Raw genomic sequence first — 72,089 nt, 5'->3', positions numbered from 1 at the left:
AAGAAGTATTCGGCTAGCTACAAGAGGTTATATATAAAAAGGTATTCGACCTACTCAAAGTATGGAATGAAAAGACATATTGAAGTCTGCAATTCAGATAGAAAGAGAAGTACGAAGTAAAGAAGGGGAGGATGATGAAATATTTCGTCACATATGCTACTACAGGGCCGAGATATTTTGAGAAGTTGCAGGTCAAGATATTTTGAGAAGTTATAGTTCGGATAAGGCTACTCTAGGTCCGAGATTAGATGAATTTAAGATGTTATAGGTCAGAGATATTTCAAGACGAAGTTACATAGGAAAATATTGTTAAAGCATATCTATTGGAGGTTGGCTTGGTGGAGAAGGAAGGTCCTTTAGTCCTGGTTGTCTCAACTCTCATTGTGATTTGAATCTACTGAAGGAAGAGTTCTTGACTAGGTTTCCCCTACATAGGGCTTTTTCCATGGTTGTGTGCCTACATCTTGTCTCCTCCTTTGTTTATTGATTGGCATTAGTCTTTATGATAAGAACAAGTTAAATTGAAAGAACTAATAATTAAATATCACAAGATAATGTCATAATAATAAAAATCAATTAAAGTAAGTTCTAAGTTGTTGCCTAGATGGATTTTTCAACAGTTAGAAGGAACCCAATGCTATATTTAATCCAGGGCCTTGATTGTAAAAATCATAATCAGCAACCAATATATTTCATCTATTATCCTCAATATAACAAGTCTATTTTAATACAGATGCAACATTTGTAGGGAGGGGCCAAAGGACTAGGACGTTTATGCTAGAGGAAGGAAAAATAATGAGAGGCTATAGGAGGATGATGAATTGGGGGTTTTCTTTCCTCTCAAGCTCATGTATGCAAGTGATGGAGGTGGTTGGAAATAGGGTGGGAAATGAAGGTTCCTCTTCCAAATTCAATTTATGTGAGGCAAGGGGGGCGAGGTCACTCCCTGTCCTTTATCATTCTTATTATGCGAAACTCATGAGGGCCTTGTGAGCCTCAAACCGCCTTGGAGGGTTCATGGTCTAGCTTTGGTGTGTTTTAGGAATGGATTTAAGGTTAATTTGTTCTTAATTTCCTTTGATTAGGCACTTGCATGCTTCTCATGGGGCCGATGATCCCCTTTTGCACTTGAGTGGGGCTTAAACAAGTAAAAAAAGATGCTGAAATGAAGGTTGCTCAGGGAAAATTCATTGTAGACCATATGAAATATTTTTGGGATGCATTTCCAAATCATGAAATAACCTATAAACATTTTGGGCAATTTATGCATTTTGGTACATTTTGGCCATGAAAGAGGGGGATGTTTTCTGTGACAATTTTTAACCAGTTTTCCACACTTTTAATTTAATTTGAGGCGTTGTAGTTTGCATGATCAAAAGAATTGTATGCTACATGATTACGACATTCAATTTGTATTTATATGATGGTTTTTTTTTAATCTTTTGGCATTTAATTTTCTTGATGGTTATATCACCCATTAGCATGGTTATTGCTTGAGAATTTAATAACTGACATGGTACATTTGTGTATAGGCTACAAATGATTTTGGAAGGCATAGGTCCCGGATAATAATGAACAATGAAGACGAGCATGACAATTTTCTTGAAAAATCCATGACAATTGCTATAGTCATCTTTGTTGAATTTTTCAACTTGAAAATATTATTATTCTTTGAATTTGTGTAGTGATTTCTTGTTCTAGATTTTTAGTTGCATAATAATATCTTATCCACTTATGTTCTTACCTTGCACTAATGCTTTGATTGAAGGTTTGGGCTTGGCTATAGGCCCCGTGTTAGAAGATATGCACATGGAATAAGAAAACACATTACTATTGGAAAAGGTTTATCCTTATTTGGTGTTCATGTTTCATGGGACATTTATGAAATAATGGTTTTGATAGGAAGATTCTATCTTAGTTTAAACATTTCGGAAGTCCATGTAATTTTTGGTGGTTTTTGTTTTTTTTTTCTTGATTCTAATCAATCTACTGCTTATTTCTATCTTTAGGATATGAATTTGTTTATTTTGTGCCAAACTTTTTCCATTTTCTATTAAAATTGTTCAACTTTATTATAATTGCAGAGAGGCACATCCAAAAGCATGTTGAAATTCTAGCTTTGTGTTGGATCAATGAAGAAACACAAACACAAAACAAAAATGAAGGTCAATGCATATATGTTGTTAAAATATAAATATGTATTATATAAGTTGCTAGGTATGATATTAATTATTAAGCCCTTCTTATATTAATTGATAAGTAAGCTTTTTTCCAAAAGTCACTGGTTGACTAGCCATTTAATCTCTATTTCTGCATTCACAATTGTACTTGTACTGATCATCTTCTAATCATTTTTTCCAATATTACATTTACAATGTGTTGCCATCCAAACCCCCACTTCATGTGATAAAGTTTTAACACAAGACCTTGGAGGAACTAAGAGGAGCTACCCATTTTCACCATGGTAGCTCTTTCTCCCACTTTAGGCTTGGTCTTCTCTGGCACAAGTATCGTATTCCTAAGATAGGAGTACTAAAGCTTATGCAACTTGGGCTCAAGGTGAAATGGAGAAATAACTTTAGCAAACAAAAATCGTAATATAGGTTTTTATGAAGTGATGGGTGGACTAAGGCTAGTGCCAATGCAAAATAGGGTAAATGAATTTAAGAGAGATCAAACTATAACATTCTCCGATTCACTTTTTCATGTTTACATGCAAACTATAATTCTAATTTGAAAATTATAGTCAACGCTTTCAAAAAGTAAATATTTATCACAAATGGTTCTAGAAGATCCTTACTCAGTAAATAAGAAAAAAAATTTCTTTTAGATATATGTAACAAGAAAATTTTCTATTCTAAGTAAACATGAAGTGCTTAAACTATTTTCAAATTACTTGAAGTATATTTTTCTGTCTTTCCTTTTTCGTTAGCATATGAAATATTAAGAAAACTTGCAAAATTGGAACAACTCTATTTCTATACACATTCTCAATAAAATACTTAGCTTAACAGAGATCCTCAAATACAATTTGTTTAGTATACCAACTTGTCAAACTTGATTTTGGAAAATAATACTAGAGCTGTGACCCTCCTCCCAACCTCGAGTCTTCTTTCCAAATGAGTCCCCCTAAGCTTCAATGGGTTGCTAGGAAAAAAGACTCATTATTTTTTTTCTCTTTTTGGATTTAGTACCTCTCACATGTGTTCCCTATCCTCATGAGTCCATTGTAGTATAAGAAAAAATATCCCCTTTTTAGGATTTTGTTGGTAATTAGTAACTACCTCCTCCCTTATCCATTAGGTGAAAGAAAATTACTTTGCTCATTAATGAGCTCCACTCTCCCTAATTCCTAAGACAACTCCTTGTCTATTTGTGGGAGTTATTGATCAATTATTTTCCATGATTTAATAATCTAATCCATGAATTATATGCTTAGGTCTTACATCATCCAAGGGTGAAAAAATCCAAATCATTTTATTGCAACCCATAACTTCTGTTTAGCCATTTTCAACTTCAACATTATCTTCCAGATTCTTTTATTAATAACTTAAAAACATATTTACATACAATAAATATCAACAACAATGTGTTTATGTTGCTAATATACCAATTTCATTTAAGTCTTAAAGCTTTAATGTTGGGTACCTATAATACTAGTGATTACCCCATTACTATTATAGTTATACCCCTTATTTATATTGTTGTGCCCCTATTACCCCCTTATTGTTATTTCTGTGCCCCATAGAATCCCTCTATTGTTATTTTTGTGGCTTTATATTATTATTGTTAGGTCGGCTAGATTATATTGTGACTCCTTAGACTCCTATATATAGAAAGGAGTTTTTGTCATTTGAATCATCCAAGAATTGTTCATTTATGTAATTTAAAGGAGGTTGCCCCCTCGAAGAGGCTGAATTCTAAGGCGTTGATCTATCTTTTCTATCTTTTCTTGAGCTGGTTTCATAACATTTGGTATCAGAGCTTTGGATTCTAGGGTTTCGCTGCTCCAAACAGGTCATCGTGGCATTTTCACTATAACTTTTTTTCTGTAATGTTTCAGAAGTCGCAGAAAAAACCCATTTGAGAAGAAATCGCGCTGAACCTTGGGTCCGAATTTCAGAGCTTTTCGCGTGATATTTTCGGAGATATGATCTGAGGAAGTTGGTCTTTTTGCAGACTCCTGAATTACATTCAAAACAGGTGACCTGGGGAAAATTGTCATAACTTTCTCTCTGGGAATCAGATTGAAATTTTGTAAGAAGGTACAGAAAGAGGACGGACTATAGTTTCTTGTATATCATTTTCAGAACCAAATATCAAAAATTGTACACGTGGCACTTCATACAACTTCACTCTTCTGGAAAGGTCTATAATCCGGTCATCTTGGGAGATTGTGCATAACTCTTTCTTGGAGAATCCAATTTGGATCAGACTGGTGGCATTGGAAATAGGACACAAAGAGCTACTACAGGTCAAAAATTCAGAACTAGATGATTGGAAAGTACAGAGATACATCAGAGGCAATATCGAGCTCCTACAAAGTGAAAAAAGGTGTGTAGATTTTTTTAAATTTTTGCTTAAGCTTGGTTTGAAAATTTATTTTGAAGGAATTCAAAGGGCATAGTAAACATTATTATCGGTAACTGATGCCCCAAGGAAAGAAAATGCAAACACCTAGTAAGGAACCTGAAAGCTCTAGCATGACTCATGAAGAAGAGGAAGAAATGCTACATGATATATCAAAATTACAAGAACAAGTGCAACAAATGTCACACTCACAAAAGTTAACAGATGCTAAGATAAATGGCGTGGAAGCTAAGATAAATGGCATGGAAGCTAAGATGGACAATTTGAAGATATATTTGAACACAAATTTGAAGACAGGCATGGCAGATTTGAAGACAGATTTGACAAATTTTCTACAAGAAATACTTACTAATGGTGAAAAGGTAGTAAAGGAAACTCATGATGAGAACAAAAGAAATGTTAATCATGATTCCATAGATGCTAATGTTGGATCGAAGAATCACCATATTCCAAAAATCGATATGAGGAAGTTTGATGGCAAGGATCCCGCCACATGGATATTACAGATGGAGCAATTCTTCGATCTCAATAATGTGCAAAACGCACAAAAGGTACGTATGGCAACTGTATATTTGGAACCAAATCAGTTTGTATGGTATCAATGGCTTTGTTCTCGTAAACAATTTATCACTTGGGCAATTTTTACGGAAGAATTGATAGCACATTATGAGGATACAAAAAGCAACACTTTTTTTAGCCAATTGATAAGTCTCAAACAAAAGGGTTCAATAATGGAGCACATTGAGGAGTTCCAAAAATTGAACATAAGGGTAAAAGATATTCCAGAGGAGCATAGGATTGATGTGTTCATAGGGTCTTTAAAGGATAATATCCAACATGATGTTCGCCTTTGGGAACCTGATTCATTAGAGAAGGCATTCAGGTTAGCAAGAAAAATGGAAAGCAAAATTATGGCAACTAGGAAGCATACCACTCACAACTATAAAGACGGAAGTGTTGTTGCCCCTAGTCTTCCACAACCTACAAGGTTGACACCACAACAATTGGAAGAAAAAAGAGCAAAAGGGCTTTGTTACAATTGTGATAGCAAATACACAAAAGGTCATAAGTGTGCTGAGAAGAAATTATTCTACATAGATTGTGAAGAGGAAGAAGAAAAGGAGAAAGAAAGGTCAAAAGAAGAGGATATATTCCAGGAACAAAGCCTAGATGAAGAACAAATAAATCCGACCATATCTTGTAATGCATTGGCGGGAATTACCACTCCTCAAACCATCAAGATAGAAGGACAAATCAAGAAGAAAAAGGTAATAGTGTTGATTGATTCAGGAAGCACCCACAATTTTATTCATTGTAGGGTAGCAAAAGAATTGAATTGCTTCCTATATCCAGCACCAGAGTGTCAAGTGATGATTGCAAATGGAGGAAAATAAATTGCTCTGGAAAGTGCCATAATATCAAGCTATCCATGGGAGAATATGTATTGACTAGCCCAATGCTTTCCATTCCAATGGGAGGTGTCGATGTTGTACTAGGAGTCCAATGGCTACAATCCTTGGGTACAATAGCTTTTAATTTTCAAGAACTTTTCATGAAATTTTCTGTGGAAGGAAAGGAAGTTGAATTAAGGGGTATTGCAGGGAAACCAGGAAAGATAATCAGCTCTAATGGCATGACAAAGCTTCTAAAAAAGGAGCAAAGAGGTGTAATTGCACAATTATGTTCGCTAGATGTTTCCACATTGGAATCATCTATTTCTCCAGATCTCCAAAAAGTCCTGGACAATCATTCCAAGGTATTTGAGACTCCCAAAGGTCTCCCACCTATGCGTGATCATGATCATGCTATTCATCTGATTCCAGGAAGTGTTCCTCCAAACATCAGGCCGTACAGATATCCCTATGTCCAAAAAAGTGAAATTGAACGTATGGTTGCAGAAATGCTAGAGGCTGGTATAATTCAACCAAGTCAAAGTTCTTTCTCAGCTCCAGTAGTATTGGTGCACAAGAAGGATGGATCATGGCGCATGTGTCCGGATTATAGGGAGCTCAACAAGCTCACTATTAAAGATAAGTTCCCCATTCCTGTCATTGATGAATTATTGGATGAATTGCATGGATCAATTTACTTCACCAAGTTGGATCTTCGTTCGGGATATCATCAAATCAGAATGAAGATTGAAGACATTTTGAAAACAACATTTAGAACTCATGAGGGTCATTATGAATTTTTGGTCATGCCTTTTGGCCTTACCAATGCACCTTCAACATTTCAAGGTTTGATGAATTCAATTTTCAAACCATTCCTTAGAAAATTTGTGTTAGTATTTTTTGATGATATACTAATCTACAGCAAGTCTTGGAAGGATCATGTTGAACATGTTGACAGGGTGCTACAACTATTGGAGGAGAAACAATTATATGCAAAAAGATCCAAATGTTTCTTTGGAGTCCAGGAGGTGGAATATTTGGGTCATATTGTATCTCATGAAGGAGTTAAGGTAGACCCTAGCAAAATTAAAGCCATTAAGGAATGGAAAATCCCCACATCCATAAAGCATCTGCGAGGATTTCTTGGGTTGACAGGGTATTATCGCAAGTTTGTTAAGAATTATGGGAGAATAGCAGCACCTCTAACAACATTATTGAAGAAAGATTCATTTTCATGGACTCCGAAAGCAACAAAGGCCTTTGAACATCTTAAAGAGGCAATGTGCCAAGCACCGGTCTTAGCTACACCGGACTTCACAAAAACCTTTATTGTGGAATGTGATGCTTCAGGAAATGGAATTGGTGCTGTTCTAATGCAAGATGAAAGACCCATTGCTTTTGAAAGTCGTCCAATCAAGGGAAAGTTTTTAAGCAAAGCTATTTATGAGAAGGAAATGTTGGCAATACTCCATGCACTTAAGAAATGGCGACCCTACCTAATGGGAAGACACTTCAAGGTAAAAACGGATCATGATAGCCTTAAATACTTTTTAGAACAAAGATTATCCTCTGAAGAGCAACAAAAGTGGGTCACAAAGATGTTGGGTTATGACTTTGAAATCATCTACAAAAAAGGGAAGCAAAATGTGGTGGCAGATGCACTCTCAAGAAAGGATGAGGATGTGGAAGCATTGTTGTGTGCCATTTCTATTATCCAACCAGATTGGATAAACGAAGCAAGGGAGGAATGGAAGAATGACGAAGAAGTGTGGGCACTTATTCGAAAGCTACAACAAGATTCCAGTACTTCTGATACATTTAGCTGGAAAAATGATTCGTTATGGTACAAAGATCGCTTATACCTCTGTAAGAATTCCCAGCTAAAACAAAAGATTCTTATGGAATTGCACACTTCTCCCTTAGGAGGGCACTCAGGATTTTTAAAAACTTACCACAGGGTTAAGAAGGAATTTTTTTGGGATGGCCTTAAATCAGATATTCAAAAGTTTGTGGCGGAATGTTTGGTTTGCCAACAAAATAAAGTTGAAACAATTAAGACACCGGGTCTATTACAACCTTTATCCATTCCAAGCCAACGTTGGGAGGAGGTTTCAATGGATTTTATCACAGGTTTACCCAAGTCTGAGGGAAAGAGTGTCATCATGGTGGTAGTTGACAGACTTACCAAGTATGCACACTTTTGTGCATTATCACATCCATTTAAAGCCAGTACAGTTTCTACTGCATTTATGGAAACAGTTCAAAAGCTACATGGAAACCCAAAGATTATTGTAAGTGACAGAGATCCCATTTTCACTGGAAATTTTTGGACAGATTATTTTCTTGTCTTGGTACTCAGTTAGCTCATAGCTCATCTTATCATCCTCAATCTGATGGGCAAACTGAGATAGTAAACAAATGTTTGGAAGGATATCTTCGTTGCTTTGTATCTGATAAACAGACACAATGGGTCAAATGGTTGCCTCTGGCTGAATGGTGGTATAACACTTCCTTCCATACAACAACAAAAATGACCCCATTTATGGCACTTTATGGGTATCAACCACCATCCATCACATCATATTTAAGAGAAAATTCTAAGGTTCAGGCAGTGGAACATCACATCGAACATCAACAACAAGTCCTCCAACTCTTAAAGGATAACCTCGTGTTGGCACAAAATAGAATGAAACAACAGGCAGATCAACATCACAGTGAAAGAAGTTTTGATGTAGGTGATTGGGTATTCCTACGGCTACAACCATATAAGCAAATGTCCCTAAAGCAAGCTAAGAAGGATAATAAATTATCACCAAAGTATTATGGTCCATACAAGGTGTTGCAAAAGATTGGTACTATGGCATACAAATTGGAGCTTCCTGCAGCTTCTCGATTGCACCCAGTTTTCCATGTTTCATGTTTAAAGAAGGTTATAGGCGACAAGCTCCCAATTCAAACAATATTTCCAGAACTTGACAAGGAAGGAAAAATTATATTGGAACCGGAAGCAGTCACAAAAACAAGAACTCGACAGCTACGAAATCGATCAATTTCAGAGTATCTTATCAAGTGGAAGAACTTATCCGCTAAAGATTCCACATGGGAGGATGAGAATTTTATGCAGAAGTATCCATAATTACTCAAGCGTTGAGGACAACACTTTTTTGAAGGAGAGGGGCATGTTGGGTACCTATAATACTAGTGATTACCCCATTACTATTATAGTTATACCCCTTATTTATATTGTTGTGCCCCTATTACCCCCTTATTGTTATTTCTGTGCCCCATAGAATCCCTCTATTGTTATTTTTGTGGCTTTATATTATTATTGTTAGGTCGGCTGGATTATATTGTGACTCCTTAGACTCCTATATATAGAAAGGAGTTTTTGTCATTTGAATCATCCAAGAATTGTTCATTTATGTAATGTAAAGGAGGTTGCCCCCTCGAAGAGGCTGAATTCTAAGGCGTTGATCTATCTTTTCTAACTTTTCTTGAGCTGGTTTCATAACATTTAACATCATTGTACTTGACATATACAAATTCACAGTTAGAACTAAGTTTGGGGATATCACATTCTCCCCCACTTGAGTTTGACATTATCCTAGTGTGCTACTTTTGATTTCAACCCAGACTCAAAAAAAATATGGATATGATTCTTTAAAAGAGTCTTCCACTTCCCAAGTTTCCTCCTCTAGGATGAAATGTTTGCACTATACTTTGACTTGGGCTACAACTCTATTCCAGATTGTGACTTTCCTCCAATGTAGTATGCATAGTTGTTCTACCAAGAACTCATGCTTAGATTCTACTTGTACCACATTCCAATCGATAATGTGAGTTAGATCATGTACATTGTTTTTAAGAAAATGCACATGAAAAACGTCATGAACTTGTATGCTTGTTGACAAAGCAAGCTAATAGAAACTGGACCTATCCTTGCTAATGCTTCACAGGGTCCACAAAATCTGGGTGAAAACTTGGCACAACTACCAAGTCTAAGAGTACTTTTATTAGGTTTCACTTTAAGATAAACATTGTCATCAACCTTAAACTCTTTGTGAAATATCTTTAAATTTACGTAACTTTTCTGTCGGTCTTGATTTTTTTCAGATTCTATTTCAGCTATATGACTATTTCCTCCATTTCTTTCAACATATCTAGTCCTAAAACCAAATTGTCCTCAATATGATCCCAATTTAAATGTATTTTACACTGCCTTTCATACATTACCTCAAAAGGGCTCATATTTAGGGATGTTTGATAACGATTATTGTAAGAAAATTCAACTAAATGCAAATAATCTTCCCACTTAGTGGGTCCATCCATAACATACATTCCCAACATGTCCTCCAAAATTTGATTGGTCCTTTCTATTTAACCATTTGTCTGGGGATGATAAGCTATGCTAAAGTTCAGTTTCGTACCCATGCCTTCAAACAAACGTTTCCAAAACTTAGAGATAAATTTCACGTCACGATATGAAATTACAGTCTTAGGCATACCTTGTAATATAGGGACATCTCTCATGGATATATCTACTATATTAATGACCTTGAAAGTAGATTTTATAGGTGTGAAATTTGCTGCCTTATTAAGTTTTTCTATTACAATCATTATAGAGTCATGTATTTTTATGGTATTTGGAAAATCGATGATAAAATCCATGGAGATTACCTCCTATTTCCACTTTGAAATGGGAAAAGGATATAATAACCCAACACGACATTGATGGGAAGCACATATTTTTCTATTTCGGACTTCATATTAGGCCAATAGAAATCCTTTCTTAACGTTTTTATTAATTTTTGAGAGCCAAGATTTCCAACAATAGGATTTTTATGTAATTCATCAAGGATAAACAATTTTATATTTGGATTGTTAGGTATTGTTATCACAATAAACTTCATTTTTCAACTTTTTAGAAAATGCTGACGGTTGCGGTGTGAAAATTTAAATTGTAATAAACAAGGAAAATTTCTTGATAACAGGGATGTCAACATTTTTTGGAAATCCAATTAAATAAGCAGAGAATTTTGCTGTCATCTTCTAAGCAATAAAAGGATTCAAAGCCTACATTGGACCCTCTCCATTGAAAATTGCTCTGAACAAGCTTTCCAACGATATGTGTAAGTCCAAAACTGGACTCCTGGATCAAAAGATATGGTTTGCTGAAGTTTTAAGGATTGAAGCATTAGGAAGGAATGCATATCGACGATCGCATATTGAGGTCTATCATATCAGTAATTACATATCGAAGGTGTAGAGATATTTGTAATTGCATATCAGACGTACAAAGATATTGACAATCACATATCAAAGGTCCTGCATATCGAAGCATCGACACATCAGAAGGTCGGTGAATCAGAACTTCTTAAGGTGACAACCTTTAAAAAGTTGGATATGCATAATGTGTCGATAGTGTTAAAAATTATTGGGGAACACCGATAAAAGTTAACAAAGGATTTCATCGCAAAACCATAGGTGGACACTTGGCAGCATATGATTGGTTCCGATAAAGCTACAGTGGCATTTGACATCAGCGTGTGGAGGTATGACATGACATGTGGAAAAAAGTTTTGGCATTTTGAGGGACCTAAGGGGACAAATCTGGGTGACACATGTCACCACTCATGAGGTGCCACATGGAGTGATGGCGTCATATTGGAGGATGACATATTGGAGGTTGAAGATGTTGACACTTTATAAAAGTTGGTAATTGGAAACTTCTGATAAGGGGGCTCCAATATTGGGATGGCACATGGTCAAGAAGAACTTAAAGAACCAAAGGCTCTAAGAACTTAACAAAGAAAAATGGCTGTTGACAGGAGCAAAACGCCCTAGCACCTTAAAAGCTAAGCGACAGGTCACAACTCTCGGTCCTATGATGATAAATGCGGGAAGGGCTAAGCAGAAGGAGCCAAGATGAAATCAGAAACTCACAGAAGTTACGATACAAAGGGGGCTCTGATATGGCATTAAGATGATGGCCACTGGACCAGTCATATGAGAAAGAAAATGCCAAAGGAGCGAAGCGGCAAGGGACTAAGAAGTGCCAGAGCATTACAACGATGTGTAATTTCTGTAATAAGACAATATATAGAGTTAAAGACGTATGGGTCGACAACTGCAAGATTGTGTGCAGGAACAAAGGAGTTGGTAGTTTGAAAGGGAAACTAACAGGTTTTGTGAAAACAAATTCAACCACTCTAGATTCCAAGGCAGAGGATAATCATTAATGAACCAATTTCCATATTTGAAGGCTAAATATTTTCTAGCAAAATTGAAGAAGAACGAGGAAGACAAAGGAGTAGTACTAATGGATTGTTGGAGAGGGACCTGTTATGCTAGGAGAGATGCTAAACTACATTTTAGGGACTTGTTCTACTTTCAAGGGAGGAATTTGACCAAATTTTTTTTCTTGGCCTAAATACAAGCATATTTTCCTATAGTTATTCTAGGAAAGACAAAATATTTTTAAGTTTATCTTTTGCATACATGAACTTTAAAGATATTTAAAATATCTCAGTTTTTGTAACTATGTGATGACTATTATTTTGCAAAATGTTATGTAAGCACTATATAAACAGTTTATGAATATTGAAACGAGGTTGGATTTTATTGGAAAAACACTTGTAGTCTAAATATATTTGAGCAACCTTAAATGTATTCACAATGTTTAATGAGCAGTTAGTAGGAAATTCATGCGTTACTCTTATATGGAATTTATACCTATGGATAAGTACATATTCCCTAAGTGGGTAGTTACACTTAAAACAACATAAGGAAAGTGGTTTAACCTTTTCCTACAATAGATAGATGAGATGAAGGAACCTACTTGTGATCTTTCGCTTCCTTTGATCTCCTTTGAATTGCTCCCATCACTCCCGCTCGAACTGAATTTGATCAATTGGTACCTGCCAACATAAACAGAAGACGACAATGATCAAAGCATATGATCTATCTACTATAAACAAATGGAATCGACAACATTTGAACATATATTCATCATAGATATAAACAAGAATATGGGAAAAGGAACAAACAACTTTATTGATTGATAGAAGGAGGACTTACACCTAATGTGGTTCGATCCCGTGTCACTCATCCAGCTTAGTCCAAACCCTCATCACACCAATAGCACATAAATCCAGTAGCATAACATTACTTGACAATGATTTCAAGTCTCAAACCAACAGTATTTCACTACAATATCCAAATTCCAGCCCCTGATCACTATGATGAGTGGTCAATTTATAGGGAAATGCAAGTGGTTTTGTCATAAATTGGGCATTGAATGGTTTTCCAAAATTGGAGTTAGTTTCCAAGGAGAAAGGGATGAGAGGATAGAGGGATAATTGATGCATAGCCTATCAATAGTTGAGCTCATAGGATGAGATAAGAGCTGGGCATCCTTCTAGAATGCTCTATAATCAAGGAATATTCCCAGAATCCTATGCCAATTTTGCTCATTCTCGCCCAACGTAGGTCAAAGTGGGCCTAAGTGCACTGCAGTGTAGGCCTAAATAGGCCTACCTACTCTGTAGTGCAGTTACCCCTGACCAAGGCTGCACTGGGTCCCAAGGAGGCATTTCAGTAGGGTTTCAAGCTAGGAAACTTTCATGGATGGAAGCATTCAATTTGATGAATTATCTAGGGAATGTAGCAATTGAATTAGGGTTTGATGAGCCTTAATTGTACTGATCTTATCGTCAGGATTGATGTGCCCAAATAGACCTATAACAACTGCTCCCTAAAGCATGAAGTCGAAAATGATAATGTTGAGTGATATGCTTTATGATGTCATGAAGAGGATTTGAAGTGAACGGTGACCTACATCAATTACAATACATAACATCATGATATCGTTAAAGTTTTCATGAATTGCTGAGGGAAGTCATACCCATACTCAACATATAAAATTTTCATTACATGTACATAAATCATATATTCATCTACAGATATAGACCCATGATAGGATGACCATCTATGTAAAGCCATCGTACAGATGATTTAGTACTCAGTTGAATTCACAACTCAGATGGATGAAACTAGATCCTGGGTCTTCTATCTCGTCCAATCATTTGCTCAAGTAGAGTCTAACCATGTGAAAATGTGATCTGAAGTTGAACATGGGAAGACACTGTCTGATTACCAGCCAATGATGCAAGCTATTAACAGACACGAGAGAATCACCGATAATGACAATGATTCTCAAGGTACTACAATACATTCTGCATGGTGTGAATAGATGTTTTAATGTTGAACACCATACAAAGTCTTTTGGTCGAAGGCCTATGATGTCAACTTGTCACCAAAAGCGAGAAACTTGCCATTGATGTATGCAAGCCTCAAGGTACTGGAAGGGTGTTTCTAAGTCAACTTCCTGGATAATGTGCTGATGTCGACAAGAAGCGACTCATCACTTGAGGTTCTTTATGTATCCTCCATCAACAACACGAAATGAGTGTAATGATTTTGAAGACAGAATGTGACTGACGACACAATGTTCAGGAATGACAGTCATGAAAATGAAGGTTTATGAGTATTGCAAACGATGAAGTTTACTGAGTGACTTCTCTTGAACATGTTGACGACACTTAATGAATTGGTAGCATTGACCCAAAACCAAAGTGATGGATGGTGTGATAGACCATAGGTATGATAACCATCAAGTAGATAATCCAACCCAAATAGTCATAGAGATGAAGTGAAAGTGTCATGTTCAAGAGTGACTTGCTACCATAAAGTGATTTATCCTTTTTCCCATTTTCCCCAGTCATTGCTGACCAGTACCTCTTTATTTTTTAACAAGCTTGAGGAGGATAACATATGATTGTAGTATAATTCCACCCTTCAGGTGAATCCATTGCTATGTGATGTTTTAATGAGTCTAGCGAAGGTCTTGTCATGATGGACAAGTTTGTTACTATTTAATGTTTTAAGGAGTTTAACGACAATGAGAACTCAGTCCTTTTCATGTTTAGAGAGTTTGAAAAGGGACAAAAAAAAACTCCACAAGTTCTTTTTCATAAATTTGTCTCTCAAGTCCAAAAAATCGTAAAATAATACAAGAGAGAACCTATTGACCATGCTTGATCAACGTATTCCTTTTTTGTAAGTAATCTATCTCAGTCTGGAAAAGGGTTAAACTTATACTGAGTAGATGTCATTTCCAACCCATTTACGAGCTAAAAAGGACAAGCGCCCGTCAATCTTTTTGTGTGTAAAGAGTTAGAAAAGAGCTTAAACAGGTCCCCACTTAGAGGAACGAGCGGTGTCTAGGATAGCAACTAGTTCTGATGATGCTGGAACTTCTAAAAACATGTAATGGTCAAGAGGCGGGCTAATAAGACCATTCATTGCAACTATTCCTCAAAAAGGGTAAAACAACCAAGTGAAAGCGTATGATCGACCAAGCAGATAGTGATGATTGAAGGAGAAAAACCAAGGCTCATCTAACAAAAGAGGCTGATAGAATGGAAATCATGAGGGTTAAAATGGAGATGGGTTCATTTTTACACAAGCTTGAACCATAGGGAACTATGCTTGGATTCAGTTTCATGTTTACAAATGCTTGAAATGAAAAACTATGCTTGGATTCAGTTTCATTTTTCCACAAGCTTGAACCATGAAGAAACTATGCTTGAGATTGGTTTACATGCTCCCAACATGATGACTCAATTCTAGGTGCATGCCCCCCAAGCTTCATTGCATTCACCTAAGTAGACTACTCGTGACTATCAGGTGGATGGAATGAAGGTTCATTTACGAGATCAAATGAAAGACTCAACCGAGATTTTACAAGATCTATTCAAAGACTTGGATTTGAACTTTGCTCTAAGGGACCTTATTTCATTTTTTAATGAGCTTGACACAAGACAAGGAACTCTGCTCAGATTCCTTGTTTCATTTTTTAACAAGCTTGAAACAAGACAAGGAACTATGCTCATGGACCTGTTTTATTTTTTAATGAGGTCGACACAGTAAAATAACTATCCTCATATTCCTTGTTTCATTTTTTAACGAGCTTGACACAAGACAAGGAACAATGCTAATGATTCCTTGATCATGACCCATAAGAGGTCATGAATTCCAAGAGATTATCATCATATGGGAGAAAAATACTCTGGAAGGGATACATATCAAGGAATCCATTAGAGAGATCTGGTTCCACCAGTACATAATGCACAACATCACGGAATTGATTGTCAGTTGATGTAGGCATGGAACGAGTTGCCAAATAATTGACCCGTGGTAAGGAAGATACTATTGGGACAAGAGGACCATTTAGGGAAGATGGTTGACTGGAAGCCATATTTGGACCAGGAAATGAAATCGGGTCAACGGTGAAAATTCTGTCTTCATGCAGGAAACACATGACTTGAAAGAGTGTTGAAACAATAGCTACCATGTCATAAACATAGTCGTGCCCAAGAAATAAATTGTAATCTAAAGGGCCTGGGACTACCATCACATTGAGACAAAAAATTTTTCCTCCCAAAGTAATAGGCAACTAAAGAAGGATCCCTAATGGTTGACTGGTTCCTTTGTTAAAAACCAACAGATTCTGGGTAACAGGCACAAGTGGTGGCAAACCGAGCGCCTACCAAGCAGTGAAGGAAATGATACTCACAGATGCATCTTCATCTATAATAGTGCTAGATACAATCATATTATAAACCTGTACTATGATTTTGAAATGCACATAAGAAGAAAGACGACATCCTTCCAGTCTATTCCAATCAAAGGAAGTGACTAGACTACTTGGAGGGGGTACCATAAGAATGGGAGAATTACCCCCTTGAGTTACGAGAACGGGAAGATTTTCCTCCTGTCTTGATGGAATAGGAGCGTTACCTCCAAGCTCATTGGAATCTGAAGAAATGAAAAGAACCTGAGTGGTATCATACTCACTCTCTACGGGAAAGGTATGATTAATTGAAGGTGAAATCAGGTCAACTATTTCCTTGACCTATGATTGGTCAGGTATAAATCATGGGATTCACATTCAGAGAGAGTGAGTTTGATTGACGATTGATTTGGGTTAGTCACTTCATCAACTAGTGAAGGATTAAGGGAGAGTTTCTTGTAACTAGATGGAAGTTGTTGCGAAGAAGCAGGACAGTTATCCAACACTTTTTGGGCTTCATCCAAATAGGGACAAAGGTGAATGGGGTGATTTCCTTCACATAACATACATGAAAACTTAACTTTACCCTTCTTTCCATGAACTTTACTACCACTAGTTGATGGTGTGTCACCAGCATGATCTCCAGAAGTTGATGACATAGGATGATGTGAATGAGAAGACCATTCTTCTAAGATCTGATGAATACCAGAACAATTTTGAAGAAGATGGTCTCCCATACAAAGTTTGCAAGGATATCCAAGTTTGTGAAGCTTATCATATGGTTTCTCATCAGAATTTGCATTCAAAGCAATGGTTGCTTGGTTGCCCCCTTGTTGAATTTTATTCTTCTTCTTCTTCTTATCCACCTAGTTACTAGTGTTAATACTTTCACCAGGCGAAGAGGAAGAAGGGGAGGAAGAAACAACTGACGAAGAAGGTAAAGGGTCAACTGGAGGTTGATTTTGTCCAGTTATAGGAATATTCAATTACTGGGCCAAGGAGGTTGAGAACAACCATATTGGCAAGCCGATGGTAAGTCCTGAAAGGGACAATGTAGCCACATAAGGAGCACTAATATTTCCAAAAGGAGGAAAAAGACTAGGATTCCCATCAAAAGGAATTCCTTGATCGGTGGACTCTGGAGTTTTTTTTCCATATGTCTCAACCTAAGATCAACTAAGGAGTGACGTGGAGGATTTTATCTGTGGTCAATTAATTTTATTTTAATCAAAATAACATAACAAAACAAAAGATGGATAATCTAGGCAAAAGGATTACCAAGTAACTATGAACTGCAATATACCGCCTCAGTAAACTAAGGACTGAACATACACGCAGGAAATATCCCCGAATGTTGTTTTTGGTGTATCACAGTATACAAGGTAGTCGTCGGTTACCTATGGATGGACATAAACCTAATGTAGTCCTCCCAAATATACCCAAAAGTACATGGAGGCCCAATCCGTGTTAGCGCTGTCTAATGCGAAACCGCACAATGAGAGCATTCCCTTATACTTTTCGTACTATAACACTGCCCGATATACCACAAAGTACTTGGACGAGCTACGATATAATTACGTAGATGCAATGAGGTATCACACTCAGAATGTATCACAGACCATTAGAGACAACTGCTATGTTTAACGATGTTGAAACATGTCTCTAGCCTAGACCTCTAAATTTTGTGCGTTAAATTACAATGATCCATTAGGTTAATTGAGATAAATTTTAGTTGATCTTGTTTAAAAGTTTTCCTTTCAGGTTCACCACGTGATGTTTCTAAAACTCCTAGAATGCAACTATGATGAGAAACATTCTTTTCATTTGATTTAAACAATGAAAACCATAACTAAAAGGGATAGAGCAATCAAAATCTTTAAACAAAGAGCATAGAGCACATCTAATGCAACTTTCCACATACCATTCCTAAAAGAACACACAAAATTCTAAATGCATTATGCATGTTTTTCTTTTCATCCCTTTAATGTTTAGATGAACATAAGGAAACTAAATGCACAAACGATCAATCAATGCTTTTGACAAGAAACGAAGACTTTACGACAATTTATTTTTCAAAGAAATGAAGATTTTATGACAATTCTTCTTTAGAAAAGACTAATCGATGTAAGTTAACTTTGAAAATGAATTAATAGTGATAAAGAAATCGCTTAAGAAACACTAAACAATTAAGGTCAAAGTAGGGCTAGGAGAAGAAATGAAAATTGATTTCAGAGACATAGAAAACATTGATCTTTCAACAAAAAACATCAGAAGAAAATTTGGAAAAGACCAAGCAAAATATGGGGTTTTTAGCTTGATAGGGATCAACGCAGTCTTGAGTGGGAGACAGTGCACTGCAGAGCATTGTCTCTAAGATAAGGCTGATCTGCAGCGCACCGTGTTCAGACCAACACTGAACTAGTGCCAGAGATCCCAATCATGAAACATTTAAGCACACTTTTTGACCAAAAACACTTCAAGATGATTGAAAAGAGATCAATGAAGTTAAGTAAAGTCTACTAGGATGTAATATGATAAGGGTAAACTACCAGGAATGACGGTTTTTCCCCAGTATGGTCGCCAATTTGTTATATGGAATTTATACCTACGGATAAGTACATCTTCCCTAAGTGGGTAGTTACACTTAGAACAACAGAAGGAAAGTGGTTTAACCTTTTCCTACAATAGATAGATGAGATGAAGGAACCTACTTGTGATCTTTCACTTCCTTTGATCTCCTTTGAATTGCTCCCGTCACTCCCGCTCGAACTGAATTCGCTCAATTGGTACCTGCCAACATAAACAGAAGATGACAATGATCAAATCATATGATCTATCTACTATAAACAAATGGAATCGACAACATTTGAACATATATTCATCATAGATATAAACAAGAATATGGGAAAAGGAAAAAACAACTTTATTGATTGATAGAAGGAGGAGTTACACCCAATGTGGTTTGCTCCCGTGTCACTCATCCAGCTTAGTCCAAACCCTCATCACACCAATAACACATCAATCCAGCAACAAAACATTACTTGACAATGATTTCAAGTCTCAAACCAACATTATCTCACTACAATATCCAATTTCCAGCCCCTGATCACTATGATGAATGGTCAATTTATAGGGAAATGCAAGTGGTTTTTTCATAAATTGGGCATTGAATGGTTTTCCAAAATTGGAGTTAATTTCCATGGAGAAGGGGAAGAGAGGATAGAGGGCTAATTGATCCATAGCCTATCCAAATTCAATCTCATAGGATGAGATAAGAGCTGGTCATCCTTCTAGAATGCTCTAGAATCAAGGAATATTCCCAGAGCCTTATCAATTTCACTCATTCTCCCCCAACGCAGGTCAAAGTGGGCCTAAGTGCACTGTACTACAGGCCTGAATGGGCCTACATACTCTACAACACATTTACCCCTGACCAAGGCTGTGCTGGTGTCCCAAGGAGGCATTTCAGCAGGGTTTCAAGCTAGGAAACTTTCATGGATGGAAGCATTCAATTTGATGACTTGTCTAGGGTATGTAGCAACTAAATTAGGGTCCGATGAGCCTTAATTGTACTGATCTGATTGTCGAGAGTGATGTGCCCAAATAGACCTGTAACAATTACTTCCCCCTGTCAATATTTCTCTATTACACAATTGTCTTCTTCAATGTATGAGAATGTTATTTTATGAGATTAGATTTCTTTGATGCTCCTCTATTGAAATGACTAGTCATTAATATTTTTTAGTCTAGTCATTTATAAACTTTGTTTTCCTTTAGTCCTCTTTCTTCCAAATCTCCCAAACAGTCAAAGGAATTTGACTTTAATGATTTTTACAACTTGCTCATTGGAGCTATGATCTCATTTGTTTAATTACCGAACTCTGTGCCCAATGGTTTGGAAGATCATCCAACCAATTTATCGCTATACCTAAATCTGGCCACTTGAAATTAATTGCATAAAACCTTCTACTGCAGTGACCATAGGGTAGTTGATTTTTACGGAGAGATCCCTCTTTGGGTTGAAGGGCTATTCAACCTAAAAGAGGTTCTGAGGTTACCTTAGGGTTTTTCCCTGTAGGAAAGGTTTTTCTTGAGTGATAACATTTTGGCCCCATTGCTGGGGAGGTGAAGTTGCATGTCAAATCATCTCTGGGAGAATGACATAGATCACATCTGCTCTCTGACGGTGAACACATGATATACACTGAAAGCTTGTGTACCATTCACCTGACGACTCCAATGTCAATGAGATCTAGAAATTGAAGCATCACTACTGACTCCATTTTCAAAGGAATCCAGAGGTTCAGAACATTCATGATGACTCCACTACACTAATGAAGGACTTAGATAATTCTACAATCATTTCAAGGTATGCATGTTTGAAATTTTCATAAACTCATGGTTTCCCTAATCCTTTACCCAAGGATGAATATTTTTTGAGGAATGTTCCAAAATTTAGTGGATGGGATTTGAGCTTGACTTTGAAACATATTTCAAATTTTCATGACTTTATTGATCTTCTTAGAGTCAAATATGAAGATATATTTATCAAAAATTTTTATGATTCATTCCAAGGAAAGTGCAAAAGTTGGATTAAAGTTTTACCTGCAAAATCTATAAGATATTTTTCAGCTTTTTGGCTCATCTTTTTGGAAACATGGATGGAGAAAACAAAATTTGTGGCAGACCCTGTTTCCATTCAAGGTTTTAAAAAATGGAATGATACATACACTAATGATTAAGTGGATGAAAAATTTTCTTCATTTTTGTATTCCTATTTAAAGTGATGCAAATTTAGCTCGAAAGATAAAATTTTTTTTTTTTAAGAGTTGGCCAATGACATTGAAATAATGATTGAAGATTTAGAAGATCAGAATTTACCCTAGATTTTTCAATTTCGGGATATTTATTTTGAAGTTTTATTTCAACAAAAGAAAAAATTTATATTTCCGCCCCTTGGTTTTGAGAATGGAAAAGATGGTGATTTTAATCATGAGCTTGACAGTTCACATTTGAAACAAAAAGAACAATTAGATCATCAGACAAGATGTGGTTTTTATGATTTCAAATATCTTATAGCTGTTTATATGGAGGAATTTTTTAGACTACATTGTCATTCATATTTTCACAGTGAAAAGTAGTTCAATTATTAGTTTCCATCGCTATTATATTTTCCAGTTTTTGTTTTGTTGAAATACAATAAAAAATCCATGATATTTGAGCAACTACTAGATTGGCTACATTAGCATTTTTTTGTTATTTGATTGAGAAATTATTTTAGTAGTTTAGGATAGGTTGGTGTTCCAATAAGCTTAGCACTTTGAGCATGTTTTGTAGCAACTTTAAATTTCATTTTTTAGTTTGAAGTGTGCAACAGTGTGGTATAATTTATAGGTTGTAGGGTTACTAGTTGGGAGCCACCCAATGGATTAGGCCTTTGGTTTATGGGGAGTTCTTGCTACCACAATTGATCAGAAACATCCCTATGGAGCTAGCTGTTATCACAATAAAATTATTTTTTTAGATGTTTTAGAAAATGATGATGGTTACAGTCTCAACATTTAAATTGTAATGAACAAGGAAAATTTCTTGATAGCAGGGTTGTCAACATTTTTTGGAAGAGAAATTTTCAATCATATTCCAAGCAGTAGAAGGATTCAAATACTACATCGGAGCCTCTCCATTGGAAATTTCTCTGAACAAGCTTTCCAACGATATGTGGAAGTCCAAAAATGGACTCCTGGATCAAAATATATGGTTTGTTGAAGTTTCGAGGATTGAAGCCTTAGGAAGGAAAGCATATCGACGATCTTATATCGGAGGTCCAACATATTGATGATCAAATATTGGAGTGTTTTGGAGAATTTGGTACCTACAGATAAATACTAATTCCCTAGATAAGTAGCCATATCTAGAACAACAATTTAAAGCACTTTTGCCTTTTCCTATAAGCAATAGATAAGAAAAAGAATATGAGAAGACCTACTTGTAGTTTCACTTTCCTCTTGTCTCCTTTGTATCGATCCTGTCGCTCCTTCCCATACTTAACACACTTGAGAACTACCTATAAACACAAACATAAGACAAAGAACTGATCAAAGCAAAATATCTATTGAATATAAGTGAATGGAATCAGATACATTTCACACATATAAGCATCACATGACAATACAAACATATGGGAGAAAGGTTCAAATACTTTATTGAATAGAAGAAGGAATTACAACCATTGTGTCTGATTCAAAGTCATTCCTCCAGCTTGGATCCCATCCACATCACATCAAAAGCATGACAAACTTGTAGCATTACAATACTTGATTAAGCCAATTATCATAGCAATATTATCTCCTTACAATTCAACATAGTCCAACCCCTGATCACTTAGATGAGTGGTCAATTTATAGGGAGATGAAGGAGGTTTTGTCATAAATGGTGGTATTGAATGGCCTTCCATACTTATAATTAGTTCTGTGGAGGAAGGGATGAGATGATAGAATGCATCTTAACTCATTCCTCATCCATTTTCGAGCTCATAGGAGTTGATAAGTGAGGGAACCTTCTAGATGAATCCAAAAGATAAGAATATTCCCCAAACCCTATGTGAATTTCGATCAAAATCGCCCAACATAGGTGAAAGGAGGCCTAAGTGCTCTACAGAGCACCCTGGCATGGACTCAATTTCTCTGCAGTGCACCCTTACATGGGCCTACCTGCGATGGTCCCTCTAGAGGCTATTTCTGGATGTCTTCATGTCATGAAACTGTCTGGGAAGGAGGCATTCAAAAGGGCGACTTGTTTAGGGCATGTAACAACTGGAATTAGGATTTGATGAGCCCTAAAACATTGATCTGGATGATGGGAGTGATGTGCCCAAATGGATCTGTAATAGTTGCACCCTAAAGCATGAAGTCAGAAAAATGCCAATGTCAAAAGAAATGCTTTACAATGTGATGAGGAGGTTTCGAAGTGAAAGGTGACCTGCATCAATTACAATACATATATCATGATATTTTAATTTTTACATGAATCAATGAGGGAAGGCATACCCATGCTTAGCTTATAAACTTTCATTACATGTACATAGACAGTCGTCTACAGATATAGAGCCATGATCGGAATGACCATCAATTTAAAGGCATTGCACATATGATTTAGTACTCTTGAAATCGCAGCCCGGATGGATGAAACTAGATCCGGGGTCTTCTATCTCGTTCAATCGTTCGCTCAAGTATGAGTCTAACCATGTGAATATGTGATCTGAATTCGAACATGGGAAGACACTGTCTGATTACCAGCCAATGATGTAAGCTGTTAATGGATGCGAGAAATCACCGATAATGATAATGATCCTCAAGGTACTGCAGTACATTCTGCATGGTGTGAATATGTGTTTTGAAGTTGAACACCATACAAAGTCTTTCAGTCGAAGGCCATTGATGTCAACCTATCGTTGGAAGCGAGAAATCTGCCATTGATGTATGCAAGCCTCAAGGTATTGGAAGGGTGTTTCTAAGTCAACTTCTTGGATAATGTGTTGATGTCGACAAGAAGCATCTCATTGCAGGAGGGCCTTGATGTATCCCACATCAATGGCACGAAACAAGTGTAATGATTTTGGAGATGGAATTTGACTAACGACACAAAGTTTAGGAATGGCGGTCATGAAAATGAAGGTTCATGGTATTGCAAAGGATGAATTTTGACTGGATGACTTCTCTTGAAAACGTCGGTGACACTAAAATAAGTTGGTAGCATTTTCCAAAACAAAGTGATGGATGGTGTGATAGACACAACCGTCAAGCTGATAACCAACCCAAATAGTGATGGTGATGGAGTGAAAATGTCATGTTCAAGAGAGACCTACTACAATAAAGTGGTTTTCCCCTTTTTCCCATTTTCCCCAGTCATTGCTGACTAGTACCTCTTTATTTGTATCAAGCTTGAGGAGGATAACATATGCTTTTTGTATAATTCCACCCTTTAGGTGAATCTGTCACTATTTGATGTTTTAATGAGTAACGAAGGTGAAACCCGGTCTTGTCTAGATGGACAAATTTTTCGCTATTTGATGTTTTAACAAGTTCAATGACAAAGATAACATGGTCCTTTTCATGCTTAGAGAGTTTAAAAAGGGACAAAAAGAAAACTCCACAAGTTCTTTTTCGTAAATAAATCTCTCAAGCCTGAAAAAGCGTAAAACAATACAAGAGAGATGTCGTTTCCAATCCGTTAACGAGCTGAAAAGGAAAAGTGCTTGGCAATATTTTCATGTTTAGAGAGTCTAAAAAGAGCTTAAAGAGGACTCTAAGAGGGTTCCTTTTTCATTTTTAACAGAGCTCGGAAAAGAGATAAAATAATGCTCTGTGGTCAAAGGTACAATTTACAATTGAGCACGTTGAATTCTGTAAGTCAGCTGTAAAACTAGATCAAAACACCACCAAATGGATTAAAATACCTGTTTCATAGGCAAATACTAATGTTTACTCGATTAATGAACTTGAAATAAACATAAAACAAGTTTTTACCATGAAATTTTTACCATTTGGAACTTACCATTCAATTTTGTGCTTTGGACTAGTTTTTACCTCAAACTTCATCAACTGATTGCGAGAGATTCTGTGGACCATTTCTCTTGCTGTCTGGACCAGGTAGTGGATATACCCCTCCTCTTTCCTTTCAGGTTATTCTTTTGTCATTTCATGCAAGTTTTAGTGTCTTTTTGGGCCTCTAGGGTTTCATTTTCTTGCCCTGGGATCAGTGTAGGCTTTCACATCTAAAACTGTGCTGAAGAGCACTCAGATAGAAGGTTGCCTACTCTGTAGTGCACTGTCTCTGTGCCTGGGTTGTGCTGGGGGAGTTTCCCCAATTTTTTTAGTTGTTTTCTCCAAAATTTGACCTGTTTTTTGCATGGAAAGGATCCTAGCTAAGCTTATGATTATGTTTCAGGCTTTCATCAGATCAAAATGTTGATTACATGGCAAGAAAGAGAGCATGAAGAAAAAGACATGGTTTCCTTAAACAATCCGAGTATAGTTGAGGCCCTCAAGAATTGTGGGTTACTTAAATACTTCAATTTGTTCGAAATGAGGCAACAAATAGAACTATTGCATTTCCTTGTTCATGAATGAGATCTGACAGATCATAAATTTCACATAAGGGACAAGATGGTCCCTATTACCATTGATGATATTTACTTTCTTACTAGACTGTTGAGGTGAGGTGCCCCCATCTCACTTTCTAGATTTTCCCGTGGAGGTGAATCGGTGAGAGATTACATTCGACAGTTTTGTCGGCCAGGTACACAGCCTAGCAAGGATGGGAAAATAAATATCAGGGATGTAGGTGATTTTCCTTTGAGAATGATCCTCTTCAAAATCGAAAAATTGGCTGGCAGTGTGACACTACATTTGGCGAACAGATCATATATGCAGTATGCACTTGAGTGTCTAGAGCCAAAGGTATTCAACTGGTGTGAGGCTGTGTTTTCTTCACTGAAAGAACAACTGACCAAGGTAAAAAGTGGTAAGATGAATAATTTCTGCTATGGTTCGATCTTAATCGCTTTTACCTTAGAGAGAATCCCATTGATGCAACCACAACATGTATCACTGGGTGTAGCTGGTCCTAGAGATCCATGTATGCAGAGGTGGGTTGAATTGATGGATCGACATGCGAGTCAGTCAACAATCATTTTTTCCACTGCATTCTTCAGTTGGCTTGATCGACAACATCTTATCATTGAGGAGCATACATACTCAGGGATGGATTTATGTGGAGATCTAGATTTGATTCTACCAGATGGAGCACAATGGGGTGCTATAGGTAAATTGTTTGACCAAAGTGTTTTTTGATTTTTCAAGTTTCTACATGTTTTTTGTGTTTTTAATGTTTCTAAGACTAAACTAAAATCATTCTCATGCATGTAGATGTGGGTACTATTCGACCTGTGGGGCACCAATAGGGTGCAGTTGGTCAGCGCAGAGAAACATTGGGAGAGTAGTTCTCTAGGACTTAGATTTGGCCAAGACCTTGGCAGAGTTGTAGGATCACATAGAGTGATTAAGCCTTGGTATTCCAGATGTCCAGATCGAGGAGTTACCTATGAGGTTGCAGCGACACACTATTGGTGTTCCAATCCACTGGATGAGGCTTTTGCGCATGATAGCATAGGCTGTGACCTGTTATCGTGAGCACCACTAGATCTACTTAGGATGTTTTTTGCATGCATTTTCAGTTTTGTGGTAGGGTGACCAAACGTTTCTTCGACACAAATTTTGCAAAAGCTTTTAAAACGCATATCTATTTTACTTTTAGAGTTTTCTATGGTTATGTGCAATCCTATTCAACTAGTGATGTGAATTGAAAATATTACTTTTACATGTTTCACAAATGTCTATTTAACACATAATTCGCTAGAGAATCAGTTAATGTGTTAAAGTTTCTAGAAATATGTTGATATTGAATGTATTTAAAATACCTTTCCAAAATACAAACTCTAAGGATTATGCAAAAAATTGTTGGATTTCAGGGAGTATAAATGTTTGTTAGTTGTAGTACAACGAGTTGTGAGTCCAACCTAACGATGATTCGAAAAATGCCAAGTGAAATGGAATCAAAGAGAAGTTCAATCAATGCGCTATACTCAGCGATGTTGTTCATCAATCGATCGATAGAAATCCCTCGAAAACTCGCTAAGTCGCCACTTGGAGCGAAAATGGCCCATGCTGCAGAAGATAGGTTCTACGTACTACGATTAGCACCATCGGCATAACCAACAAATGGTTTCGAAGACTCTGACATCTGCAAAAAATGCAAAGTGGATTACTAGCCAGATAAAAAACTCTAAAAGGCACACATTGGCACACACACATGCAATGAAAGCATATATACAGTAAGTTTTACTACAGTTAATCAAGCATAGTAATGTTTGAGGTACAACCCATTTTGGGGTTGTGACAATGGAATCCCATTATAATCTACTGACTTGTAGGCACCTTTTTCCAAAACATGCTTGACAATATAAGGACCCATCCACATTGGTTCAAATTTCCCTCCTCCAAGTTTATCAACTTCCTGATCATAAAGCAAGACCAGGTCTCCTTCTAAGAAGATACGAGGCTTGACATTTCTATCATATTGCGCCTTGATTCATTTATTATGCACTTTGTTAGCTAATGCGGCTTCACGACGGGTTTCATCCAGATGGATTAATTCCAAGAAACATGCTTCTTCCTCAGAAGTGTCGGGTAATAGGTCAATCGCAAGTTTGAGAGATGAAATTTCGCATTGTATCAATAATATTGCTTCTAAACTGTACACCAACTGAAAGGGTGTGAATCTAGTTGTAGTTCTCATCGAGGTTTGATATGCCCACAAGGTAGAGTACTAGGTTAAATGCCAGTTTCGTTTATGAACCCATATCATTCTTTTGCAATATCTGCTTCAATACTTTGTTGATGGCCTCAACTTGTCCATTCACTTGCAGGTAATAAGGGGTAGAACTATCATGTGATAGTCCTAACTTAGCAGTCAACTCATCCATCATGTGATTGCGAAAATGCGATCCATGATCTATAACTATGTCTTGTGGTACACCAAACCGGACAACCACATGGTTAAAAAATAAAAGAGCAGCAGTTTCACCACTATTGTTTAATGTTGGCATTGCCTTGGCCCATTTGGTAAAATAGTCAACGATGACTATAATATACCCATGCGCCCCAGCCAAGGTGGGGTTACATGTCATGAATTCAATGCCCCATTTGGCGAACGGTCCAACATCAACGACTGGATGCAATGGTGCAAGTGGTAATCTAGTTTTTCGGTCATAAATCTGGCATGCGTGACAACTTCTAACGACAATAATACAATCTTTGAATATATTTGGCCAGAAGTAACCGACACAAAGAATTCTCTGTGTGGTAGCATATCCATATAAGTGTCCACCACAAGCACCTAAATGGAATTTCTTGGCTTCCTCTTCTGTGAGGCACCTCCTTAAAATCAGATCGATGCCATGACAGTAAAGAGTGTTGCCAATGATAAGATAATCTTTGGCTTGGTATCAAATACGTCGCTTTTGTGAACGAGAGGTATAAGGTCGGAAAGTTTGGGTCTGGATATAGATCAATATATCTCGATACCACGGGTCAGATGACGATATGAGAAACAGAGACTCATCCAAAATCGATGGTTCAGTTGTTGAATCAATGGAGGTTGAGGGAAGGTCACAAAGTAGCTCGACGAAAATGAGAGATTTCTTTGATTCAGACTCGATGAATTCCAGATCAAACTCCTGCAAAATGACTATCGATTTTGAGTATTTCCCCCACAGAAATTGACGTGACAAAATGTATGTCATAGGGTTGCAATCCGAAATGACAGTGGTCTTCCAGAGAAGGATGTAATGGCGAAATATCTGAACAAATTGCGCAACTGCCAAAGCTAGTTTCTTAACATAGGAGTACTTACTTTCTGTATCATTGAGATTGTGACTCAAATAATAAATTATATGTTCAATCCCATTTTTCTCTTGGACTAAAACCATACCAATGGTTTTATATACAGTGGCGAGATACAGGTAATAGTCGTTTTGATAATTCGGAGAGTACAATAATGACGCTCTAATCAAGGTATCATTAAGAGCATCAAAGGAATCTTGCACAACCTGATCCCAATGGAAGGGTATCCCTTCTTTCAAAATACGTGTAAAACCTTTAGCCATTTTAGCGTAATTCAGAATGAACCTCCTCAGAAAGTTAGCCTTCCCTTGGAGTCTCAGTAACTGTAAAAGATTTGAAGGTGGAGGCAAATCAAGAATCGTCCGAACCTTTAATGGATCAAGTCGAATTTCATCTTTAGACACTACAAATCCAAGCAATCGACCAGAACCAACAAAAAACTCAAATTTGTGTGGATTGAGTCATATCTTGTAGTGTCGGCAGCGTAAAAATATTGATCTCAAATGTTGCAGGTGATCAATCCGCTTTTGTGAATGAGCAGGTAAATCGTCAAGGTAAGGTTGAACAATGTGCTTCATGTCATGGAAGGCATAGTTCATTGCCGTCTCAAATGTAGCCCCTACATTCTTCAAACCAAATTGGAGTTTCCTATACACGAATGTGCCCCATGGACAAATAAAGGCAGTTTTAGATTGGTCCTATGGGCGGATATTGATTTGATTGTAGCCGGAAAAACCATCCATAAAAGAGGATATTTCACATCCGGCACATTCATCAATAATCTGGTCGATAAAAGGAGTAGGATAATTGTCTTTTGGACATGCCTGATTTACATCCCTATAATTGACACACACTCGAATTGTTCCTTGTTTCTTCATGACAAGAACAATGTTGGAAACCTAGTTAGTAAGAGGTAAAGGGTAAATGAAACCAATACGAAAAAGCTTTTCAACTTCTGCTTTAATGGCATCGACTTTCTTTGGATGAATAGGTTGAAGTCGTTGTCGTGTTGGTTTTACATCAGCATACATTTTGATTTCATGTTCAACAATACTAGAGTCAATTCCTGGCATCTCCTCGTATGACCATGTAAATATATCTCTAAATTCACGAAAGAGAGTACGGTAATTATCAAGTTCTGATGGAGAACATGATTTTCCGACATGAATGTTTTCTACAATATTAGGCTTGGTCAAAATATTAATAGAAATCGTTTCTTCAATATTTGACAGGTTTTGCTAAGAACCTATTGTGTCTATGAAAACCGAATTCGAAAGGAAATCAACAACTGAAGAGTGGTTTAGTTCATTTGAATAATATTCAATGTCATCTGGAAGATGGGAACGATGATGATAATCTTCCCAAGGTTCTTCACCTATCATCATTGATTGAATGTTTCCTTCATCCGTAGAATGTATACGTGAAAAAAGATCCGAAGAAGTACCATATTCTAACGAACAGTCTGTTAGTTCCAGTCTTCGCAGCCTGTCACCAGGGATCAAAATGGGTTGTTATTATGTCTGGATTTCAGATATTTTTTGCATAGAATCTTTAGCATAAAACATTTCATAAGTGTGTCCATCAAAAGAATCTCGAAAAGAGCTTTCCAATGGTATATCACACTCCCAAAACCGACTCCTGGTTCAGAAGACATGACCAAATGAATTATTGACTCAAAGGTCTCCCTGCGCCGCAGTTCATGTGTTTAATGATCTTGAGGAAGCTAGGAGATGTCAGTGACAGGATTGTGATAGAGAAGAAGAGAACATAGCATTTGAGGTATATTGCTGTGCTGCTAATCCTCATCTCAACATATGGCGAACTCATTTCTCTGCTTTTATTGAAAGAGATATCCATGAACCTGTGCAGAGGGCATTGTACATTGTTGACAGTGATATTGTTGGTGAAAAGTTTATAGCTACTGGTCTCATGGTTCTAGAAAGAAATACTTGGAGATTTATAGGTATGAATCTTGGGCGAGGCAATTGTTATGGGCTATGATGCCATGCACTACAGATGATTCGGGACATTTTGATGTATATGGATAGAACATATGTTACAAACCCCAACAAAACACTTGTCCATGAACTTGGATTAAATTTGTGGAGAGACCATACAGTTCGTGCTGCAAAAATCAAGGATAGGCTATTGAATACCCTTATTGAACTTGTACGTTGTGAAAGAACTAGAGAAGTCATCAATCAAGGTTTAATGGTAATATCATTAAAATTCTAACAGAGCTTGGGCCTTCTGTTTACCATGACGGTTTTGAGAAACATTTTGTGGAAGAAAGCATCAACTTTTTATTCTATTGAATCTCAATAGTTTATTAAATGCTGTGATTGTGGTGACTATCTATAGAAAGCTGAGAGAAGGTTAAATGAAGAGATAGAGAGGGTTTCACATTATCTTGATTCAAAGAGTGAGGTAAAAATTACAAGTGTTGTTGAGAAAGAAATGATAGCAAATCATATGCAGAGGTTGGTGCACATGAAGAATTCAGGGCTTGTAAGCATGCTTGTGAATGATAAGTATGATGATTTATGATGCATATGCAACTGTTTCGTAGGGTTCTGTTGATGCCTCGAAAATCGCTGCATCAACATTGGGGAAAACCACCCGGTTCAGACCTTAAAGGTAGCTCTTTTTCCGTTTGGTGTGGTGGCTCCGATAGGATATAATGGGACCAGTTTCCCAATGATTTATAAATGAGATGGATATTGTTTGATTTTCTAATATCTAATGGGAATGATGGATGATTTATTCTAAAATGCAACAATATAAATAACTAATTTATCCCCGGAAGTCTTTCACTTAGTGCAATTCTTGATGATTCTTATTGACAAGTAGGCATATAGATGACTCTACTTATAAACAAAAATATTTATTCATATGATAATTACTTTGTTCAAGTAGTTGAAAAAAGTAATAATTAAAACATTATCACACTAATCTTTATATATCATTGACATACATATATATGAAAAATAACAACTCTTAAACATTCAATAGTGATAAGTCAAAGAATTGCTGTGAAAACATATGCATACATCAATAATAGCAAAATGAATGAATGCTAATTCATATAAAATCATGAAGGAAAAACATAGATAGTAGTACCATATGTATTTGAGTCTCCTCCAATATGAATTGCATTCAGATCCCGCTTTTCAACTTGGAAATTCTTTTACAGGAAGCAATAGTGCATATCATATAAAAGTATTCTTCATCAAAACTCAGAATTTAGGTCCAATTTTTATAAAAATAAATATATCGGAAGTACAGTAGTGCAACTTCCGATCCAAGTCTTAATGCAAAAATTTGAGGACTCTTTCTAAAAACATGAAAGGGTCTATACATACTATTAAACTAACAAACTATGAAATAAATGTGCTATGTGTTGGTATAACAAAATCACAAAAAATGTAAAAATATTCTCAAAATAGGCATGTTGCAGTGGGTCAGAATGGTTCATTGCATTGGCTGATCATCTCGTGACTTGAGTTGGCAAATGGCTAGCATCGGTTGAAGTTCTAGTAGATGACTCATGTTTGAGTGTAACTGAATAGTGTATGTGGCATCAGTAATTTCGGGAATCATATGAACGATTGCATCGGTGAGGCATTTCATCACTATCCGCTGACTATGTGGTTTAACAAGGAAAAACCAAAAGGTTTCCCATGTTAAAGTTTGAATTCTTGCGATTAATCTTTCCCTCTACTCCAGCTCCTGTTTCCATATCTGTTTTAATGCTTTTATCGATGGAAGTTTCCCTGGAGTATATTCTGTAATTAAATTTGATAAATAAAGAGTATCTTTAATCAATTCAACTAGATTACTTTTTTCTGATCTGCATCTTAATGTTGCCCTTTCTGTTTTCATTAGTTGAGATTTCCATTCAAGGAATAGGATTTCTTTATGCGATTCCAAAATTTGGAGTAGATTTGCAGCTTTTCCTTCTTTGGTTTCTTGCCAAGAGAAAAACTCTGTTAATCTTTCATCTACTTGCTCCAATTTCTGTCTCACATCAACTGACTTATCAATCATAGATGATGAAATTTCACATAGGGGAAGAACGAGAGAGATATTATGACATAATAAGCTTAACTGATTAGACAATGCTTTGGTAATTTGTAGAGCTTCCGATCTGAATTCTCCCACTTGGGGATATTCTTTGAATCTTTCTATTTGCAGTGATAGTTGAGTAATCTGTTCTTCATTTGAATTTCTCAACTGTTCATTTAATGATCTCAGCTTTCTCAACACTTGGAATAGTTCCTGTTGCTTCTGAATTTCATGTTGATCAATCCTTTGTTTTTCTTTGAGCAATTGCTCATTCAATTGGTCATTTGACTACCTCTGGGCTACTAATTGCTGTTCCAACTGCTCTATCTTCTGTTGTTTCTCTTGTGCCTGTGTTTGTAGCAAAATAATTGGTTGGTCCTTTTCTTTAAGGAAGTTTCTTACCTTCGATGCTTTGTATTTTGTAGCTGCCATGTATGCTTCAGCATACTGAGAAAATATAGTGAGGTCTTCAGAAGGATTGACTTCTTCTCTCCATACCACGTTTGTTATCTCCATTTGTGAAGGCAAAAGAGGAGATTGATCAATTTTCCTCTTTTTTCTTTTTTTTTTGATTATAGCCCTATGCTTAGGGCTGTAGAAGACATCCAAGGGTGGTATTTCTTCTACATGTAGAACAATTTCATCGGATGGATTCTCGGGAATTATTTCTACATCCTTTTGAGTTATGGGTGGGCCGCTAGTTCCCTTAGTTGGAACTGTATTGTTTGCCGATTTATAACCAGTTGTCACCTCAGGTGTGCTGAATCCTTGTATATTTTTAGTATGACTGATGATAGAATCAAATTATTGCCATTCTTTGAGCAGTTTGGGATCAACATAAATACTTGAATCAGTGAGTTTACTATTTTTTCATTTTCCCTACTCTTGCTCTGGCAATTTTTATTTTTCAGGAATCTTTTCAACTACAGGAGTCTTTTCGGCTACTTCCTATTTAGTTTGGCTCTGGGGTTGATCTGTAGGGGTTGTGGCTAATAGGTCCAAAGGCAGAGTTTGAAACCTCTGGTCTCTGAGCCTATTGAATGTTTCTAGCCCCTCTTCTTCATACCTGATCCTGGCCAATCCTTTAACCTGGAAAAATGTTTTCACTGAAGCAAATAAATCATTAAAGTCATCCGCTTCATGATCAAATTTGGAAAGTATAGCTTGAGCGGTGACGTTATGGGCAACCTTTCTTGGGCCGTATTGCCTATTGGGAATGGTGTTGGAAATAATATTGAGAGGGGGGGTGAATCATTATTATTAAATCAATAAAACTTTTTCATTTTCATACTTAGATACATATACACTACTTCAGTTTTTAGAACCCGCGTGTATACACAACTCTGTCTAATGCAACTAGCTTATATCCAGAATACTTATGATTCAGTTAATCCATTGAATGTTGATCTTAGTTACTTAATTAACCATATGAATAGTAAGTAGGTGCAGTAAAATAGAACAGATCATCACACACACAAGAAGCACACATGAACACCATGATATAAGGTGGAAACCCAATGTGGGTGAAAACCACCTGCTGCAAGTCGTCTCTATATTCTTTTAATAATAAACTTCATTTTACAATAATTCTGTACTGGTGCAGTCTTATACCAGTACGCAGGCTTCTACCTGCAGAGGGCCACAACCCTCTCTCGTCTTCCAGACTCTTCTAGATGGGAGCTACAACCCCCTTAGCTCTTGTACTAGCCGATCCATTTACTAGTACGTAGGTGCCTGCCTACTGAATGCTCCAATCTTTACTCGTTCTCCAGCTGCTACTGGAAGGGAGCGACCAACCCCTCTGCACTTGTACTAGCTGATGTACTAGTATGTAGGCGTCAGCCTACAATCTCCTTTCATCCTCCAGGGACCATATTTCATACATTTTCAGACTGGATACTCCTGAAGCACAACACTATAATCTGAAGGCCACGTTTCATCCAATTTTCATACTGGACCCATCAATATCATTGAAGCACAAAACAATCAATACTAGCATCATCAATTTCTGAATCACTGAAACATTGAAACCCTGTCAACAACATAGTCACCAGAACACAGAGCAGACAACAGAACTTTGCAATAACAATCAGACCCAACTGCAACTTCAAACATCATATTTCATAATGTATACGCTACTATGATGAATCAAACCCGCGTACATACGCGCTTTCGCCAAAGCCAACCCGCGTACAGATCTACAAATATTTTTTTCATAACTTTGTAGCTGTACCAGACATCAGTCATACCCTTAACATTTACAAAATCATTGCATGCATCAGTATATAGATCTAAAGTAAACAAGATCAAACCGTATAGAGATGATTCATTCCAAGCCATTAGATCCCAATCTATCCTTAGATCTTGTTCTCCATCAACTGCTGAGATTCATCCTTAGCAAAACATCATGAACCCATTATCTGCATACTAGATCTCATACTTCATCAGATATTCAAGACTTTTCTCAATGCACTTGCCTAATGATCTTCTTCTCCTTTTATAGTCCTAGGCCTTACTCAATACCATGGTCCAAAACCATAACAAATAAATACCATGGACCCAATACTTGGGATCAATTCTTCTGACGAGATACCATGGTCCAAAACCATAGGTTCAAGTACCAAGGACTAAATACCGCGGACCAAAAATAAGTTCTCCCACATGTACGCGCTTTTCCTTGCATGAAAGTGCATATATATGCATACGCATCTTTTCAACAACTAAGCCGCGTGTATACGCGTTTTCGTCATGATGAACCTACGTATATATCTTTTCCTTCATTCTTGTAATCTGTTCATCAATTCCTTGTTATTGACCTGCTGCACTATGATCTGTCATCTGTGTGATTTTCCATCAAGGACAACACTTGTATCATAATGCCAACAATTGGTGGCAAGATTCAGCATTTGAATCTTCTCTGCCTCTTTTTCTACATGCTTGAAATCATGTAAAGTAAAAATGCTACATCGTAGGGGGAATATAGGCCACATTTATTTCTTGGAATCCCTAAGGATTCTTGATGTACCTTCAATAGTTATTTGATATGCCAATTCTCGTGCTAACAATTTATTGGGAACATATAGAGGGAGAACATGGGGTTTAGTGAGACTGCCAAAAAGCCTCACATAGGTAAATTTATCCTCTCCGAACCAACTTATTACTGCTGTCAGATCAATTGCTGCTTCTTGGGATATCCTGAGGGTAGGCTTATTGAAAATAGAATAAAATATAGGTAAAAAAAACCATTGCAAATTCTATACAGGTGATTCTTATAATGTGCGTTCCATAACTGTTTGTGGTAAATATGAATGGGATTCGGATCTTGGGAAGTCCACTTCCATCCAAGTATCAGGAATTCAGAATTAAAACAAATAATATCCAGAATATATGCATTGTAGTAGAAAGGGGGAATGGTCCGGGAAGTTGTATATGCATTCCTTCTATATTCTAATATCTCAGTGGCTAGTCTATCAGACAAAATATTTGCCCAATCCATAACAAAACCATTAATTGCAGCTTCCATTAACGGGACCATATCTATAGTGAATTTTGCTGAATCATGTTGCCCCCACAGTCTACATATCATAGCTTCAGCATAGTAATAAGGAGAAGCTAATGAGTCGACATAATACTTACCCGATGACTCGTGCTTATGTTTCTCCGGGAAATGCCTCCATTGCTTGATCGGGTCTGACTCCAAGTCGTTTTCCTTTGCAAATGCTTCTAGGAATGCCTTGTTGTATTGCTTCTTGGGTGGAGGTAGATGGTACATTTTCCTGAGATCTTTAGGCTTGAATGAGCTGAATATCCTTCCATCTGCCATGGAAAATGTTCTATCTGAAGTTGGGATTTTCTCAACAACCCATCTAACCACATCAGTGTATGGCAAAATTTTGCCCCGCGTTGCTATCCTGTGAAGGAATGAACAAGCCAACTCTTTGAGGGTTCCCTCTGACTTGTTGGTTGAATCAGCTGTGGCCTCCACTTCTAATTCCTCAGGCTCCTATGCTTCTATCAAATTATAAATGCTTTCCTAGCTAGCATTTCCCAGACCGAGACATGTCGTATCTGATATTAATCCCTTCTTGCTCTTTTCTAGTTCTTTGGCTGTAGGAGTTGTTTTGGCCTTCTTAGATTTCTTTTCCATATTCTCTGGATTCATGGATTCGAAGGAACTCTACATAGGCAATTGCAAATCATAATACAAAGATATTGCTGCTGAAAGCCAAATGTGAAAATGAACAGAATTACGGTGATTATTATATGATAAATCAAATGCAGTTAAGAATTACCACGAATGAAATATTTTAAAGGATTTACCCTTAACCGTAAACTTTAATAGCCATTCGAATCGCCAATATGGTGAATTAATACCATAGATACCCATCTCGTCGATATCGTATACATGATTATTTCAAGCGTGTCTTAGGATTTCCTTGATCGGTGATCAGCGATAAATCGCAAATTGCAATTGGGGGTTTCAAAGGGAGAGGCTTTATGACTTGCAACAAATATCTCCAATTGCCGAAAAGTGATATTATAATACAACGGAGTATTATGCATGCAAACTGTTTTAGCGTATGTTTCTCTCTTGAGATGCACGCCTAATTGATTGATCGAAAATCGGGGTTTGGCTTGCGCTTTCTTCCTTTGTTAATGAACATCTCCGATTGCCTATTGCGATATCCTTTATTGGATCGGAAGATTTGCTGAGGCCTTGTGTGTGTCCCTTTGTCATATGATATCTTTGATTACCGATTGCAATTTCTTTTATCAGTTTGGAGGTTTTGACAAGGCTTTGTTTGTGTGTGTCCTTTAGGCATTGCAATATGCGATCTCCGATCACTTTATCACGAGTGTGGAATTATTTATAATATTTTTAAAGCAACACTTTGTTTTTTTATCAAAAGGCTTTATAAAATGGATTATTTACATCAGGCCTTTTGATAAAGGTTTTTCTTGTAATGAGATCAATACCATTTTTATTCATCAACTCACAAATCTAACTAAGTTTATTTTAAAAAAGGGACCCATTTCTTAATAAAGATTTTGTGAAATTTTTTAAAGAAATGGGGGGTTGTTATACAACACAACAATTGGCGATTCACTGGAAGAAACAGTTATCTCGGAGAAATTAGTATAATATCTTAACCTTATTAATATGAAAATCTTAGTGGATAGAGAAAATCTAACATAACTAGGTAATCATAAATTCTGAATATAATGAAAACTATTTTTCTATTTCTTTCTCATCTCAAAATTAAATACATTCTAAGTTTAAGTAAATCTTAATTGGTTGATAATGATAAAACAAGAGACTTTTCCAAATTAGCTTGTATAATGACTCTTTTGTCACAGGTAGAGCCGCTGCTGCCAGCAAACGTTCATAGTCTCCGTAGGGTTACCTTTTAACATTTGAACATTCATTGTTCCATCCATTTCAGAGTATAATTTAAAAGAAAAAAGATATGTTTCCACACTTTTTGTATTACATTTTCTTTTTTCCTTATTACTTTATTTTGTAAGATAAAAAGCCATTGTTTTGTTTTGGTGGCTAGCTATTGACAATGCCATTCACTGGTTGTAATTTAACTGAACAAGCTAGCTCGTGATGAGACCCCTTGTCTTATAATAATAAGCCATTGCCTTGTTTTGGTATGCAATGTTGGTAATGTCAGTTGAACTAGTCCCCTATGATTATGGTAAGCAAGCTCATGATGAGACCTCTTATCTTTTATATCAAATATATTTTAGAATTACACTCTGAAAAATCATAAACTTTGATGGATGGGGTGAATAATTTTCTCCTTAAGAGAACATGGATGACAATTTTGAGAGTTGAAGATGCTAAGTTTATATTAGTCTTTGCTTTCTATTGATAACATTTTTTAGGCTTCTAAAACTTAGAACGATTTACAATATTTTCAAGTTTTGAGAAGATTTTACAAAAATAAAAAGGGTTTTCAGAGTTTAATTATACCTAATTTCCTAGAACTTTTCCTTTTCCTTCAAGGCTTCCATCTATCAAAATTAAATATTATGACTACTTTCTTTTAAGTAACCTTTTCAAAAAAGTAAAGACCAATAGAATGATATTTACAACTTTATCTTCTAAGAGAGAAAATAAACTAATTATGCAGACAAATATAGCTGAAAATTGAATATTTACAAAGTGAGAAGGGGTTACCTCCTTAATTGAATATTTTTTTCAAAATGAGCCCATTGACAAGAAGAGAATCTCTCTTTCCTGATAGATCTTTCAATATGAATGTTGATGGGCCTATTTTCTCACTGATTTGAATTGGTCCGAGCCACATTTTCTGAAATTTAGTGTGTTTTCCTTTGTCCTCATGGGCTTTTTCCCATTTCAAAACAAGATCACCAATTTGTAAATGTTTTGAGCTGGTTGAAGTTGTATCAAAAGAAGACTTAATAATTTGTTGATGCTTTGCATGTGTAATTTAGGCTTTCTCCCTTTCTTCCTCTAATTTCAGGATCTGATCATGTCTCAATTGAATAGAAGATGAGGGATTTTATTCAATAAACTGTAAGGCTAGTGATGGAAGTACTAAGTTTTCTAGTATGAAAACCTCCTTTCCATACACTAGATTAAATGGAGAAGTGCCTATTGAGGCCTTTTGTGTTATATGGTCTGGCCATAGTGAAAATATCAAAGACTTATGCCAATTCTTATGGTTTTGATTAATAATTCTTTTAATGATTTTGATAAGATTCTTATTGGTGGATTCTGCTAAACCATTACCCTGAGGGTAGTAGTTTGCAGAATATTTCAATTTGAATCCTCTTTTGATAGCAAATTCAAGTATGGAATTAATAGAGAAATAAGATGCATTGTCAAAAATAAGAGCATTTGGGACACCAAACCTGGTAATGATGATCTGATATATGAATTCAATGGTTGCCTCAGAGTTTGCTGTCTTCAAAGGAATTGCTTCCACCCACTTAGTAAAGTAATCTGTAGCTGTAAGGATATACCTATGCTGTTTGGATGAATGTGGAATGATTTCTCCAATGATATCCAATCCCCATTGTTCAAAGGGCTGTTCAATGTTGACTGGTTGCAAAGGAAAAGCTGGTTTCCTTTGTCTTCCACTAGTATTTTGACATGTTCTACATTTCCTTACATATTCATGAGTGTCTTTAAATAAGGTGGGCCAATAATACCCATCATGAATAATTTTGTGGGCTATTGTATCAGCTCCAAAATGTCCTCCTGTTGGACCATCATGTAGTTTTCGCAAGACCTTTTGCACTTTAGGTTTTTCTAAGCATCTTAACAAAAATGAATCATAATTCCGTCTAAACAACAAATCATCAACAATCATGAATTTTTTTGCTTTCAATATTATGGCATGTTTATTTTTATAGGAAATATTAGAAGGAGCATATCCATTTTTCAAGTAGAATATCAAATCAACATATTGGGATTCAAGATTAATGGTACTTATCTCATTGATTTCTTCAATACTGTTTGTACCTTCATGTTCCTGAATATTAGAAGCTCCTACTAACAACCTGCAAAAACCTTGGCCTTTGACAATCTTTGCTGGTTTAATTTCCAAATCATATTCTTGTAATGCTGTGACCCAGTTTGCCATTTTTTCTCCCAATTCCCTTTGAACTAGTAACTGTCTTACTGCTGAAAAAGGGACTATAACTTTTATGTGAGCTTTTAAGAGAAAGGGCCTAAAGTGTTTAATGGCTTTATATACAGCAAAGGCTTGCTTTTCAACTTTGGAGTAATTAAGTTCAACACCTTGAAGATTTGAACTATAAAATGAAATTGGTGCTTCCAAGTTTTGATCATTGATTTGTGTCAGGACTGTTGCGTAAGATGAATCAGATGCAAGAGTATATAAAATGAAATGATTTGAAAAATCAGGAGTGTTTAATGCAGGAGCATTTATGATTGCTTGCTTGATTGAATCAAAAGCCTCTCTTTCTATATGTCCCCATTTAAACACTGAGTTTTTCTTGATCATGGTTTGTAATGGTAAAACAATCTATGAAAAATATGGAACAAATCTTTTTACAAAATTAATTTGACCTAAAAAAGATTGCATTGTTCTTTTATTATGTAGAAATGGGATATCAGAAATCTCTTTGATTCTATCTGGATCAATATAAATACTATCCTTTGAAACAATGAACCCCAAGAGTTTACCTTGGTCAAGAGAAAAAATGACTTCTTAGCATTGAGTGAAATGCCATACCTTTTGCAGCGTTCAAAGATTTGTTTCAAATCATGTAAATGACTTGACCTTTTCTTAGATAAAATAGTAATGTCATCCAAATAGACAACCACTGATTTATTGATTAAACCTTTGAATGCTATGTCCATTGCTCTTTGGAACGTAACTCCAGCATTGATTAATCCAAAAGGCATTTTTTGATAGGCATAAGTTCCCCACTTAGTTCTGAAAGTAGTCTTAAGTCTATCATCGGGGTGCATCAAAATTTGGTTATACCCTGAAAAACCATCTAAGAAAGACATTAATTCAGAATCAACTACTGAATGGAGAGTTTGATCCATCATTGTTAGAGGGAAGTTATCTTTTTGACTTGCTTTATTAAGATTTCTGAAATCAATACAAATTCTAATGTTACCATTTTTCTTTCTCACTCGCACCATATTGGACACCCAATTTGAATGTCTGACAGGAAAAATTATCTTAGCTTTCAAGAGTTTGTTTAATTTGGCTTTTATTTGACTCTCGAGGTTAGGATGAATTTTCCTTAATTTCTGCTGTACTGGTTTTTCTTTAGATATCATTGGAATTGTATGTTGTATGATAGAATTATCATATGTTTTCAAATCATCATATTTCCAAGCGAAGACATTTTTGTATATATGCAATAATCTGATAAATGAAATTTTTTCTTCTGAAGTAAGTCCTAGTCCCGGATTGATGTTTTGTGGCTTGTCTTCTGTACCAAGGTTTATTAATTCAAATCTCAAAGTAGAACTTTGAAACTTTGAATTAGTAACCTGTTTAAACCTATCTTTGATGTCATAAAGGTCTTCAAGTTTGACCACTGGTTTAGGCATTGAATTTTCTTCAAGTTTTTCTTTTATTTGAAGATCATGCTCACTTTCATCAATCATTTGATCATCATAGGACTTATCATAAGTTAAGAAAATTAAAATGTCATCGTCATGATTGAATACTCACCAGTTAGTGACATTATCAGGAATCGATGGTTTGAAAATTAACTCTACTTAAAATATATCAGGACTATAATCTTCAGGTGGAAGGAGCTTAGAAGCAACATTGGCTAATAAATCTGCTACTGCATTCTGGGATCTAGGAACGGGAGAAATATTAAATGCTAGAAAATGAGATACAAGGTCTTGTACTAAGGATTGATAATGTTTAAGGTGACTAGAAAGAAAATGTATAGTATTTCTAACTTGTTTTATAATAATTTCAGAGTCACCAAACACTTTCAAATATTGTACCTTAAGACCAATTGCTTTATAAAGTCCTCGAATCAAGGCTTCATATTTAGCAGTATTGTTTGTGCACTCAAATTCTAATCTACACGATAACATGGTCTTTTCTCCCTCAGGACTAACTAAAATACATCCTGCTCCTGCACCTTCATTAGATTTAGACCCATCAAAATATAATGACCAAAATAAAAGGTTTATCTACAATTTTATTTGCAGTTTCTTCTTCAGTTTTAACACACTTTGATGTATATATTTGAGCAAAATTTTCAATTTGAATGTGAAATTATTAACTGAGAAAGGTGATGATTGAGCAGTAAAATTACCAAAGAATGATTCAAATGAATAGTTACCAAGAATGTTATTGTTGAATGCTATAGGCTGGTTTTCTTGTTCAAACTCTGTTACAGTATGAGTCATATGCTTTTCCCGATCAATCTTAATCTGATTTGGATTTCCTTTATAGGGAAGCCACATGTGAGACCAATCGGTAGAAATGTAACCATGAAGTTTCTTAGATCAGTCTCTACTTAAAATCAAACCATAGAACTCAAGAACTTCAACAATTAAAATGTCAATTCTCTGTACCACTTTTGGATTAGTGGATAACCTAATGGTAACTGAGTTGATTTCTCCTAATACTTGGACCTTAGTTCTATCCAACTGGACAATATGGATTGCAGACTTTTGGGGTTCAATATTCAGTTTAGAACAAACTGAGGCTGGCATTATATTTGAGGAAGCCACTAAGTCTATCAAGCAATTGTGCAGATTTCTATTATAAATCTCGTAAGTCAGGAGAAAAGGAGTATGGGAATTTGATCTATCTCCGATTAGAACAACATCAGTAGCTTCTATTCTATCGGGTGGTGGTTTATTTGTCACATTAGCAGCTTTGGACAATACAATATTTGGAAGCGGAGAAGAAGGTATTGCATCTAATTCCTTAAGTAGTAATTTTTGTTGATGTTTGATTTTACTAAGTTCAAACATAGTGATATTTGCCTTCATTTTCTTCATGTCTTCAATAATGTTGTAATCCATAGAGTCTGCAACTACTAATGTTTTAGACGTTGAAGGTGGATTGGAAACTGATGGCTAATTTTGAGTAGGTGTCGCTGTAGACTTCTTTGTGGGAGCTTTTTCTTTAGTAGTGGTACCCATGTTATTTTTCTTCTGAGTTTCTTGAACAGGTTATGGAGTGCTTTTACTCCTGGTACTTACTGGGAAAGCTTCCTGTTCATTTTTAGTATCAGAATTGGGCAAAATAAAGTCCCACATCCCATGACATTCTATAGTTACCTCTTCTTCAGTTTCTTTAGATGATAAGACTGTATCTTCTTCTTCATCGTCCTTGGGGTCTGACTCAGCGTTGGATATAGAATTAGGGGGTTTTGATTCTGGGTTCTTAAAGTTTCTAAATGGATTTTTAGTTGAAGTCTCAGCTACTTGCTTCTTGATTTATATCATTTCATTTGACATAGTATTTAGAACTTTTTGGAGACCTTCCATATCATATGGATCTTTAGCCATTTTTTTTTTCGAATCATCTTTGAAGGAGACTTTTTTAGATTTTCTATCTTCAAGAGCAGCTTTCTTTTCTAAGGCAATAATATGTTTTTCTATGGCAAGTGCCTCTTTCATATTTTCTGCTAGAGTAGGTTTTGCAACTCCATCGACGAAGATAGCTATGTTTGAAGGCAAAACTGTTATATACCATTTACTTCTAACTTGTTCACTAGGTTTAGAGGCAGTAGGAATCTTATTTAAGAGTTTATTAAATCGTGAATTAAACTCTTTAATGGGCTCTCTAGACTCTGTTCTAAGATTTCAAAGATCATTGATTAACGTTTCTACAAATCTGTCATAACCATATTTAGTTAAGAACTGTTCTTGAAAAATATTCCAACTAGTAATGGATCCTGATGGTAAGGAAAAGTACCAAGTCCCGGCTGATCCTTGTAGGGTATAAGGGAAAAGTCTGACAACCACATCTTCCTCAGTAACCCCTTTAAGTTGACTAACAACATAAAGTTGTTTATGTGTTCATCTTCCTGTATGATTGCACCTGGGTTGAATTTTGGCAACCATTTTTCACGATGAGCTGGCAATGGGTGCAAAGGTGCAAGCATTGTGACTGCACTAGGATTGTTCCATGGGTTTTGTGCCATTGTCGAGCTACTAATAGATGATAGTGCCGATGAAGTTCTAGATGGTTGGGAAGGAGTAGATATTGAGGTTTGAGAAGGTTGAGAAACAGATGTTGAAGTTCTAGTACCCTGTTGAACAACAATCTGGAGTGGAGGAGTGGATGGTTGACTTCGCACTGGAGAAGATGAAATGGATGATGATGATGAGAAAGTTTCACTATCAGACCCTTCAGTTGTCTTCCTTGCTCATTTCCTTTTAGGCAAAGGTAACTCAGTAGGTTCAATACCAAGCTTTTCACTTTGAAGTTTGGTGAGGGGGTGAGAAGGAATGAATTGTGAAGTTACACTGCCTTAAGATAACTCAAATTCTGTGGTGATATTGAAAATCCTTGAAGTTTGTGGATTAGAGACTGTACTTTGGGAGATTCTAGAGTTAATTTATCTGAGATATTTTGGGGTTGAGCAGTGGTTGTTGATTTCTCAGCTTCTTGCTTGAAAACCAGAGTTTCAGCATGCAAGGGAGAAGTCGGAGGTGAGGTGGAGGGAGATTTACTCTCAGAATGGATTGTAGATTTGGGTTTGCTCACCATTCACAGTTCATGCCCTCCTTCTAGCACCAAAAATTTTGATGCCTCGAAAATCACTGCATCAACATCGGGGAAAACCACCCGGTCCGGACCTTAAAGGCAACTCATTTTCTGTTTGGTGTGGTGGCTTCGACTGGATATAATGGGACCAATTTCCTAATGATTTATAAATAGGATAGATAAGTGATTGGTTTTCTAATATCTAATGGGAATGATGGACGATTTATTCTAAAATGCAACAATATAAATAACTAATTTATCCTGGGAATTCTTTCACTTAGTGCAATTCTTGATGATTCTTATTGATAAGTAGGCATATAGATGACTCTACTTATAAACAAAAATATTTATTCGTATGATAATTACTTTGTTCAAGTAGTTGAAAAAAGTAATAATTAAAACATTATCACACTAATATTTATATATCATTGACACACATATATATGAAAAATAACAACTCTTAAACATTCAATAGTGATAAGTCAAAGAATTGCTGTGAAAACATATGCATACATCAATAATAGCAAAATGAATAAATGCTGGTTCACATAAAAACATGAAGCAAAAGCATAGATAGTAGTACCATATGTATTTGAGTCTCTTCCAACATGGATTGCATTTAGATCCTGCACTTCAACTTGGAAATTCTTTTACAGGAAGCAATAGTGCATATCATATAAAAGTGTTCTTCATCAAAACTCAGAATTTAGGTCTAGTTTTTATAAAAATAAATATATCGGAAGCACAGTAGTGCAACTTCCGATCCAAGTCTTAATACAAAAATTTGAGGACCCTTTCTAAAAACATGAAAGGGTCTATAAATACTATTAAACTAACAAACTATGAAATAAATGTGCTATGTGCTGGTATAACCAAATCACAAAAAATGTGAAAATCTTCTCAAAATAGGCATGTTGCAGTCGGTCAGAATGGTTCATTGCATTGGTTGATCATCTCATGACTTGAGTTGACAAATGGCTAGCATCGGTTGAAGTTCTGGCGGATGACTCATGTTTGAGTGTAACTGAGCAGTGTATGTGGCATCAGTAATTTTGGGAATCATATGACCGATTGCATCGGTGAGGCATTTCATCGCTGTCCGCTGACTATGTGGTTTAACAAGGAAAAACCAAAAGGTTTCCCATGTTAAAGTTTGAATTCCTACGATTAATCTTTCCCTCTTCTCCAACTCCTGTTTCCATGTCTGTTCTAATGCTTTTATCGATGGAAGTTTCCCTGGAGTACATTCTGTAATTAAATTTGATAAATAAAGAGTATCATTAATCAATTCAACCAGATTACTTGTTGCTGATCTGCATCTTGATGTCGCTCTTTCTGCTTTCATTAGTTGAGATTGCCATTCAAGGAATAGGATTTCTTTATGCGATTCCAGAATTTGGGGTAGATTTGCAGCTTTTCCTTCTTTGGTTTCTTGCCAAGAGAGAAACTCTGTTAATCTTTCATCTGCTTGCTCCAATTTCTATCTCACATCAATTGACTTATCAATCATAGATGACGAAATTTCACATAGGGGAAGAATGAGAGAGATATTATGACATAATAAGCTCAATTGATTAGACAATGCTTTGGTAATTTGCAGAGCTTCTGATCTGAATTCTCCCACTTGGGGATATTTTTTGAATTTTTCTATTTGCAGTGATAGTTGAGCGATCTGTTCTTCTTTTGATTTTCTCAACTATTCATTTAATGATCGTAGCTTGCTCAATGCTTGGGATAGTTCCTGTTGCTTCTGAATTGCATGTTGATCAATCCTTTGTTTTTCTTTGAGAAATTGCTCATTTGACTACCTTTGGGCTGCTAACTGCTTTTCCAACTGCTCTATCTTCTGTTGTTTCTCTTGTACCTGTGTTTCCAGCAAAATAATTGCTTGGTCCTTTTCTTTAAGCAAGTTGCTTACCTCCGATGCTTTGTCTATTGTAGCTACCGTGTATGCTCCAGCATACTGAGAAAGTTTAGTGAGGTCTTCAGAGGGATTGATTTCTTCTCTCCATACCACGTTTGTTATCTCCATTTGTGAAGGAAAAAGAGGAGATTGATCAATTTTCCTCTTTTTTCTTTGTCTTTTGATTACAGTTCTAAGCATAGGGCTATAGAAGACATCCAAGGGTGGTATTTCTTCTACATATAGAACAATTTCATCAGATGGATTCTTAGGAATTATTTCTACATCCTTTTGAGTTATGGGTGGGCCGCTAGTTCCCTCAGTTGGAACTGTATTGATTGTTGATTTCTGACCAGTTGTCACCTCAGGTGTGCTGAATCCTTATAGATTTTCAGTATTATTGATGATAGAATCAAATTGTTGCCATTCTTTGAGCAGTTTGGGATCAACATAAATACTTGAATCAATGAGTTCACTACTTTTTCCTTGTCCTTGCTCCTGCTCTGGCAATTTTTCTTTTTTAAGGAATCTTTTCAACTACAGGAGTCTTGTCGGCTGCTTCCTGTTCAGTTTGGCTCTGGGGCTGATATATAGGGGTTGTGGCTAATAGGTCCAAAGGCAGAGTTTGCAACCTCTGGTCTCTGAGCCTATTGAATGTTTCTAGCCCCTCTTCTTCATACCTGATCCTGGCCAATCCTTTAACCTGGAAAAATGTTTCGGCTGAAGAAAATAAATCATCAAAGTCATCCACTTCATGATCGAATTTGGTAAGTTTAGCTTGAGCGGTGACGTTATGGGCAACCTTTCTTGGGTCATATTGCCTATTGGGAATGGTGGCAAGATTCAACATCTGAATCTTCTCTGCCTCTTTTTCTACATGCTTGTAATCATGTAAAGTAAAAATGTCACATCGTAGGGGGAATATAGGCCACATATGTTTCTTGGAATCCCTAAGGATTCTTGATGTCCCTTCAACAGTTATCTGATATGCCAATTCTTGTGCTAACAATTTATCGAGAACATATAGAGGGAGAACATGGGGTTTAGTGAGACTGCCAAAAAGCCTCACATAGGTAAATTTCTCCTCTCCGAACCAGCTTCCTACTGCTGTCAGATCAATTGCTACTTCTTGGGATATCCTGGGGGCAGGCTTATTGAAAATAGAATAAAATACAGGTAAAACAAAACCATTGCAAATTCTGTATAGGTGATTCTTATAATGTGCCTTCCACAACTGTTTGTGGTAAATATGAATGGGATTCGGATCTTGGGAAGTCCATTTCCATCCGAGTATCGGGAATTCAGAATTAAAACAAATAATATCCAGAATATATGCACTGTAGTAGAAAGGGGGAATGGTTTAGGAAGTTGTATATGCATTCCTTCTATATTCTAATATCTCAGTGGCTAGTCTATCAGAAAAAATATTTTCCCAATCCATAACAGAACCATTAATTGCAGCGTCCATTAATGAGACCATATCTATAGTGAATTTTGTTGAATCATGTTGCCCCCATAGTCTACACATCATAGCTCCAGTATAGCAATAAGGAGAAGCTAATGAGTCGATAGAATACTTACCTAATGACTCGTGCTTATGTTTCTCTAGGAAATGCCTCCATTGCCTGATCGGGTCCGACTCCAAGTTGTTTTCCTTTGCAAATGATTCTAGGAATGTCTTGTTGTATCACTTCTCAGGTGGAGGTAGATGGTACATTTGCCTGAGATCTTCAAGCTTGAATGAGCTGAATATCCTTCCATCTGCCATGGAAAATGTTCTATCTAAAGTTGGGATTTTCTCAACAACCCATCTAACCACATCAGTGTATGGAAAAATTTTGCCCCGCGCTACTATCCTGTGAAGGAATGAACAAGCAAACTCTTTAAGGGTTCCCTCTGACTTGTTGGTTGTGTTGAAAAGTGTGCAACAAGAAATGCTTGTTGAGAATGCAATAAGATGAAGGAGCTTAGTGGAAAGGAGTCGCCTTCACTAAGTGGGCCCGCAGGTAAATTATGGCGCAAGATCTATTTTTGGATCACAGCAGGAGTGATCACAGCAGGAGCGATCACAATAGGGGTGATCATAGTAGGAGTGATCACAGCAGGATTGATCAGAGTCTATTTTTAGATTACTAGTCAAAAATAGAAAAGTCAAATATTATTGTCTCATAATAATATTTAGACTGTAAACTTTATCTTATCCTCTTGGAGCACTTCAGTTTGAGCTACAGATGTGGCATATGCAACTGTCAGAAGGAAATACACTTTCTTTGTGAGTCAGTTGAGTTGTTGCATGTAGGACTTCAGTTAGAACTCAAGCAGTTGAGTTTCGTGGAGTTGATTATGGAGTTGATGGAGTTGTGTTCAGTTTGACTTGGTTAAACTAGTTGTATTTAGTCTAACTGATCAATAGACTAAGTGATGAGTTGTGTGAATTAGTTATTAATTAACTCACTAATTATTAACTCATAATGCAACTGAAGAATACATCAGTTAACTCAGTGCATGTACAATTCAGTGGAGACAGGTGTTAGAGGTTGAGATTGCTATCAGTTGTGCATGAGATTGTGCACATGCATGGGATTGAGTTATGCCAATGATCTCTGCGTAGTGTGGGCCAATACCAAGTGAAATATAGCTTGTGCTCACGTGATTTATAGTGTGGGTGACTTTCACAAGGTAAAATCGAGTTTGGATCAGCCATTCTCATTCATTCTCTTGCAGGATTGTGCAGTGGAGGCAGGCAAAGCAACGGGGGAGATTTGGAGATCAAATCTAAGCTAGTTTTGTGTGTAACAGGTGGAGATAGTGCTGGATACTTGTGAGGAGTATTGTACTATGTAATGTTACATGTTCTCAATCATTAATATACAGATAGTGTGGGGTTTTCAGCGGTAAGCTTTCCCCGGGTTACATACTGTGTTAATGTGTGCATGCAATTGATGTTTCATTGTTTTTATTGCTGCTAAATTGATGATCAACGTAGAGGAGGTTATGTATTATGCATGTATTCCGCAATAGTGTATAATCGGGATAATCTCTGTGAATAAGTGTCATATTATTCAAAATTTGTACAGGTTGAATCAGTTGTGGCTTCCACTTCTAATTCCTCATACTCCTCTGCTTCTATGAAATTATAAATGCTTTCCCAGCTAGCATTTCCTAGGCCGAGACATGTCGTATATGATATTAATCCCTTCTTGCTCTTTTCTGGTTCTTTGGTTGCAGCAGTTGTTTTGGCCTTCTTAGATTTCTTTCCCATCTTCTCGGGATTCATGGATTCAAAGGAACTCTGCACAGGCAATTGCAAACCGTAATACAGAGATATTGCCGCTGAAAGCCAAATATGAAAAATGAACAAAATTACGGTGATTGTCATATGATAAATCAAATGCAGTTAAGAATTACCACGAATGAAATATTTTAAAGGATTTACCCTTAACTATAAAATTTAATAGCCGTTCAAACCGCCAATCATGGTGAATTAATACCATAAATACCCATCTCGTCGATCGTATACATGATTATTTCAAGTGTGTCTTAGGATTTCCTCGATCAGCTATCAGCGATAAATCGCAAATTGCAGTCGGGGGTTTCAAAGGGAGAGTATTTATGATTTGCAACAAATATCTCTGATTGCCGAAAAGTGATAATATAATACAACCGAGTATTATGCATGCAAACTATTTTAGCGTATGTTTCCCTCTTGAGATGCACGCCTAATTGATTGATTGGAAATCAGGGTTTGGCTTGCGATTTATTCCTTTGTTAACAAACATCTCCGATTTCATATTGCGATATCCTTTATTGGATCGAAAGATTTGCTGAGGCCTTGTGTGTGTCCCTTTGTCATATGATATTTCCGATTACCGATTGCGATTTCCTTTATCGGTTCGGAGGTTTTGACGAGGCTTTGTTTGTGTGTGTCATTTAGTAATTGTGATATGCGATCTGCGATCGCTTTATCACAAGTGTGAAATTATTTATAATATTTTTAAAGGAACACTTTGTTTTTTATCAAAAGGCTTTATAAAATGGATTATTTACATCGGGCCTTTTGATAAAGGTTTTTCTTGTAATGAGGTCAATACCAGTTTTATTCATCAACTCACTAATCTAACTAAGTTTATTTTAAAAAAGGGACCCATTTCTTAATAAATATTTTGTGAATTTTTTTAAAGAAATGGGGGGTTGTTGTACAACACAACAGGTTCCTATAGGACTTCCTACAATCTGAGATGTAATGACTACCTATTTACTTGAAACAGGGAAATAGTTAGTCACTGACCTAGAGAAACTGAAAGATCCAGTGGAATTTGTGCAATGCCTTCTTGATGAGAAGGACAAGTACGATAAGATTATAAGTGAGGCTTTCAACAATGATAAAACCTTCCAGAATGCCTTAAATTCATCTTCTGAGTATTTCATCAATTTGAATGCAAGGTCACCCGAGTTTATTTCTTTATTTGTTGATGACAAGCTTCGAAAAGGCCTCAAAGGGGTCAATGAGGAAGATGTTGAAGTGGTTTTGGACAAAGTGATGATGTTGTTCTGGTATCTTCAAGAGAAGGATGTCTTTGAGAAGTACTACAAGCAGCACTTGGCTAAGAGACTTCTATCAAGAAAGATTGTTTCAGATGATGCAGAGTGGAGCCTAATTGTAAAATTGAAGACAAAATGTGGTTATCAGTTCACATCAAAATTAGAAGGTATGTTCACAGGTATGAAGACTTTTCGTGACACGATGCAAGGGTTTACTGCAATGTTGGCTGCATCTAGTGAAAGCAATGAAGTTCCTATTCTGGCTGTTCAGGTTCTCACGACAGGTTCTTGGCCAACACAAAATGGTGCTAGGTGCAACTTGCCTAAAGAAATCTTGGCAGTATGTGACAAGTTAAGGCATTCCATCTTAGCACTCATACAGGCCGAAGGTTGACATGGCAGACAAACATGGGAACAACAGACCTAAAAGCAACCTTTGGAAAGGGTCAGAAACATGAACTTAATGTCTCAACTTATTAGATGTGTATTCTTATACTTTTTAATTCAGCAGAGCGCTTGAGTTACAAAGACATTGAAGCCAGCTCCAAAATTTCATATGCCCTGCATCAAAAATCACAAATTTTATTTAAAAAATTAAGAGCCAAAGGCCCTGCTTAGCTCCAAAGTCCATGCATCCTTGCATCCACAACACACACAAGTAAAAAAATCGAAGCCAAGCCAATTTGGATGTGGTGCTGCGCTTTTAGCTGTGGTGCTGCACTTCTGGAGTGTGGCCCTACGCGCATCGTTTACACCTGGGAAACAAGTCAAATGCTTCCTTTAGGGTTAGATTAATCGTTTGACACCTGCATGTGAAGGATAACCAAAAGAAACATGGAGATATTGATGAGAAAAGTCATGTAGCAAGGCCTTTGATTATCTACTAGTCAAAGATTGTGGAAGCAGAGCTTTACTGACAGGTCGTTTACACAGACAGAGGCAAGACGAAGAAGACTTTTAATTAGACTGTTAGAGAGGGAATTTGACAGATACAGGGATGATGACTGATATGGAAAAAAAGTGATTTGGGATAGGGATTATGAAGTTGAGCTACAATGCAAGAAGAAATGGTGTTGTGCATAGAGCCTGTGTGTCGAAATGGGATTCACGCTTTGCAGAAAACATCCTAGCTTTTCATTCAAAATTTTGGATGCGGTTTGTAGCAAGGACTAAATTCTGTGAATCCTAGGATGACAAGGAAGATTTTGAGGAATTTTCATCTTCACTTATGAACATGGTGGACTGATTTGTCCAGAAAACAATGGTATGATTGCCTGATGGGACGAAATTGAGTCTGCAACAGATGTTTTGAAGGCAATTTTAAAGCCAATAACTGAGGTGGATGAAGGGATTGCTTGGCCTCCAAAAGGACCCAGAAAGTATGACTTTGATGCGCAGGGGAATAGTACAGAGGGAACAAGAAGGTCAGTTGGATGAAGGTTTTCTTTTAGAAGTCAAGGCAATGTCTGATGGTGCTAAGCCCGGTTTGGTCGCAGTTTTGCAAATAGCTCACAAAATTCTAGGTACAAATGGTAGTCAAAGAACATCCAAAGAGGAACAAGAACAACAGGTTGATCAACCAACTCCAAAATTCGTGCAGGCAGGTGCAAGGTGGCAGTCAAAAGGAAGATTTTGTGGAATATGGTTCCACACTTAAAGGAGCAGATACAATGATGTTAATCCACTTGGAAAACCTTCACTTAATTTAGGTTTTAAAAAACTATTTTTCATGGTTCTTGAGATAGTTTGGGGTTTTAGTTGCAAATTAGTTTATAATATTGTTTTATGATAGGATTTTATTATTAATTTTATTTTATTTTTTTATTTCCTATTTCCTATGTTGAGGAAATCAAAATAGATTTGTAATTTAGTATATATAGGATTATTTTTAAAAGATAGAGGTTCAATTTTTGCAGTAGAGAGAGGCTGCTTGGGACTGTGTAAAGTTTTTCTTGAATATTATTTTAATAAAGAAGTTTTTGCCCTTTAGACCTGGGATCCATCACGGTGTTTAATGTCTAGTATGTTTTTCCTATAATTCACTTACATATTTGTTTTTCTACCTTGTTACAACATTATCTAAGAGATGTGTTAGGAATTCATCTACACATGATGCTCCTTTCATGATGATTTTGTTGTTAAATGTAGTGGTTGTCTTTGCAGAATCCATCCTCTGTTAGATGCTCTGCTGAGTAACCTTGTGTTTCTCTTTCGTCTAACGCTACTACTGTAGATCCATCCCCTGTTTGATGCCTGCAGGGCAGCGGGCTTTCTCCCCTATTCTTCTCACATTTGCAATATTTTATCTGGCTGAACATTGCACTTACTTTGCCCCAAGTTTGCCGGTAGAAACTAGCATCGACTCCATAGCCCAATGGTCCTTTTTTTTTTTTTCTGTTTTCGACCCAGAAACTTTCAAAAAAATCCCCGCACTCCATAGCTAGCCTAAGATTCAGTTATGACAGCCACATTTTGTTGGAAAAGAGAGAGCCCTCTCTGGTCTGGCAGGGCCAGATGCCAAATCGAAAGCTTGGTCTATGGTTACCTCTGATTTTCCTCTTCTCAGACTTGAGGTTCATTCTGATTGCTAACATATTGGTGCTGTTGTCGGGGACGAGGTGACAGATCTTCTCTGCGAAAGATCGTTCAAGTTGTAGATCTGGTTGCTGATGGTGGACAGTAGTCAGATACATATGAAGGCTGAAATCATCTACTTGACGACTCCATTGTTCAAGATCCCAAGCTTCAAAGTTTCAAAGCGACTTCACTACCAATGAATCCAGAATCCAGATTTCAAAACGTTGATGGTAATCACCGATGACAGGGTATGTGGCAAATCCGTTATCTAGTGAAATGTTATTGACTTTAAGGGATGAGTTAGCAAAATTTCAGATTGATCAGAATTTCTCAACATTAGTGTTTCTTTGTTTGAAATCTAGCCAACTCACACCTGAAAGTAAATATTGTTTTCTTGGCTTAGTTGCTGAAAGATTAGAAAATGAAATTGAACTATTGGATGTTCAAATTAAATCACATGAATTCCGAGATCCCAAAAAGTTCTTGGAAACTCTCCCTCCTTCAAAACAAGAAACAATAGGGCTATTCATGGATGTTTGCATTAATAATTTGCAGCTGGAAGCATGTATTGAGGAGTTGGGGCAACAAACAGAGTCTGGTTTCTTCGATCCTATTGTTGCATATATGGAGTATTTTTTCAGTTTGAATGATAAGTCAAATTGTCTTTTACACAACCAAAATCATTTTGTGCATGTGTGGCTATCAACATTTTCAGTTGTGTCCTGGTTCAAGCACTTCCAAGCAACATCCTTTTCATAGTTACATGACTGGTTGATCTGGCATTACAACATCACTTGATCTATTGATTTTGCTGCAAAGTGGGGTAGGTTTGTGCATAAATACGCTGCCCAAGGCAACACTTTGCTTCCGGTATTTGTTTACGTATAGGTTGTAGTGTATCTATGTTTTTGGTTGGTATAAGTTTTTCAGGTTTGTAGTTGTTTGTGACCGTGTTGCCCAATGGATGAGGCACTTGGTACTATGTTATCACCTAGATTGACCTCAGGCTAAAGGGAGGAAATGCTAGGGTAACCACAAACCAAGCTTAGCCAAGTAGCTAGCCCTACTAGGCCAGGAGAGGGCTCTCTCCTTATGGATCTCATTCAAGGTGACTGGATCAGGTAAAGGATTTTAGGCTAGGTATAGTAGCTCAAGATTTTTGATTGGATTTTGTAGAGGTTTTGCTGGATCAAGAGTAATTGGGCAGTTTAGGTCTGGGAAATTAGGTTAGAAATGCAGGGTGTTCTATGGGGAAAGGTAGGAATAGGCTTTAGCATTTTAGGGCTTGATGAGGTGAGATGTTTAAGACTGGTGAGAAGCTAAGAAGGGCATGCGAGAATCATGGATCATTCTTAAACAGTAGAAAACATATAAATGTGAATATTTACCCAAAGTAGAGCAGTGTTGTGATGGATTCTGCCTATCAACTTGAAAACATTCACTAAGAAGCAATGGAATGATTAATGAAACATACAAAACATTCTAACATATGATCACAAAAGAAGAAACTATACTAAAACTCCATACCACATGGATCCCATAAAAATAGCTGCAATTCTTATTAGTCTCCTGCCAAACTACTTACAAAGATGTACAATCAAGGTCTTAGCATCCAACTGAGCCAAACCTCTCACAAAGAGAAATAAGAAGAAGATATAGAAACTATTTAAACCTCCTCCCATCCTCAGGGGTCGAATACCCAAGTTGAGGAGCTAATCTAACTAATACTGAACAAGAAACAAGAATATAGGCATCATTAACAACTTGCCTCTAAACGTGAAAAACTGATTCATTTGGGCTCAAACTAACTCCTAAGCAATGAATCTACCTTCTATTATTATTTATCCATCATATTTACAAGACATGACATTATTTACATAGGTAAATACTCCACCATGAGAGAGAATCCATGATTATAGTAAAAAACTGGAAAATAGCAACCCTGAGCAAAAATTGTGAAAAGCACAATGCCACTTTCAGGTCCCTTTTGGAGACCTTCCCAACATCCAAATTGAGCCCATAATAGTTCATTGGAAAGGTCGTAAAGTCTACTTTCCAGCACACCTAGAATTTCTGCATTTGGAGCTCATTCTCCCAAGACTTCTTCTGTGTGTCCAAAAAGTGGAAGAAAGGTCATTTTTAGGGTGTTTTTTGACCTTTTGGTGGACCAGTTCTGCCCCAAAACTTCTAAAACTTGCTAGGGTGGATTTCCTCATCATTCTAAATCCAAAAATGCAAGCCATTTCTTCAAAGGGTTCCCCTAGGAAAAGCGGCGCTGCACTTTTAGGAAATTTTTTCTGTGTAATAAAATTCAAAATTGCAAATGAAAAAATTTGTTCAAAACTTGCCCAAAATTTGTGTGAAGCACCACCATCATGTGCTTTTCTGAGACAACATTCTAAGTCTATCCTCCTCTTTCTTGCCTTTCAAGGGCCGCCTTAGCCTAGCTTTCAATCTCTTGACCCTCACATTGCAAATCTTGTTTCGGGTCCTATAATGATAGGCCATGTGTCTGATCATTTGATTATCCCTGTTGGCCTTCCATAGTAGCTTTTCAAGGTGCAAGTTGACTCTCTCAAGCCAACTCTCCCTATCATTTTCAATCTCCTGCTCAATAGGGGTCAAAGTAACTTGTGCCTCTTTGCCACTTTGTCGTTTCATCTTGAGCATTTCTAGCTCCATGAGGACTTGTTTGTCACTCAATTGCTTGTTTTCTTGCTCCAAATATGTGATGACATATTTGGCCCTCTCCAAATTGTCCGCTAAAGCTTGCACTTGAGCTTCCCTTTCCTGTATGATGATTTCTTTGATGGTTTCTTGATCCTAAGTCTCTAAATCAATGGTCTGAGTATCATGTTGCTCAAACTCATCATGCTCTGCTAGATCAAAGTCTCTTTCCTCCTCATCATCAAGGTCTTCCTCCTACACCTTTTCCTTCCCTTTATGCAGCTGTTGTACCTGTACCTGTTGTTTCGATGAAGAAGGCAAAGCCCCTTCCACATCTTGTGGAGTTAGCATTTTCCTATAAGATGATGAAGAAGGAAAGGCCCCTTCCACATCTCGTGGAGAAAACACTTGCCTATCTGTTGCAAATAATCTCCTAGTGCCCCTCTGATATGTAATGAAAACGAGCACTTCAGTAGTTCTTGTCTCTTTGGCCTCCTCATCTATTTTAGCTGGGCTAGAAGATCCTCCTGCTTCTTGGGGCACTAGTGGAGGAATTTGAGGACCTTTGAAGATCTCATGAGAATGAAGGTCTCCCAGGGAATGTTAAGGAGACTGAGATGATGAAGCACAATGATCTTGATCAGGGAGTAATGATAAAGGCTGGTCATCTACTGAGGGTAAGGCTTCCTTCGGACAATAAAATCCATCTTCTCAATACTCCTAAACATGTAATAAGGGATATTTAACATCCTCACCTTGGTAAAATGCGCGAGGAGCCTGATATGATAAGTATACAACCTAGAGAACTGACCCTCACAAGTGAAATACTTCATGATGATCTTCATCATGGGGACATACTTGTTCTAAAGAAACTTGAAAGGAAATAGTCTCTTCACCTGATTTCTGTATTGAGGTTTGATATAGGGTTCATAATAGTACTCATCTAGATCCTGGTGCTTGAACCACTTCTCCCCTACATTAGGAATCCTGGTGGCATTTGAAATAATGGAAGAAGAAATGGTGAAAGTTACCCCAGCAAGAGTCACCTTGTTGTCACGAAGATGTGCTACGAAAAGCCTAGTGAGCTCCAGGTGATATTGCACTCTCTCAACCTGTTCACAGAATTCATAGCAGCCAAGGTACTTGAAGCATGTGACAGTCAACTCGGAGGCCTGCAATTCCCTAAGGTTTGATGGCTCTTCTTTGATTATCCTGCCTCCCTTATGTGGTTTTCTTGGTTGCATGGCTCCATCAGCTGAGGTATCACTAGCTATGTTCTCCTCCTCATAATCTTGGTCTTCAAGGTCCATGTGTGCAAGGTTGAGGTGTGTGAAAATGAGAAATGAGGGGATGGAAAATGGTTTTGCAACTAGGAAATGAATGGAAATGAGAAGAAGGGCTTTGTGCCTTGAGTTCTTGGGAAAAGAGACAGAAGGGAATGTGAAGGAACAGTGGGAAAGAGGGAAAAGGAATAGGGTGATTTTATAACTGTAGGCTGGGTGTTGAGAGGAGTGGGAAGGAGTTAGGGTTTAGGTAGAATTAGGGAAAATTTTAGGGTTTTTAGGGTTTCAATATTAAAATGACCAATGATGCTTGTAAAATAGATTTAGCAACCCAAAACCAAGATGAAGGACCTGTACTTACTTGTATAAAGGAGAGAAAAGCAAATTTGTGGTCTTTTGGAAGCTTTGGAGGTTTTTTTGCCACTTCTGGGAAATGACAAAAGCGCAATGCCCATTCAAATTTGCACTAGAAAAAATGGAGAAAAGTGCAACACTGGTTGAAAAGCTCAGTGCCTCCCTCTATAAGTGTAGTGCCACTCTGTCTCGGCCAAAAGTGCAGCACCCTTCAACCAAAAGCGCAACGCCAGGCTTTTTTTTTTGCTCAAACTCACTTAAAACTCAATTTTCTTCCTTCTCCCTTTCACTTTCTTGCTTGGAAAATGAAGACAATGAATTTTGAAAATGAAGTATGAGGGTTTAAATAGAGGAAGATTTTAATTTTTTTCACTTGAAAAACCCACTTTTCAATGTTTCTAGTTCTTTTTCAAAACTTTGTTTTAATGCCTTTTCTTCTTGTATCTTTGCAGGTGGATAAATGCTCAATTTGGCTTGAATTTTGCAGTGGTTTTTTTGTCTTGTAGCAAGGAGAAATGCTCTGATGTAGCTGAGATCACTTATTACATATAGGAACTTAAAATTACATATGAAATACAAAATAAACTAAAATACTCTGTTTTCACCTCAAAAACATGTTTTGAGGTGAAAATTACATTAGGTTTAAAAGATAATAATTTCAATAACTATGTCTTACAAGCCATCAGGCTTGATTTATTGATCATCCTCATACCCTTGTTGACCTTTATTTACACTTTGAAATCAGTTTCTTGTCCTTGGTGATGAAACCATCGACGTAATGAAATCATGCCCTATGACCTAAAATGAATTGCAGATTAATTATGAAACATGACTGAAGACATTCTGAAGAAGGATTAGCAAGTATAGTCTATGAGGGAAAGATTTCTTGAAGAGAAAACAACCATCAGCGGATCAATATATCATGACCTAATGGAATGATGTAAAATTTTCAGTATGGGACTACTAAAATGCATATGCAAAGAGTGAATTTTGATCCCTGATGGAAGTATGCAGATACTGACACTAACATAGTCTACCCATACAATTGGTGAAAGTGGATTTGGATTTTCCTTACAAGCCAGAAAAATTGATTTCTATGCAAGATCAATGGGGCTTAGCGACATAGCCTCAATATTACTATCAACTTTAGAATTGTTGGTATTCCTCCTTAAATCAGATGAGGTGGAGGAAATCATGTTGCAAGTCCCTACTCTTTCCACTTCTGCCAAATCAGATGGTGACGATAGTATAAAAGTACCCATTAGGGAAGGATATTTAAAGAGACCTACACCAACACTTGAAGTGATAGCGGGGGTCTGTGTACCAACGGAATGCTTCCCGTAGCCTAAGAACTAGATGAAAAGAAGGAAAGTTGATTGATAACTGTGATTCCACACTTATGAGGGAATGCAATAGTATGAAAGTACGTGGAAACTACAATAGCCATAACATATACCCATGGCCTTCCCAGTAAAATGTTGTATTCGAGGGGTTCGTCAACTACCTCAACCTCAACAGTAACTGTTTTTCCCCCTAGTTCGATTTGCAGGTTACTCAAAATCCCACAAGGAGTATATGTTTGTTTGCCAAAGGCTTTTAACGTGGTTGGTGATCATGACAACGATGGTGAACCAAGTGTTTTCTAGCAGCTCATTGACATAATGCAAGTAGATGCCCCCTTGTCAATAATAGTTTGGTGAACATTCTTATTGAGAGCCTTTACTTGAATTAGGAAAGCTAATTGCGGTAGTAACTGTGGTGTATATCCTGCATGGTTAAAAACCACAAGATTGGAATCCGTAGGGTCTATTCCACCAATTTCTAACAGTAAAGCCTGCTTCTGGGAGGGAAAATATTGTAACACATCAAGTGTCGACATAGCAGAAGGTGATTAAGCAAGATCTTCTACTATGTTATAGTTTTGAGTTGCTCGAGATCGAGGGTTAAATGTCGATTTATGCAAAACTCCCTTTGGTAGTTTTATTACTAATTCTGGCATAATAGGTGGTGGAATATTTTCAGATGAAGTTGAAGTTGAAGGATTAGGTTGATTAATGGCCTAATTATTTGACGATGATGGTGGAAATCCATAACTTTATTTCTCGTGTATACCAAAACTTCATTTTGTGGCTTTTTGATAGATAACATAAGTACTTGGGATGTGGAAGCATGGTCTATTGCAACCAAATGCATCTCCAGGTTTGGAAACAGATCAGTCAACACTGCAGATGTGTTAGAAGTCTTTAGAAGTTTAGAGACTTCTAAGCGGTGTGGGCAATCTCTTGTAAAATGCTCATCATTACAGATTAGACATGGATAACAAGGTTTCCTTGCCGAAGTATAGGAATCATATGATTTCTCTTGAAGGGAATTATCTTATTTTCTCTTGTTTTTCCCCTTCTTCTTACCTCCTGGTTGCTTTTGATTTTTTGCCTTTGTTTAGATGACACGACATTGACTTCGGAAGCAAGAGTGTTTTCTGATGCATTGGTAGTTTGACTGGAAATGGCAAGAGTTTGACTAGATGGTCTCCTTGCCATTTGCATGCTCAAAGAACCAATCACACCATCGCCGACATGAGAGTCCTTACTTGATTGTGGAGGAGGAGGAATAGTGAAAGCTGGTCAGGGTGCATTGGGAATCTTGTCGTAGAGCGTGCCAGATTGTGTATAGATCAAATCCAAATATTGGGCATGATCAATTACTTGCTCTTCTATGACAACTCCACCTTTCGCCACATCCTCGGTGATTGATGGAAACAAGGATTTTATGAACCACTTAGCCAAAAGCTGACCAGGAACATAAGTCTTAACCATTCGACGACGCTGCCACCACTCATGAATATGATATGATATATGGGTAGCAGTAGTTTGTTTAAAGTTGGTTAGGAGTTCCGTTCCAGTCTCGTATTTGATAGGTAACTGGAAGTGGGTCAAGAATGTTGTTACTAAAGTCACAAAGTTGTTGAAAGAAGCTCGTGGTAACTCAATGTACCACTTCGCAGCCGGACCAGTAAGCGTTCTTTGGAAAATATGGAGTCTAACCGAGTCATCATTTAAGGAGTTTGATGAACACCACAAATGAAAGGTCATGACATGATTTGATGGGTCTTCTCCAAGATTTCCATTGGATTTTGGAATGTCAGAAGGTAACTTATGTGGAATTACCGGCCACCAAGATGCATATAAGATTAGATCATTAGTGAGTTGGTTTAAATTTGGTAATTCTAGAGTTGCTACAAATGGCAACTGTCGATTCATGTCAGGCTGAGCATACCCAGGATATGATGAAATTTCTTGAGAAATAGGTCTTTGCATTCCAACATAGGGCATCTTCATTTGGTAACCTTGATAAGGTGGTTGTTGAACAAATCCGACATAAGGTGGTTGTTGGTAACCAGGTTGAATTTGCGGTTGTCCATAACCAGCAAAGCCTTGTTGACCAGGACCTTGGTAAGCTTGATACTGTCCAAACCCAGGTTGAGCCTATTAAGAAGGTCCAAATTGGGGTTGGAATTGTTGGAATTGAGGTCATTGATATTGAGGCTACCATGGTTGTTGAATCAACTATTGTTGTTGTTGGTACAATTGTTGTTGATTTAACAGTTGTTGTTTCCCAACAATGAAAGGTTGTCCAGGTTATGAATAAACTATACTAGTGTAAGCCCAAGTCACTCCGGATAAAGGTGTACTAACCTGAGGTTGTTGGACCCTAGACACAAGCGGTGGTTGTATAACAGCTTGAGAAACTTGAAACTTTTGACCCAAAAATTGTGGTTGCGAGGTAGAAGGACCAGTTTGTACAGGTTGAGATACAACTGTTTGAACTTGTGACTATGGTACAGTGGTAACAACAGGTGTAGTAGGAATAGCTGACACAGTTTGCATTGGTTGTGTTGGATACACAAGCCTTGGTTGAACTGGCATTGTTGGTTTCCATTGACAAACTTGAATTCCAGGTTGACCTGAATACTACGGGATACTACCATATGATGGTCCTCCATGATAGGGAGGATAAGGTGAATAAGCATATTGCTCTCCATATGGCGGAAATCCATTATGTAATGGATACATAGGTCGTTGTTGACCATATTGCCCAGTTTGATATTGATATGCAGGGTCAAACTGTTGAGTTCCCATTAAAGAAGAACCAGGTAGAATTTCGGTTGAGGGCATAGGTGATGACGATGGTGTAGAAGCAACCCCTAAGTGGGTTCCAGATAAATATTGGTAACCAACTGGGATAGATGATTCACCATACAGGTGCAACTCAGGTGTAGTAGAAAACATCGAAGAGGTTACGACAGAAGATACTACCGTAGCTGCATCAGATGATATAGTCTGGGATGTTGACAATTGTTCATCCATAGTTAACTAACCCAAAATTTGTCCTAAAGAATCGACGGGTACTTGAAAAGAAGCAGGATCAAATGAAGCCGTAAAATGAGGAGTATAAGGATAAATATTAAACTCGGTTCCAAAATGGAATGGGGTTCCAAGTGTGGATTCTTCTTCTAATTCTTCCTCAACAACAATTAAACCAGGTGGAATAACTTCACCGTCTGGTCCGTAGACTTTTGGTGTTGATAAAGTGGAATTTTCAGTAGTTACTGATGTCTGAGGGTAACTGGTTGATCGTTTTCCAGTAAAGTAACAACTTTTGAATGTTCAAATTGGAAGTACAGATGTTCCGGTAAAGGAACAATAGTTTTAGGGAGAGGTTCCTGAACAACTTCAAGTTGAGATGCAACTTCTGTTTGAACTGTGATAGGTTCTGGATTAACTTCTGGTTGAACTGATTCAAGTTTAGAAGTAATTTCTTGTTGAGCAACTTCAAGTTGAGAATCAACTTGTTGTTGAACAAATTTGGTTACTGTTTCACTAGGATAAATGATAATGTCTTAAGGTAATTGTGAAACTTTGTCTTCAGAAATGAATGTACCATAAATAGTTGGAGTAACTGGAGTCTCAGTACTTACCGAAATGGATGATTCAGGTAATTCAGATGAAGAACTATGATTTCTTGATGTACTTGACTCAGTTAAGTGAGACCGCTTTGACCGAATAGGTGTAGCTTTGGGCGGCAAAGGCGGTTTACTCGCTGTTCTCTGCAAACGACGGGGTAAGGGTTGATGTTCCTCCACGATTGCTGATCAATTTTTATTATCAAAAAAGAAATAAACAAAAAGGGGTAAACTAGACAAAAGGTTTACCAGGCAACTATGAATTGCAGAATACCTCCTAGCGAACCAAGAAGTACGGGTAGGCAATCTCCTCGAATGATGTGTTTGGTGTATCACATTGTACAAGGCGGCCAAGCTGGTTACCTAACGATGGATATAAACCTAGTGTTTTCCTCCCATATATACCCGAAGGTACGTGGAGGCCCAATCCGTATAAGCGTTGTCTAATGCAAAACCGCACAGTGACAACATTCCCATATACTTTACGTACTGTAACACTGCCCTATATACTTGAAGGTGCATGAACGAGCTACGATATACTCATGTACGTGGAATGAGGTATCACACTCGGGACGTATTGCAGACAAGTTAGCGACAACTGCTTTGTTTTACGACGCTGGAACACATCTCTAGCCCAGAACTAAATGTTTTTCGTTAATGACAATGCTCCATTAGGTAAATTGATGTTAATTTTAAGTTGATATTGCTTAGGAATTTTCCTTTCAAGTTCACCACGTGATGTATTATGAAATTCCTAGGAATGCAACTATCATGATAAGCATTCTTTCCATTCAATTTAACAATGAAAATCCAAGCTACTAGGGATAGATCAATCAGATTTCTTTCGATCAAAGAGCAAAGAGCACAATCTAATGCAATTTCCCTAAACTATTCCTATGAGCACACACAAACTTTTTCAATGCAACATGCTTGTATTTCTTTTCGATTTCCTTAGTGTGAATGGAAACAAAAAGGAAGGTTATGCACATACAATCAATCAAGTTTTAACAAGAACGAAGACTTTACGACAGTTATGTTTCGAAGGAAAAGAAGACTTTTACGACACTTTCTTTCGATCAAAGATTAATCAAATATATTCTAACTTTGACTATGGATCGATAACAACAAAGAAAACATTTAAGAAACATTAATCAATTAAGTCAAAGTAGGGCTAGAAAAGGAGATAGAAACTTGTTCTCTGAGACATGACATTCATTGATCAATCAGCAAACAAACAAACAGAGAAAAGTTGGCAAAAACTCATTCGAAAGGTGGGAAACTGACCCTAGGAGGATCAACGCAGCCCTGAATGGGAGTGTTGAAATATGGCAACAAGAATATTCTAATTTAATTTGTCCTTGAATTAAATTGTGAATTAAAATTGAATTTAGTCTTAACAACTACTTGGAAATAATTGATTAATTCATTTTGAATTAATTAGTTGGAGAAATTCAAGTTAGAAGTCTTCCTGAAGTCATACAACAGTTATCCCTTAAATTAAGGAGATAAGAGTGAGTTATATTTGAGTTGTAATTAGTTAACTTAGTTTATTGAGTTAAGTCCAGTTAAATTAGTTCCAAACTGTTTGAGGAACTAATGGTGAGTTAACATTTAGTTGATGCATGCATGCACTCAACTAGTGTACTCCAGTTAACTGAAGATTCCCTCATTAGAAACTCATGCATGCCTATTATAAGAAAGACCCAGTTGAGATTAAAGTCAAGGAAAATGTACTATCAGTTGCATGTGTTTTCTTATAAAGAAAACTCATGCATGTAGTCAAGGCATCATTCCTTGAGGATTGTGCAGTTTTGACAGTGTGTGAGATCTGAGTGTTCCACTTGGTTGAAGGAAAATCATCCTAGAGGAAACACGCAAGGAAATAGGAGCTTGGAGGGCAGAGAGAAAGGCTTGAGAGAAGCCAAGATTGCCTGTGAGCATCTGTGAGGATTTTACTGAGAGCTGGTTAGCTGTGAGAGCTAAGGCTTTGTATAATTCATATGTATTTCCACCTTGTATGATAATACAGATAGTGGGGTTTTTAGTTGAGGCTTTCCCCAAAGAATTTTCATGTGTATTGTGCGATTAATTCTTCTTCTTCTGGTTATATTGTTCAGCTTGATCTTTAAGCTTCCACAAATTGATAGTAGAAGTAGGTTATAGTATTCTGCTTTGATTTATATTACATTATTAGGTTAACCTACCAGCCGATTTTCTACATGGTATCAGAGCTGGATTTGTAGAAATTTTCTACATGGTATCAGAGCTGGTTTTGTAGAAATTTTCTACATCGTATCAAAGCCAAGTTTATCAGAGTTGTGAACATTATACTGAGAAGAAAATTTGAAATTTGAAGTTCGGGGTTGCAGGTGCAAATTGAATTCATATCATACTTCAAGGTTGGCCAATGGCATTCTATGGCTTGAGACTCGAGTATGCCTTGGAAGGTAGCTCGAATTACATAGCATGAAAAGATAGAATGGAGGTTGTATTAGAAGACAATGGCTTGAAGGAATTCATTGATCAAGAAATCCAAAAGCCAGCTTCAACTAATGCACAAGAGTTGGATGAGTGGAAGAAGTGTGTGGTGAAGGCGACACAGATCATCCTTGAGGGAGTTCGAGACCATATTGTCTCGAGTCTCCATGGGAAGGATACTCCATTTTTAATGTGGAAGACATTGAAGGACCTCTACTAGAACAGTAGTGACCAGAGGAAATTGGTGCTCAAGGATAAGCTTCAAAGAATCAAGATGGAGAAGGGCGATACTATTTCCACATATCTGAACAAGCTCACCACTTGCAGAGATGAGCTTAGCAGTGTGGGAATAACTAATGCTAATGAAGATTTGGTGAGCCTCGCTCTCCTTGGCCTTCCAAAGAGTTGGAATAGCCACTAGGACTCTGTGAATGGAAGGGAGAAACTACCGGATTGGGAATGATTGTGGTCAGATCTGATGCAGGAGGATATTAGGAGGATCACAAGAGATGGTTCTTCATCCAAGGATGATGATGAAAAAAATTTGGCCTTAGCAAGTAAGGCAAGGAAAGGGAAGGGGAAGGCTTCCCATTCCAATTCGAATTCTTCTCATAGAGGGAAGAAGGGTGACAAGTCTAAAGTGATATGCTTTAATTGGCACGAGATGGGACATTATGCGACTAATTTCCCATCGAAGAAGTCCAAGAAAGGATCCTCGGAAGGATCGGAAGGTGAGGCATTAGCCTCTCTGTTCGAAATGGACTTTACCCTCATCGCATGCATGGTGTCATCAATGATGCGTTGTGTTTGGTATCTTGATAGTGGAGCCTCATTCCACATGACTGGTGATAAAAGTTTATTCAGTGCGTTGGAGGAGAAAGACCTCAGGATGCGTATAGAGATGGGTGAATTTGGAAGGTATAGTTTTTCATGAGTGGGCACGATTGCTTTTCAGAGGGAGCATGGAGCTCCTATCACCTTGACAGATGTGAAGTATGTGCCTGGATTAAAGAAGAACTTGGTATTGGTCGTGATGTTGGAGGACAAAGGCTACGATGTTGTCTTCAGTAAAGGAATGGTGTTCCTAAGACACATAGCCACGGGACAGACCAAAAGGATAGGGATTCGGGTGAAGAATCTTTATAAACTAGAGGTAGATGATTGTAAAACATTGAGTACGAAAGCAGAATTGGTGCAAAGCCAAGACATTGGTGAGTTGTGGCATAGGCGGTTGGGCCATTTGCATCATGGGGCTTTGAAGATAATGCAACAGATATCTACAAGACTTCCCAAAGGTAAACTTGAGCAAGTTGACACATGCAAAGGTTGTACCTTGGGAAAGTACACCAAGTCTTCCTTTCATGATCGAGATAGTCGAGCAAAGGCTATCTTAGAGCGAGTTCATACTGATGTGTGTGGACCATTCTCGACGGCATCCACAATGAAGCAAAGGTATTTTGTGATTTTCATTGATGACTATTCTCGTAAATGTTGGATTTATTTCATGCAGAAGAAGGACCAAACTTTCACAAAGTTTTGTGAGTTCAAAGCTTTGGTTGAGAAAGAGTCAGAGAAGAAGATCAAGGCCTTGAGAAGCGACAATGGTGGAGAATATGTCTCTCAAGAGTTTAAGGAATTCTATGCACTGGAAGGAATTAAATGAAAGTTGACGGAACCTCATAACCCACAGCAGAATGGGGTGGCCGAGAGGAAGAACAAAACTATTGTAGTGGCAACATGGGCAATGCTACATGAACAAGGCCTACCACTTCATTTGTGGGCTTAGGCATGCAACACAGTGGTCTATTTGCATAGTAGAAGCCCACATCACATACTTGGGATGAAGACACCAGAGGAAGCTTTCTCTGATAAGAGGCCAGATGTGGGTCACTTCAGGATCCTCAGCTCATCAGTATATTTCCGTGGGACAAAGGATGCATGGAAGAAGCTTGAGTCGAAAACAGAGTTTGGGATATTTGCGGGGTACACTGATACACCTCACAACTATCGGGTGTACTTGCCTACCAGTCAGAGGACAATGATTTGCAGAGATCTCAAGTTTGATGAGCAAAAGGTCATGCGAGTTTCCCTTAAGAGGGAGCTCCAACTATAGGTTGTGGAGGAACTGTTGGTTTCTAAGGAGGAGGAACCTTAGACTGATGCAGAGCAGCTGCATGCAGAGGTTCTAGGAGTGGAGACATCCACTCAAGAAGAGTCTTCCAGAGATGGACGAAAGCGCACAAGAGAAGCTGATAGATTTTTGGAGGATGCGAGAGAGAACGTGGGAGTGCCATCTTCTCAACACAGATAGAGGAGGTCACTTGTGAGGTACACTGGATACATGGCCCTTGCTGGGGAATGTGTTGAGACTGAGCCATCTTCCTTTGAGGAAGCAGTGCAACAACCGATTTGGGTTGATGCTATGGTGGAGGAGTATGACTCCATAGTTCGTAACGGTGTTTGGGACGTGGTTCCGAGACTGGAGAACAAGTCAGTTGTGAGTTCCATTGGCTTTACAAAGTAAAGCAAGCTGTTGATGATGGGAGGATCATGTTACTGCAGCATATTTCGACAAAGGAGCAAGATGCTGACATTTTGACAAAGGCATTGTCAAAGTGTAAATTCGAGTTCCATAGAGACAGGATCGAAGTGGCAGATAATCCCTTTCTTGTTGAGAGGGAGTGTTGAAATATGGCAACAAGAATATTCTAATTTAATTTGTCCTTGAATTAAATTATGAATTAAAATCGAATTTAGTCTTAACAACTACTTGGAAATAATTGATTAATTCATTTTGAATTAATTAGTTGGAGAAATTAAAGTTAGAAGTATTTCTAAAGTCATGCAACAGTTATCCCTTAAATTGAGGAGACAAGAGTGAGTTATATTTGAGTTGTAATTAGTTAACTCAGTTTACTGAGTTAAGTCTAGTTAAATTAGTTCCAAACTATTTGAGGAACTAATGGTGAGTTAACAGTCAGTTGAAGCATGCATGCACTCAACTAGTGTACTCTAGTTAACTGAAGATTCCCTCATCAGAAACTCATGCATGTCTATTATGAGAAAGAACCAGTTGAGATTAAAGTCAAGGACAATGTACTATCAGTTGCATTTGTTTTCTTATAAAGAAAACTCATGCATGTAGTCAAGGCATCATTCCTTGAGGATTGTGTAGTTTTGACAGTGTGTGATATTAGAGTGTTCCACTTGGTTGAAGGAGAATCATCCCAGAGGATGTTATGAAACCAGCTCAAGAAAAATATAGGAAAGATAGATCAAATCCTTAGAATTCAGCCTCTTCGAGGGGGCAACCTCCTTTACATTACATAAATGAACAATTCTTGGATGATTCAAATGACAAAACCTCCTTTCTATATATAGGAGTCTAAGGAATCACAATATAACCCAGGCGACCTAACAATAATAATATAAAGCCACAAAAATAACAATAGAGGGATTCTATGGGGCACAGTAATAACAATATGGGGATAATAGGGGCACAACAATATTAATAAGGGGGTAATCACTAGTATTATAGGGACCCAACATGCCCCTCTCCTTCAATTAAGTGTTGTCCTCAATGCTTGAGAAGTTCTAGATGCTTCTGTATAAAATTCTCATCCTCCCATGTGGAATCTTCAACAGGTAAGTTCTTCCACTTGATAAGATACTCCGAAATTGATCGATTTCGTAGCTGTCGAGTTCTTGTTTCTGTGACTGCTTCGGTTCCAATATAATTTTTCCTTCCTCGTCAAGTTCTGGCAATATTGTTTGAACTGGGAGCTTTTCGCCTATAACCTTCTTTAAACATGAAACATGGAAAACTGGGTGCAATCGAGAAGCTGCAGGAAGCTCCAATTTGTATGCCATAGTACCAATCTTTTGCAACACCTTGTATGGACCATAATACTTTGGTGATAATTTATTATCCTTCTTAGCTTGCTTGAGGGACATTTTCTTATATGGTTGTAGCCGTAGGAATACCCAATCACCTACATCAAAACTTCTTTTGCTACGATGTTGATATGCCTGTTGTTTCATTCTATTCTGTGCCAACACGAGGTTATCCTTTAAGAGTTGGAGGACTTGTTGTTGATGTTCGATGTGATGTTCCACTGCTTGAACCTTAGAATTTTCTCTTAAATATGATGTGATGGATGGTGGCTGATACCCATAAAGTGCCATAAATGGGGTCATTTTTGTTGCTGTATGGAAGGAAGTGTTATACCACCATTCAGCCAGAGGCAACCATTTGACCCATTGTGTCTGTTTATCAGATACAAAGCAACGAAGATATCCTTCCAAACATTTGTTTACTATCTCAGTTTGCCCATCAGATTGAGGATGATAAGATGAGCTATGAGCTAACTGAGTACCAAGACAAGAAAATAATTATGTCCAAAAATTTCCAGTGAAAATGGGATCTCTGTCACTTACAATAATCTTTGGGTTTCCATGTAGCTTTTGAATTGTTTCCATAAATGCAGTAGAAACTGTACTGGCTTTAAATGGATGTGATAATGCACAAAAGTGTGCATACTTGGTAAGTCTGTCAACTACCACCATGATGACACTCTTTCCCTCAGACTTGGGTAAACCTGTGATAAAATCCATTGAATCCTCCCCCAACGTTGGCTTGGAATGGATAAAGGTTGTAATAGACCCGGTGTCTTAATTGTTTCAACTTTATTTTGTTGGCAAACCAAACATTCCGCCACAAACTTTTGAATATCTGATTTAAGGCCATCCCAAAAAAATTCCTTCTTAACCCTGTGGTAAGTTTTTAAAAATCCTGAGTGCCCTCCTAAGGGAGAAGTGTGCAATTCCATAAGAATCTTTTGTTTTAGCTGGGAATTCTTACAGAGGTATAAGCGATCTTTGTACCATAACAAATCATTTTTCCAGCTAAATGTATCAGACATACTGGAATCTTGTTGTAATTTTCGAATAAGTGCCCACACTTCTTTGTCATTCTTCCATTCCTCCCTTGCTTCGTTTATCCAATCTGGTTGGATAATAGAAATGGCGCACAACAATGCTTCCACATCCTCATCCTTTCTTGAGAGTGCATCTGCCACCACATTTTGCTTCCCTTTTTTGTAGATGATTTCAAAGTCATAACCCAACATCTTTGTGACCCACTTTTGTTGCTCTTCAGAGGATAATCTTTGTTCTAAAAAGTATTTAAGGCTATCATGATCCGTTTTTACCTTGAAGTGTCTTCCCATTAGGTAGGGTCACCATTTCTTAAGTGCATGGAGTATTGCCAACATTTCCTTCTCATAAATAGCTTTGTGTAAAAACTTTCCCTTGATTGGACGACTTTCAAAAGCAATGGGTCTTTCATCTTGCATTAAAACAGCACCAATTCCATTTCCTGAAGCATCACATTCCACAATAAAGGTTTTTGTGAAGTCCGGTGTAGCTAAGACCGGTGCTTGGCACATTGCCTCTTTAAGATGTTCGAAGGCCTTTGTTGCTTCTGGAGTCCATGAAAATGCATCTTTCTTCAATAATGTTGTTAGAGGTGCTGCTATTCTCCCATAATTCTTAACAAACTTGCGATAATACCCTGTCAACCCGAGAAATCCTCGCAGATGCTTTATGGATGTGGGGATTTTCCATTCCTTAATGGCTTTAATTTTGCTAGGGTCTACCTTAACTCCTTCATGAGATACAATATGACCCAGATATTCCACCTCTTGTACTCCAAAGAAACATTTGGATCTTTTTGCATATAATTGTTTCTCCTCCAATAGTTGTAGCACCCTGTCAACATGTTCAACATGATCCTTCCAAGACTTGCTGTAGATTAGTATATCATCAAAAAATACTAACACAAATTTTCTAAGGAATGGTTTGAAAATTGAATTCATCAAACCTTGAAATGTTGAAGGTGCATTGGTAAGGCCAAAAGGCATGACCAAAAATTCATAATGACCCTCATGAGTTCTAAATGCTATTTTTGGAATG

The 72,089-nt window shown here is 37.2% G+C and overlaps 1 pseudogene; it reads left to right on the top strand.

Moving 5' to 3' along the window:
* Positions 1–31,085: 31,085 nt before the first annotated feature.
* On the top strand, positions 31,086–52,412 carry LOC149145057 (cullin-3A pseudogene; annotated as a pseudogene).
* Positions 52,413–72,089: the final 19,677 nt, after the last annotated feature.

The sequence above is a fragment of the Pinus tabuliformis genome, chromosome X (genome assembly GCF_031772625.1).
Source record: "Pinus tabuliformis cultivar Carrire ecotype Pingquan chromosome X, CPIR1, whole genome shotgun sequence".
Classification (NCBI taxonomy): domain Eukaryota; kingdom Viridiplantae; phylum Streptophyta; class Pinopsida; order Pinales; family Pinaceae; genus Pinus; species Pinus tabuliformis.
The sequence above is the reverse complement of the archived record's forward strand: the minus strand, read 5'-3'. Positions and strand labels throughout refer to the sequence as shown.